Here is a 68,696-nt window from a genome sequence, read left to right on the forward strand (position 1 = left end):
ATGTGTGTCTTAATATGCTCTAGGAACTAGAAAAATGGTTGAATATATTATTTATGACCAAAATGTTTATCAAATTATGTCCAGATGACTAGACTCTTATAATTCAAGAATGCCAAGAGATTAATAAACCCCTACAAGTACACGTACATGTTCTATGTCAATATTGTTAAAGTTACTAATAGACATATCCCAAGCTGTCATGAATTACATTTACAATAACTCATTGGGTATAGATGAATAATCTGTCTAACAAACTAATAAGATGTACCTTGTAGAGCAAGTAGGTATATAAAACCACCATCACTATTTGGAAACCTCTTTTGAGCTCTTTGAAAAAGCCTCGGCAAAGCTTTGCCTAATAAAAAAATAAAGAAGCATTTTTTTAGAGGAGAAAATGTAAAAAGAAATGCTTACATGATACTTAATTTTATGTCACCTTTCGTTTTCTATTTTGGACTTCAGTTCATCAATCCTTGCTTTAATATCCGAAGATACACTGTCATCAAGACATTTAATAACAGTCAGTTAACAGTTCATCAGATAAATTGCAGAAAATATGTCCAAACATCAGCCGCCTCTTTCAAATGCAATAACAAATAAATCACACATTTTTGCAATAATGATTTCATTACAAAATAATAATATCTTATAGAAAGCAAAGAAGCACGCTATGGGAATGTAGAATCAAAACGCTTCAGAACTGGCAAGATGATTACGAGTTCTGTAAATAAGATTGTTGTAATCTAATTCATGTGTCATAAATATGAATTCAATGAGATGAAGATGAACACATAATCACAGATAAACATAGCATGTAGTGATGCACCCACCAACAACATTAGATCAAAGAAATCTAGTAATTGAAATTGTGGCTAGAGTTGAATAATATCACTATTAGTTGTATTTATAAATTACAATATGTAAACACATGCAGTAGATCTTTAACAATTTTACACACAATAGCAACACAGAGACATGTGCGTCGTACACCCACACCTATACACTTAAAAAAATACAGAGGACTAGTAAATATAACAACATCCGAGTTTATCACAAAGAAAAACTTATATAAACACGGATAAAATCACAAAGAAAAGCGTTAAAACTAATCAATCATATAAGTCATCTCAAACACATCCCTATATATACTCATAAGTACATAACCACTCAAGTAATAATGACGTGTGCTTATACCTTACTAAAGTTATAATAATTGGAATCAACCATTTACCAAATATATTCATTCTAATTTAATATCAAGTGCAAACAAAAGTTTTGTAAATAATTAAACATATAAAAATGTCAGATGAAAACAAGGTGTTTAGAGCCGCTAACAAGTCGTCAATATAGCCAACAAACCCTGTCCCGAAACTCTACGCACACTATACCAAAATGACCATATCTCTTGACTCAAATATGATTTTAAGCTAATTCTTTCGCGAGTAGAATCTTGACTCGAGAATCAATCTAAACACAAAAGAGTTACAAAACAGAACTTAGCTATATTAAACAGCTATACTTACAACATATAGGACAATAGATAAATTTGACAAAACAGTTTTTACAAATAATTTTAACATTTAACAATTAATTAAACCCATAATCTCTATTAATCAAATCATCAATCACTTAGCATGCAAACCATATAATTGAATCTTAATATCTCAATATTATCATAACAATAATAAGCACGATTACAGAATCAAATATCTTCAAATACCATGTTCTCTAAGAGGTCCAATCTGTAATGCAACTCAACCGAATTAAATTATCAATACAATTACACCTATCATTTAGAAAGGAAATAAAAATGGCACAACAAAGACACAGTGAAACCAAGATATGACCTAAACTGACTTCCTTATTAAATAATTTACACGCTTAAGTTTCTAAATCCATTATCATCCAAGTCAAACAAATTTTTCCACCACACAAAACTGAAAATTTCCCTAACAATAAAACTACCCAAATCATCACCTTGGCCATATCAATCGAAGCACAAAGTTGACCATAAGCCAACACAAACAAGAAACAAATACATAAAATTATATTTCCCAACGCAAACAACTAACAAATATACACACCCGTACATATACGCAAGCAAGTATCAAAGAGTGAAAGATAAAAAAGACCGGACTCGAGCCTCAAATCGAACAAATTTGAACAGACAGATGGTGGTGCCATATTATCTAGAGAGACACGGTCGGGTGAGGGAATAGAGGACGGAGAAAGATGAGTCAGAAAGATTAAGAAATTGAGAGAATGAGAGAGATATTCAGAGATAAGTAATTGAGAGAATGAGATAGATATTGAGAGATTATAAGAGAGATAGAGTAAAACAAAAAGAAAGGAGGAAAAATAAAAGAATCTGGCACGTATCACCCACTCTCACTGCCACGTATCCCCTTCCCGCCTGCCCAACCTGAATTTTGACGCCCGCTTCTAATTTTAACGATACAATTCGCGGATAAAAACAAATCGAAATAATTCCCAAGTAATTTTAAAATCCCATAAATAAAAAACTAGTAAAATGAAATTTTCTGAACTTTTTAAAGAAATTTTGAATTTAACATCGAATTAACAAATAATTATGATCAGAATTAAATTTGAGACTGAATATTTGACGAAATATTATTTTTCTAATAATATTCAGATTTATGAAAATTAAACTTTATTATTCCCACTAAATACAAACACAAATTAATACAATGATACCTCCAACCAAAGCAACAATTAATAACACGAATAATTCAACACATAATTAATATTTAACACTGAACACATAAATTGCCTAATCATCTTTTATTTAATAATACGAAAAAAAAGTCTTTATACATATATTCAAATTAGTCACATGCGCAAGGTCTTCGAATAAGGTCAATATCTCATGAATCTTTTATAAAGTAGTTGATAAAGCGCAAGAGAAAGGAAATTATGTCAGAGGTCGTAAAAGATTATTCAATTCAGAGAAAAAAGTCTAGATTAAAATGTTGGAAGATTGAAACAATTACGTCAAAGACGACAATGAAGGAGAGGAAGGTAAAGTTGTTAGTGGAAAAATCTTTGGATTATCTTTGGAATGAATCCAAAGATTTTTTTTATATGCACCCGATATAAAACTCCCAATTATATTAATTGAGACTGTTGGTTTTAGAATTTTGATTTTTTGGGTTACGCGCTACTTAAATTGTTTGGGCTCTATTATAAATTACAAAAGTCCGGTTGGGACCATCTTATAGCCCACACAAAGCTTATGAATTTTATTTTTCGGAGATGGTCAAATAAGGAAAATTCAATAAAAGCATCATAGAACCTGGAGAGACCTGACAATAATGAATTTTATTAGAGAATCATGGTCGGTTCAGAAGTCTGACTTGTAAATTTATGAATAATAATATATTTGTAAAATTAAAATAGGGATCAGATTTTTTTATTAGTTTAAGAAATATTAGAGACACATACCATGTAGAGAGTATATAGTTATGATTTTTTACAAAGATAATAAAGAAAGATTTTAGTCTTGTGATAAAACTGAAGATTACATGTTCTTATTCGATTAATTATAATTTTTTATTTTCTTAGTTTTATAACTTGTATAATTATTATTCAGTAGTCATTTATAGTCATTTATAGGGCAGAGAACGGTAGCCATATTTACAATATAATTTTAGCACAATTTTTATGTGATTTGATTAATTATGCCTATTATAGTTATTTATATTTTCATTATTAATTTAAGTAATCGGGCGATGTAATGTATTAATTAGATGAAAATAGGAGTAATAAATAGGATATTTTACTCATTAGAGACACAAATATGGTTAGCATAATTTGAAGTGAGAGTGGGATAAATAATAGAATTTTTAGATGATTAATACTCGAGAGATATTAACAATTGCTTTAATTGGGCGATTAATTGAATTAACAAAAGTTATTGACATGAAAGCGTGTTTCCACATTGTTAGTACTTGAGACAAATTTACATAATCTTAGTTATATGCCCACTTTAGTTGCTTTAGCTTAGGATCTAAGTATTTCATAACCATAATAGACATAATTGCCCTAGGTTTTTATATTCATTGTTTAACGTAATTAGTTTAGTGCGATTTAGTTGTAATACTTACCTAGAAAAATATGTATCACACAATAATTTTGATGTTGAACCAATGTAAAAGTAATTGAGTCGACTAAACCTATTTTCTCGTGTATATGACCCACTTGCCACTTTGTACTTTTCATAAAATCAAAATGGACTAAGTTCTATAATTTGTTTTTGGAATATTTAGTTCATTTGGTTTATGGGCCTCTTCACAATGAATCAAAAAGAAATTGTGCTTATTTGATTATTGGGCTTTTGTTTAACTTTCACTCCATTCTATCTATAAGATAGGTTCGTAAAATTACAATTACGGCCCAATCTACAACGATGACAGTTTATTGATATTTTATTTCTGGGTCGGCCCAATTCGAGTAGGTTCTCGACTATTCTGTACCCTTCAAAATGCTGAATATATGTATATATTTCTCACATTCTTTAATCACTTATTCTTTGAAGTAATCTCACCAGTTCGTCAGTTCCCCGCTTTCTTTTTAAGTTTCTTCACATATCATTATTTTTAATATCGAGTTCTAACCCATATGCTAAATTTTCCTCAATCTATATCAACCACATCTACGGTGTACATAATACTTACAATCATGACTTTTTCGATTCAAATTGGTAAGTGATGGCTCAACCTAATTCTTTGAACATTTATATCTTGTAGATGCAGACACTCATAATTACTTTATTCTTGATCATCAGACCGTATTTAGCTAAATAGAGATGTCAAATTCTTGAATATTTTTTAACGCTAAGATTTTACCTTTAATTTATATACATTTCTTTCATTTGTTGAAATTATAGTGTGTAATATTAATATATATTATGTTGCTTGAGTTCCTGGACTCATTTGAATTTTGAATGTGATTGCAAATTTATTTATTATTTAGTATTGGTTCTCAATGGAGGTAATTTCTAATCAAATCCGGTCCTTATATTTTTGTTTTAATTTTGTTTATAGAGAAGTGAATACACCATGATAATAATACTTTACATTTGTAAATTAGCACTAATTTTTAACTCCATTTGGTTTGGATTTTGTCGGTAAAATGCACATGTCAAATCTTTGTAATCTTTTCTTTCATCTATAATTTATTGTTCGTTGTAAAAGGGCACTTAATATATTTCTTGATTTCCATTCGTAGATACATGACGTTTGCCAAAAAACAATGAAGAAAATGCTCCTCAAAGAATTAAGGTCGAACACTCCTTGGTAAGTAATAATCTTCTTTTAGCATCCTATAGTTTGTGTTTTTTTAGTGTTTTAATGGCCTAAGTAAAAGTTTAATGGAATTGAAAAAGATTTTTTGGATCCATTGATTTATTTTTCATTGGGTATTTACCTTTTTTTTGTCCCATTTAAAAACAATAGTAAATGAAATGTAAGATTAATCTTTTTTGACCAGCCTGACCACAGTTCTTCCCATCCCAGACCATGTTTTTCTTTCTGCATTCTCGGATCACATTTTCCGTGATGTTTACAAGAGGGTCTGGTCCAGAATTAGGAAGCTCTTCATTTATTCTCTCTACATCTGATGCACTTGCATGACGAGTTACAATGGAGTTAATTTGGTCCTGTCATCCCATTGCGGCCACCATTCTTTTGAGGAAGGAAGGGCTTCTTGTATGGTTCACGGAGGGATGGGAGGAATCTGCAACCTCTCATCCATTGGGAGGTTATGGATGTAACCTCTTTTCGTTATTGTTGCACAAATGTGAAGCGAGTCCCTGAATTACGGTTCAATGTCGTAAAGTTCTTTTCTGATGGTTTCCCGCACCCCTGACTCAGCAAGTACAACTAAACATCTATCTTAATTGTTTAAAAATCAAAATCTTGATATATTTTTAATTGTATAATTGAATTTATATTAGTTTTTGTAATAAATAATAAAACTACTTATATAAATATGTACATAATAGAACATTAGAAAAGAATATGCATTGTACAAAATATTTATATCTCAAAAACCTATTAACTTATGAGTGGTGTTTAATGCCTAAATTTTTAAAAGGTTATGACTGTGATAAGATAAAATTTTCACAAGACACTTAATATTAAAATATAAATATTATAATAGGCAAGTTAATTTGACTTTTCTGACTAAACTAAAACCGGTTGGTTATAATCGTTAATTGGTTTGTTATTCAAATTTTAACAAAAATTTAAATCCCCCAAACATTTCATGAAAATTTTAAATTTCAGCTGAAACTAAAACCAACTTAATTATGTTGGTTATAGTCATCAATTTGATGATTTTGTAGGCGGGTTATTCAATTTTTCAAGAAAATTCAAATATCAACAACAAATGATTTTATGAAAATTTAATTTTTTCTGCCTAAACTAAAACAAAATAAAATTGGTTCCATTAAATGGTTGGTCTTGTACGACCGCTTATTCAAATTTTCAAGATAATTTAAATTCCCCCTCATAAAAATTAGATGAACAATACAAGAAATTCTCAATCATACAATGTTCCATACACAACGGTTAAAAAAACTGGTAGTCCTAAAAAATATTCAACAGTGAATTTATTTGGCATAACAGTTTCCTCACAGGAATAGAAAATTCTAGAAAAAGTTCACGTCCCAAAAATGTGATTAGTTCATGATTAACCATAAATTTATTCAAAAGATCTTTAACATCACCTAACCATGCCGATGCCAAGATATATCGATTTTAGTCATAAAAAAATTTAAAAAATTAGAAGTTCATATTACAAAACAGAAACACGAGGTAAATTCCTGATTTACAGATAATTTTTGTAAATATTTTTTTTGACAATCCAATTGTATGGAAATAAGATGTATTGATTTTTATAATAAGAACAAATTACAAAAAAAAAATTTAATTCATCTTACATGACGGGAATAGAAAACTCTAGGACAAGTCTGATGCCGAAACACGAGATTTGTTCCCAATTAACTAGATAATTTTTTTAATAATTTTTTCAACGATTCAACCATACGGATGTTAGGTTATATCGATTTTAGTCAAAAGAAAATATAACAAAAAAAATTCAAATTCATCTTGCATGGCATTAATAGAAAAATCTAGAAAAAGTCCAACTCCCTATATGAGATTTGTTCCCGATAAACAAAAGAATTTTTTAATGATTTTTTCGACGATCCAGGATGTTAAAATATATCCATTCTAGTCATATGAAAAAATTATAAAAAAAATCAAATTCATCTTGCATGACAGTAATAGAAAATTATAGAAAAAGTCCAACTCCGTAATATAAGAATTCCCAGTTAACGAGACTATTTTTTAAACATTTTTTCGATGATCCGACTGTACATGTTAACATGTATCGACTTTAGTCATCATAAAAATTTATAAAAATGTTTCAAATTCATCTTGACGGGGAATAGAAAAAGTTAGGAAAAGTCTTACTCTCGGGATTTGTTCCCGATTAACTATGAATTTTGTTAAACAATTTTTTCGACAATCTAATCCAATGTATATTAAGATATATGGATTTTAGCCATAAGAAAAAATTACCAAAAAAATCAAATTCATCTTGCATGAAAAGAATAGAAAAATCAAGAAAACGCCTAACTCCCAAAACAACAGATTTTTTTCCGATTAACTAGATAATTTTTTTAACAAATTTTTGAACGATCCAACCTGATGTTAAGATATAATTATTTTAATCATAAGAAAAAATTATAAAAAAATTTCAAATTCATCTTGAATAATAGGATTAGAAAAATTTAGGAAAGAAACATGAGATTTGTTGCAGCTGATTTACTGGAGAGGATCTGGACTAAAACAGTGGAAGATATGCTTTAGAGTTGGACAGCTAGAAGACTTGTAGAAGATATTATCTAATTGATATATTTTAGGAGACAGAATTATATTTCATATCAATTAGAAGATATCTTGTAACTGTGTAGTATATAAACACAGCTTAGGGTTTACACTAGATGTGTTATCATTCACAACAGAAGATTATTCATTGTAACCCTAGCAGCTCTTAGTGATATTGTAATATCCGGGATATTTTGGGGAAAAAACAGTTTAGTCCCCCAGGTTTCCAGAGTTAGCATATTTTGGATTCCTGTTTATAAATTATTTAAAAATAATATTTCCCATTTATTTTAATTATAAAAATTCGATTTTAACTTCTAAAAATTCCAAAAATTATTATTTTAATTCCAAAAATTATATTTAATTCAAAAATAAATCTGAATTAATTAGTTAATGAATTTCAGTTAATTTTTAATTGATTAATTAGTCAATTAAGTCAAAAATTAATTGACTGATTGATTTAATTAATTATTAATTGATTTTAATTAATTATTTAATTTGATTTAATTATTTAAAAATGATTTAAAAATTCTGAAAAATAGTTTCGAGCTTTAAAATATCATTTTAAATCGTTTTCAAGGCTCGATAATTATTATGAAATTGTTTTGAAGCCAGAATTGGCCAATCGAACCTTGTTTACTACTTCGAAATTGATTCAACGATCTGTTTTAATTTCGAAAAATGTTTTAAAAATCATTTTTAAATATCTGAAAGCCTATTTATGACCCGAGACTTCTTTATAAATGATATACCATTGATTATGTGACGTGTTATGTGTTATATATGACTTGTTTATTGCGTAACTTTCAATTCGTCAATCAGATTTAGATGAAACGAAGGGTAGATAGAAGTATGTGTTGAATCGAATCGTATGAGTTGAATATTGATAGATGTTTATGATATATGAGCAGAAGAGGTAAGGCGTAGGAAAGGGAAACAGATAGTCAAAGAGTAAGACTTTGGTGATTGAGAGCAAGTGTAGTGTAGTAAGCTAGTACCAGGCAAGTGTTCTGACCTTCTCGAGATATTATAGTGATTGATAGTCCTGTTTATATTGCAAGTGCTTTGAAGCACTGAACCCTAAACCCTGATTCCATTTATTGATCTTGAGTTGTAAACCTGATTCTTTATAAACCATTGATTGTTGTATCCCCAAATACGAACCTCAAATATACGATACTACACCACAAATACATACAAACTAATTATCAAACATTGAACCAGATTGCTTACACACTCAAACCATTGTATCTTATGCTTTGAAAGACAAAATCCTTGAAACCCTGAAATATTGATCTTTTTGTTATCCAATTCTTTCACTACCTAGCAGCCAAGCTTTGGAAATGCCATATTGATCTTTATGTAGATTGAAACCATTTTCATTATTGAACGTCCAATGTTCTTAATGATTTTGTTTATTGTTTATTACTGCTTATTCTGTTATTATGGTAGAATTGGATTGTTTTTATAAAATTGTGGACCAGATTCGTGGTCAAACCATATAATGGTCAAGTTAGGCCAATATGTGTCTTGGATCCAGTAGTTAGAGCAGTGTTGTGTGCTTTGCTCGGGGTTAGTGCATGACTGATTAGCAACCTAACCTTGGTTTTTAAAATGAAAATATAATATCCAATTCCAAATCATAATCCATTGTTCACTTGATATCATAACCATATTTACCTGATGATCATTATTCTCAGTTTTATCATTGTGACTTGCTGATCTAGTTAGCTCATTTGTGCAATGTTGTTTATGTTCTTTTCCAGTTAAGAAGGAACCGGTTGGTACCGAGGATCCCCAGTCCAGCGCGAGAGCTAGGGGTTCAGGTTGATCGAGTTGAGCTAGTAGGATTCTTTTGGAATAATTTAAGTTTGTAAAAGTTTGTAATAATGTTTAATACTCAATTCTGAGTTTGGATAGTTGGGATGTGAACGGTTTGTAATATAAGTAAGTGTCGTTGGCTTCTGTGCATACTTTAACCTGTTGCGGTCCGTGGTAATCGGTAAGTAGGGTCACTGCATATCATTATTATTATCTTTATCATTATTATAAGCAGGTTATTAATAAGGTGTGTGTGTGTATGGACCCCAAACTTCTGACCCGGGTTGGAGGGCGCCACGGGTTTGGTATCAGAGCTACAGGTTATAAGTCACTAACACAAGCCTAGGATTGACGAGAATGGGTAGAGGGTTAGGATTTGAAGTAAGGAATAGAAAGATATAACGTTGAGAGGTTGAGTGCTTCGGTATAACAGGTATTAGTGTGATTCGCGTCATGGTTCGAGATTCTTATATTGCGATATGATTTCAGATAGCAGCGATGGCCGACTCTTTTATCCCCGTATCAGCTGATCACTCGGAGCCTTCAGTTGGATTACCGTCTTCGGATCCATATCCTGTTATTCCACCAGTGTTGGCTATACTACCTCCACCTGTGTTGCAGCCCGTACCATTACAGGCTATTCCACCTCCAGGCATGAGGCCACCTATCAGAGGACCCCCACCTGCTGATTCAGGGTTTACTAGTCACTCAGTTCCAGGAGTACCTTTCCAGTTCTCTTCCTATCCTGTCCCATATCATCAGTTTGAGGCTTGCCTTATGGAGCAGCGATTCTTATATGGACCAGAGAGGTTGGGACTGGTGAGAGGCGACTCAGAGAGAGGCTCCAGGCATTTCGTAGAGCAGCTGCAGTGAGGATTGTTGAGGTTACATATGAGCACATCACCCCTGATTTCCTAGTGGAGTGGGCTAAGTGGGTTCGAGAGGAGCTTGAGGAGATTGGAGGTCCAGACTTGCCATGAGTTAGAGATCTAGAGATGCTGAGCAGTATTGTGATGGTTATGTATTATGTATAGGAGTGTGTAGTGTGTATCGGTAGACTTTTGAGTTGTATTTATATACTAGCTATGCTGACTAGTTAGTAGGTTCTTGTACCCTTTTGCTTTTACTTCCGAAGCGTCTTTACGCTTGTACTACTCAAAACTTTTGATTTATATATATCAGTACCTTTTCCTTTCCAGTATTGTCATTCATTTTACTACACCTATTTTATTTTACCTTATTTATTGCACCAGTTATACCCCTGTGATACCATATACCCTATTTTTCATAACTGTTTATATTCTATAAAGAAGCATGCAATTTACTTAGTTATAACTATTTTCAAAAAGAGATATTTCTGTTTTACAAAACTTTTCTTTTATGCAAAGAATTTGATTTAAAAACCTAAATAAGTTGTTTGATTCTTTACAAAAAATGCCTCCCAGAAGAAATACCCGCACCAACACCCAGAATGAAGAAACTAACAACAACAATAATAACAACCAAGATGATACAAACCACAATGCAAAACCAGGACCTATAGACCCAGCAATAGCCCAGATTCTTCAAATCTTGGCCCAAAAAACAGTTCACCTGACACAACAACAACAAAGACATACCAATCCCCAGTTAACTTTCAAAACTTTTCAGGCAGTAAACCCACCAGAATTCAAGGGTTCCTTAGAACCGATTGAAGAAAATGTTTGGTTAAAGGAGATAGAGAAGGCATTTGCCTTAGTAAAAGTAAAAGACGAACAGAAGGTTGAGTTTGCAAGTTACTATTTGAAGAATGAGGCCACCTATTGGTGGGAGATGGTGAAGACTTTGGAAGGAACAGATGTTATTACTTGGGAGAAGTTTAAGGAGTTGTTTTTAAAAAAAGTATTTTCCTCAGTTTGTCCAAGACCAGATGGAGCTGAAGTTTTTAGAACCAAAGCAAGGAAACATGTCGGTGACAGATTATGAGAGCAAGTTTGAGGAATTGTCAAGGTATGTGCTGTCGTATGTGGATACTGACAGGAAGAAGGCTAAACGATTCCAGCAAGGTTTGAAACCATAGATCAGAGGAAAGGTAGCCATTTTTGAATTTGATACCTATGCAGGAGTTGTATAGAAGGCTATGATTGCAGGGACGGAGAGTGAGATGTCACAGAAAGAGAAAGAAAGTAAGAAAAGGAAATTTGAAGGGAATAAAGGCCAGTCACAACCAGGGAAGTTGAAGGGCAAGTTTCATCCAGGGAGGAATTTTAATTTTAAGAGACAAAGTGCAGGCGACGGAAGCCAGGGCAACCGTCCAGTTAATGCGAATCAACCAAATCAATTGAGATTAATTTTTCCAGATTATCAAGTATGTGGGAAGAAGTATGGGGGAGTTTATAATAAGTTGAATGTAGTTTGTTTCAAGTGCAATCAGAAAGGGAACTATTCAAGGGAGTGCCGAAATCAGCCGGCAAGAGAGCCAGCAAATAGGGATCAGCCTATCCGGAATCCAGCAGTGAAGGTTCCAGCCATTGGATTTACGTGCTTTAAATATGGAAAACCAGGACATATAGCCAGGGATTGCAAGACACCAGCCCAAGTCAGTAATGCATTAAGGATTATGGGGTCTACTCCAGCAGTGAATGAGACTCCAAGGGCTAGAGTTTTTGACATGTCTGTGAAGGATCCTATCCAGGATACAGATGTCGTGGCAGGTATGCTTAATGTGAATTCTTTATGTGCCAAAGTATTAATAGATTCGGGAGCAACTCGATCGTTTGTTTCACAAGATTTTGTTAGTAAGTGAAATTATCAAGTTGAGTATTTAAATGAAATAATGACTGTGGAATTGGTAAATCAAGAACGAGTATCTGTTAATCAAGTTTGTGGGAATTGTGAGATTGAGATTTCTGGTAATAAGTTTTGTGTAGATTTGATACCATTTAAGTTAGGAGAATTTGACGTTATCTTAGGAATGGATTGGTTATCTAAGCACGATGCCCAGATAGATTGTCGAAATAAGAAGGTAATGGTGAAAACGCCTGACGAAAGAATAGTAACGTTCAAGGGCCAGAAATAAGTAAAGAAGTTCTTAACAATGATTCAAGCCAAGAACTTACTATGACAAGGATGTGAGCATTTCGTGGCATATGTGATTGATAGGAGTCAGGAGACAGCGAAACTTAAAGATATTCCAGTAGTGAATGAATTTCCAGACGTGTTTCCCGACGAGTTACCAGGACTTCCTCCAGATAGAGAAATTGAGTTTGCAATCGACTTAGCACCTGGAACAGAACCGGTATCCAAGGCCCCGTATAGAATGGAGCCCATTGAGATGAAAGAGCTAGCGAAGCAATTGCAAGAGCTGTTAGAGAAATGAGTAATCAGACCCAGTATATCCCCGTGGGGTGCACCGGTATTATTTGTCAAGAAGAAAGATGGAATCGTGAGATTGTGCATCGACTATAGGGAGCTCAACAAGCTTACAAACAAGAACAAGTATCCGTTACCCAGAATTGCCAATCTATTTGACCAATTGAAGAGAGCCAAGTACTTCTCCAAGATTGATTTCAGATCGGGATATCATCAACTGAATGTTAAGCCAGAAGATATACCGAAGACATATTTTAGAACAAGGTATGGACATTACGAATTTTTAGTGATGTCTTTTGGATTGACCAATGCCCCATCAGCGTTTATGGACCTGATGAATAAAATTTTCAAGGAATACTTGGACAAGTTTGTTATTGTATTTATAGATGATATTTTGATTTATTCAAAGGCGAAAGGGGATCATGCGGAACATTTGAGAACAACTTTGGAGATTTTATGGAAAAAGATGTTATATGCTAAATTCTCGAAGTGTGGGTTTTGGCTACAGGAAGTTCAGTTCTTAGGACACATAGTCAATAACGAAGGGATCAAAGTGGACCCAGCAAAAATTGAGGCAATTACAAGTTGGGAAAGATCGAGAACACCCACCGTGGTAAGAAGTTTCTTGGGATTAGCGGGATATTATCGTCGATTCGTTCAAAAACTTTCAAGGATTGCAATACCATTGACAAAGCTTACACGGAAGAATGAAAAGTTTATATGGAATGACAAGTGCGAAAAAAGTTTTCAGAAATTGAAGCAATGATTAATCACAGCAACTGTTTTGTCACTTACAAACGATCAAGGGAATTTTGTAATTTATAGAGATGATTCTCATAAAGGACTAAGATGCGTTCGAATGCAGCACGAGAAGGTGATTGTATATGCGTCAAGGTAATTGAAACCACATGAATAGAAATACCCTACTCATGATTTGGAGCTAGCAGCCATAGTTTTTGCTTTGAAAATTTGGAGACATTATCTGTATAGAGAAAACTGCGAGATTTTCATGGATCATAAAAGCTTAAAGTACATATTCACACAGAAGAAGCTTAATATGAGGCAAAGGAGATGGTTAGAATTGATCAAGGATTACGACTACTCAATTAATTATCATCCCGGTAAAGCGAACGTTGTAGCGGACGCGTTGAGTCGGAAGGAAAAGTTAAATGTGTTATCAGTACCTGAAGAAATATATAAGGAATTTCAGAAACTTGAATTGGAAATTAAAGTTCGCAGGCCTAATGAAGCAAAAGTGTACAGTATGACTTTTCCGCCGGAGTTGCTAGAGAAAATAAAGAAGTGTAAGGAAGATGTAATGGATCAAGATGTAAATCGTTTGGTAGGTGAGGAATTGTGCACGCAAAAGGATGATCAAGGTATTTTTAGGTTTTCTTCAAGAATTTGGATTCCACCGGTGACGGAGCTGAAGAATGATATTTTACAGGAAGCACATAATTCAAGGTATTCAATCCATCCAGGAAGTACCAAAATGTACAGAGATTTAAAGAAAAACTATTGGTGGCCAGATATGAAGAGAGAAATTACGGAATGTGTTAGCAGATGTTATACATGTCAGAGAGTTAAAGCCGAACATCAAAGACCAAGTGGATTGCTACAGACATTGGAGATTCCAGAGTGGAAGTGGGAACATATTTCCATGGATTTCATAGTTGGATTACCAAAGACAAGGGCTAATCATGATGCCATTTGGGTTATAGTTGATAGACATACCAAGTCAGCTCATTTCTGCATATAAATAAAGATTTTCACTCGACAAGTTGGTCCATATGTACCTGAAGGAAATTGTAGTTCATCACGGAGTCCCGGTGTCTATCGTATCGGATCGAGATCTGAGATTTAATTCAAGATGTTGGAAAAGTTTTCAAGAATTTTTGGGAACAAGATTGAATATGAGTACAGCTTACCACCCACAGACGGACGGCCAAAATGAAAGAACGATTTAGACGATTGAGGACAAGTTACGTGTTTGTGCTATTGATTTCAAAGGAAGTTGGGAAGAGCATTTACATCTGGTAGAATTTGCTTATAACAACAGTTATCATGCCAGTATTGGGATGCCACCCTATGAAGCCCTTTATGGACGCAAATGCAGATCTTCAGTATATTGGGACGAAGTAGGAGAACGCAAAATACTTGGACCTGAACTAGTACAGCAGACAAAAGAAGTCGTTGAAATTATCCAAAATAGATTGATAGCCGCATAGGACCGTCAAAGGAAATATGCAGACCAGTCAAGGAAAGACATGGAAGTCGAAGAAGGAAGCTTGGTATTACTGAAAGTATCACCGTGGAAGGGACTAACGAGGTTTGGAAAGAAAGGAAAGTTGAGCCCAAGATATGTCGGACCTTTTGAGATTTCAAAGTGCGTTGGAAAAGTAGCTTACAAATTGGCGTTACCTCCGTACATGGAGCACATTCACAATGTTTTTCACGTATCGATGCTTAAGAAATATAATCCAGACTCCAGACATGTAATAGAATATGAGCCAATAGAGCTTTAGGCAGATTTATCCTATGTAGGGAGTCCGATAGAGATTCTAGAGAAAAGAGTGAATGTATTGAAGAATAAAGTGGTAAAGCTAGTAAGAGTGTTATGGAGAAACCCAAAGGTTGAAGAGTCAACCTGGGAGTTAGAAAGTGATATGAGAGAAAAGTACCCTCGTTGTTTTCTTAGGAGATTTTGAGGACAGAATCCTTTTAAGGGAGGAAGGATGTAATATCCGGGATATATCGTGTAATTATTTTTTCTAATAAATAATTAATATATGTGTTCAATATCTATTCTGTGAATTATTTGTTAAGTGTTAAATGTGTTTGGATGTTTAAAAATATTATTATTTGAGTATTTTAATTTTTATATGTCCAAAATAAAATATAGATAATTGTCATATCTTCCTAATTATTTTTATGTTGATTTATGAATTTGTAAGGATCATATGAAATTTATAAAATCTTTTTTCGGGTATTTAAAATCTATTTTATAAAAACGGGAACCAACAGACGTCATCCGTTATTACGTTTTTGGGACCCGAAACTCTTCCCAGAACTCCTTAATAACCTAATTGTAATATTCCGAGCATATTCCATATTTCGACTTTTTCAATCTGGCGTACAATTTGTCCTGCGTGGGTCCCGGCGCAATATTTTCGATACAATATTCATTTCGGTAAACCAATAAAACTCGTATTTTCGATAAACGGGAGCTTTTTATTAAACTATCCCAATTATCACCTCGTAGTACGTGTAACCAGGCGTTGAGACCAAGACCGCATTATAAATTGTACTGATTTGGATAATTGTCCCGAAAACCGATACCGTTTGGATCAGTTTTTATAAATAAACGTACCGTTTAATATCCGGAATGATCCAACAGGATATTAATTTTCCGTAATTATAAATAGCCTTTTTCCGTATTTTATTTCGTATCAAAATCATTTGCAGTCAGCTAATATATAATTTTTCAGGGAAAAACCATAAATTCATAAACCTTTCTGAGAATCAAACCAACAATCAGAGGTGTTACCGGAGTCCGTTTGAAAAGCTCGAGTACTCAAAACGAAGGTCCAAATCACTGCAGAAATCAAGGTTTACTTTCTGAAAAATTATTTATTTTCGAATTAATTTTATTAAAAATATGAATTTTTGTTCGGATGATTTTTTGTTTGATTTGATGCTTGCATGTTGTAGAGCTTGTTTTCCTGATGATTTTCATATGTCATACGTCTGATTTGGAGTTCAATAACATGCTCAAAAGTGGGTTTAATTCTCGAACTTTAAAATTAGGGTTTATAACCCGTATGAATGTTTTCAATTGAAATTTGGGGCTTTTTGATTTTGGGGTTATTAGCTGTTGATTTATAGTGGATTATGTTCCTTATGAAATTTGCAATCGATTGGTATATAGCTCGTTAACAAAGGATTAGTGAATCGAAGGGAGTTGTGTTTTGAAGATTTTCGATGTTCGCCGGAAACCGGCAATGTTCTTGGCCAATTTCCGACCAGGACAGGGATGATTGATGTGTTTTGATTGCATAAATAAGTTCCTGGTAATGTGTAGATTAATTCTGGACAGTTTGGTGGCCTGAGGTCGCCGGAATCGTGTTCTCCGGCCACACTCCGGCGAGTCGACGGCGGGGGTTTACGAAATTGAAAACAGGCCCCTGGACTTTTGGGGAAAAAACAGTTTAGTCCCCCAGGTTTCCAGAATTTGCATATTTTGGATTCCTATTTATAAATTATTTAAAAATCCTATTTCCTATTTATTTTAATTATAAAAATTCGATTTTAATTTATGAAAATTTCCAAAAATTATTATTTTAATTCCAAAAATTATATTTAATTCAAAAATAAATCTGAATTAATTAGTTAATTAATTTCAGTTAATTTTTAATCAATTAATTAGTCCATTAATTTGAAAATTAATTGATTAATTGATTTAATTAATTATTAATTGAATTTAATTAATTATTTAATTAGATTTAATTATTTAAAAATGATTTAAAATTTCGAAAAATAGTTTCGAGTTTTAAAATATTATTTTAAATCGTTTTCAAGGCTCGATAATTATTATGAAATTGGTTTGAAGCCAGAATTGGCCAACCGAACCCTGTTTACTACTTCGAAATTGATTCAACGATCTATTTTAATTCCGAAAAATGTTTTAAATTACAAAAAAATTTCAAATTCATCTTGAATAATACGATTAGAAAAATTTAGGAAAGAAACATGAGATTTGTTCCTACTAGTTGTTAAAATAATGAGATGGGAGAATGATAAGAATTGGAAGAAGAGAGGAAGTAATACACCTCTGCAAGAAAAGTAGCAACACTGAGATAAAAATTGATTGTCTCTTCCATAAGTTTATTCAATTTATATAAAATTTTCATGTGTATCTTAATATGCTCTAGGAACTAAAAAATGGTTGAATATATTATTTATGAAACCAGAAGCATATTTAACCAAAGCAGCAAGTAGGTATACAAAACTACCATCAACATTTGGAAACCTCTTTTGAGCTCTTTGAAAAAGCCTCGATAAAGCTTTATGTCACCTTTCCTTTTCTATTTTTGACTTCAGTTCATCAATCCATGGTTTAATATCCGAAGATACACTGTCACGAAGACATTTAATAACAGTCAGTTAACACTTCATCAGATAAATTGCAGAAAATATGTCCAAACATCAGCCACCTGTTTCAAATGCAACAACAGATAAATCACACTTGCAATATTGATTTCTTACAAAATAATAATAACATCTTATAGAAAGCAAAGATGATTACGAGTTCTGTAAATAACATTGTTGTAATCTAATTCATGTGTCATGATTATGACTTCAATGAGATGAAGATGAACACATAATCACAGATAAACATAACATGTAGTGATGCACCCAACAACACCATTGAGAATGAAGCTATAATAAACAAGATAAAAAAAATCTGGTAATTGAAATTGTGGCTACAGCTAAATAGTATCACTATTAGTTGTATTTATCAATATAAAACAGTATGTATTATAGTAGGGATGCAATCGCTACAAAATATTGCATATCTAACAATGTTGATAGGTGGCTGTAATAAACAAATAACAAGCTATAAACACATGTGGTACATCTTTAACAGTTTTACACACAATAGCAACACAGAGACACGCGCGTCATACACTCACACCTATACACTTAAAAAAATACATAGTACTAGTAAATATAACAACATCCAAGTTTATCATATAGACAAAACTAGGTTCAGTACCACAGAGTTAACTAGTTAAGCTAATCCTTAAAGACACGCATGTGTGGACAATTTCAATAAATCCTAAAATAAGCAGAAATTGATCCCTGAAAACAGGTGACCGAGTTTCATAAACATTAATTAGAGTCATACCTATGCAATCACATAAACAAATTTCTATAGATTAAATTATAAATCACTACAAGAAAAATGTCATCAGACAACACCCATCAGACAACGCTTGACCAAAAAAGTGTTGCCCAGAAATTTACATAACAATTTTTTAAAAACCATAAAATAGGTGTTGTGTGAATCCCTTTACTACAATAGGTTTAAAACTGTTGTCTAGCATATCGTATCAGACAACCATTTTATAAGATAAGGTGTTGTTTAAATAAAAAGATTTCATCATTCCTACAATGCTTTAAAAACTATTGTCTAGGTAATCGACACAGACAAGCCTTTCTAAAGATATGTTGTGCAAATGAGGTAGTTTGTACAACAGTTTAATTTTGCATTGTCTGAAAGTAATGGAGACAACGTTATGAAACACCGTTGTTGGAATGAGACAAGTGTTTTCTCAATGGATTAGTTAAGCTGGAATCAAACAACGTACTTCCATTGTGTTGTCTAAATATCACTTGACATACAAGTGTTATTATTCTGTTGTATGTCACGACATCACACAAGCGTTTTGCTCATAAAACCATTGTCACTTGTATTGGTGAGCTGGTATAATGAGAGACGTTCATTAAGAGGAGATGAGGTGGCACCATGTGATTGGTAAAAAAACATTCACTTGGATTGCTGAGTTGGTGTAATAAGAGCAGTTGATTGAAAGTATATTTAATATCAGCCATTAGATTAAAAAACGCTGTTACGCTTACACAACAGCTTTTGTTCAAATAAATATTGTCAATGTTCATCTAAGACAAACTTTTTTTATAGAAAACCGTTGTCTGTAAGTCTGATTCTTGAAATTTCTGAAGCATTGCTTGTGATGAGGTGGCACCATGTGATTGGTGAAAAAACATTCACTTGGATTGTTGAGTTGGTGTAATTAGAGCCGTTGATTAAAAGTAGATTTAATATCAGCCGTACGATTTAAAAAAGTTGATCATCTAAAACAACGGTTTTTTTTCAAAAAAACTGTTGTCACTATTTATTTCAGACAAGACTTTTTCATAGAAAACCGTTGGATGTTGCCTCGTACTAGATTTTTTTCCATACCCGATTAAAGAGATAAATTTTTAAAATGATTTTTTAGATGATCCAACCGTACGGATGTTTAGAAATACTTATTTTAGTCACATGAAAAAAGTATTAAAAAATTTCAAATTCATCTCGAATGTCAAGATTAGAAAAATCTGGTAAAAGCACTACTTCCCAACACGGGATTCGTTCCCGATGAACAAGATAAATTTTTTAAATGATTTTTTTGACGATCCAACCGTACGGATGTGAAGATATACTTATTTTAGTCACATGAAAAAAGTATTAAAAAATTTCAAATTTATCTCGAATGTCAGGTTTAGAAAAATCTGGTAAAAGCATTACTTCCCAACATGAAATTCGTTCCCGATGAACAAGATAATTTTTTTAAATGATTTTTTCAACGATCCAACCGTATGGATGTTAAGATATACTTATTATAGTCACATGAAAAAAGTATTAAAAAATTTCAAATTCATCTCGAATGTCAAGATTAGAAAAATCTGGTAAAAGCACTTCTTCCCAACATGGGATTCGTTCCCGATGAACAAGATAAATTTTTTAAAAGATTTTTTCACACTTGTTTGTGATGAGGTGGCACCATGTGATTGGTGAAAAAACATTCACTTGGATTGCTGAGTTGGTGTAATAAGAGCAGTTGATTGAATGTATATTTATTATCAGCCATTAGATTAAAAAATGCTGCTACGCTTACACAACAGCTTTTGTTCAAATAAATGTTGTCAATGTTCATCTAAGACAACCTTTTTTCATAAAAAACCGTTGTCTGTAAGTCTGATTCTTGAAATTTCTGAAGTGTTGCTTGTGATGAGGTGGCACCATGTTATTGGGGAAAAAACATTCACTTGGATTGTTGAGTTGGTGTAATTAGAGCCGTTAATTAAAAGTAGATTTAATATCAGCCATAACATTTAAAAAAGTTGATCATCTAAGACAACGGTTTTTTTCAAAAAAACTGTTATCACAATTTATTTCAGACAAGAATTTTTCATAAAAAACCGTTGGGTGTTGCCTCGTACTAGATTTTTTTCATACCTAATGAAAAAGATAAATTTTTTTAATGATTTTTTAGAGGATCCAACCGTACGGATGTTAAGAAATACTCATTTTAGTTTCATGAAAAAAGTATTAAAAAATTTGAAATTCATCTCGAATGTCAGGATTAGAAAAATCTGATAAAAGTACCCCTCCCGACAACGAGACTCGTTCCCGATTTACAGGATTAATATTTTAAAATGATTTTTTGACGATCCAACCGTACGGATGTTAAGATATATCGATTTTAGTCATAAGAACAAATTATTAAAAAATTTGAAATTCATTTTGCATGCCAGGATTAGAAAAATTTGGTAAAAGTACCCCTCCCGACAACGAGACTCGTTCCCGATTTACAGGATTAATTTTTTAAAATGATTTTTCGACGATCCAACCGTACGGATGTTAAGATATATCGATTTTAGTCATAAGAACAAATTATTAAAAAATTTGAAATTCATTTTGCATGCCAGGATTAGAAAAATTTGGTAAAAGTACCCCTCCCGACAACGAGACTCGTTCCCGATTTACAGGATTAATTTTTTAAAATGATTTTTCGACGATCCAACCGTACGGATGTTAAGATATACTCATTTTATTCACATGAAAAAAGTATTAAAAAATTTGATATTAATTTTGCATGCCAGGATTATAAAAATCTGGTAAAAGTACCCCTCCCGACAACGAGACTCGTTCCCGATTTACAGGATTAATTTTTTAAAATAATTTTTTGACGATCCAACCATACGGATGTTAGGATATATCGATTTTAGTCATAAGAAAAAATTATTAAAAAATTTGAAATTCATTTTGCATGCCAGGATTAGAAAAATCTGGTAAAAGTACCCCTCCCGACAACGAGACTCGTTCTCGATTTACAGGATTAATTTTTTAAAATGATTTCTCGACGATCCAACCGTACGAATGTTAAGAAATACTCATTTTAGTCACATGAAAAAAGTATTAAAAAATTTGAAATTCATCTCGAATGTCAGGATTAGAAAAATCTGGTAAAAGTACCCCTCCCGACAACGAGGTTCGTTCCCGATTTACAGGATTAATTTTTTAAAATGATTTTTCGATGATCCAACCGTACGGATGTTAAGATATATAGATTTTAATCATAAGAACAAATTATTAAAAAAATTGAAATTCATTTTGCATGCCATGATTAGAAACATCTGGTAAAAGTACCCCTCCCGACAACGAGACTCGTTCCCGATTTACAGGATTAATTTTTTAAAATGATTTTTCTCAGACGTTGTCGTATAAACTATGTACAACAGGCTTTTTAAAAATACCGTTGTGTGATTCAACAACGGTTTTTTTCTTGGAAACCGTTATTGACATTGTTTTTAAATAACCTTTTTTGGTTATAAACCGTTGTATGAATTTGGCACTATTTATTTGGTTGATATTACATCCCACAATTGTTTTATATTAAAAACTGTTGTATGACTTTTGTTAACACAACATATTTTAAATTTCAGACAATTATTTTTAATGCCATATATTTTATTGACTTTGTTAATATATATTCCTTAAATTGTTGATGTTAATATATATTGATTTTATTCACTTAAAAAATATTTTAAAATTTTCAAATATATCTTGCTTGAAATTATAGCAAAAATGTAGTGAAAGTGGTAGTTCCTAAAATGGATTTCGTTCCTGCTTAACAAAATAATTTTTTGAAATGATTTTTTTCTAATATCCAATCATATGGATATTAATATATATTTGTTTAAGTGAATTATAAATTAATGAAAATGTTAGATTGAATTTTATTACATTAATATGTAATCTAAAATTTTATGTAATAATTTATAAATTCAAAAAAATATCTTGCATAACTTTACAAGAAGATTCTAGTTGAAGTACTACTTTCTCAAACTAGACACGTTCCTCATTAACAAAATGATTATTTAAATAAATTTTTCGACGATCCAACCATACGGATGTTAAGATATATTAATTTTGATTATCTTCTTATAAAATAAAGTAAAATTAAAAAAATTATAAAATAATACATATAAATAAAAAAATATCTATTTACCCCTATTTCACCTTAAACCCCACTTTTTCATTTTCCCCTTGTTTAAATTTTCATTTCCCCCTTCACCCAAATTTCACTTTTTAGGCCATTTTTTCATTCCATCTCCTCTATTTTTAGTTTGCCCCCAAGTGAAAATTTTATTTCCCCCTTATATCTCCCCCCATTTTGTTAACCCCGTTTATATCTCCTTCTCATCGGTCTCTGCTCTCACCCCTCTATATTCCCTGTTCTCTCTCTCCCAACTCTCCCTTCTCATCACTGACTCTCTCTCTCCATCTCCCCATTCTTTGTGTCCCAACTCCCCCTTCTCATGGATCTCTCTCTCTCTCTCTATCTCCCCATCTTTTGTTCACTCATTTCCCCTTTACATGGTAGTCCATCTCCCTCTCTAAGCTGTAACTCCCTTTCTCTCATGTTCTCTCTCTTTGAACTTCCTATGCGGCCTCTCTTTCTATCACACCATCTGTGTAATTAAAACCTAATTTTTAACACCTTAATTTACTCTAACCTCTCACCTCTCTAAATCCAAACCCAAACCCCAATTCAAATCTTAGAAACTAACCCCTAACTCGAGTTATTCAAAAGCTCGATTTCAAACGCAAACCCTAGTTCGATTTTTGGGTTAAAGGTATACACTTGTCTTATTTCTTTTTTAAATGATTTTATTTTCATTGCCTTGGGTTTTATATTCTTTTCATATATTATTAAAGGAGCTCATATGTTCAATTAATGTATTAGTATTAAAAACCTACTAATTTGTTATGTCATGTAACTTTATACTGCAATTTTTATTTCATCCATTTTGCAGGTGGTCCTATGATATTAATTAATTTTTGATTGCTCACTCTTATCAGTGTTTGTATGCTTTCTTAGCTTCTGGATAAATTTTAGTTATATGATTGCTCAATTCACATATTTTGTTTCAATAGATTCTTGAATTTTGGATGCTTTTAATATATGATTTGTTCTTATCTTGATTTTATTGCTTTTAATTAATATTTTTTGCTTCAGATTAAATAAATTTTCATGCTGTCTATTCTAAACAAAGTTATATGATTGATTTAAGAAATTATTGGTTTTGCAAGTACTATGATTCAAGAATGCATGTATCTTAACTTTGTTCTATTTTTATCAAACTATTGGTTGTTTGTAGTACCTGGTAAACAAGTTTGAATGGGATGCGGAGAGATTATATAAACTTTGTTGATATGTTTAACCAAGCCCATGTATAGATTGTTGCTAGAGGAGGAAAGAAGTTATCTAGAGTTGCAACTATTGTAGGGGTATTGTCTCAATAGAAAGGATGATACTTGTTGGAAGCCAACATCCACACCAGGAACATAGAAGACAAGATGTGAGTGATGGGTTAGAAGGTGTTGTCGAATCTTGTGATTTGGTGGAGGTCTTTATTAATTGTCTTGTGTGAATACAAAATAAAATAGAAGCTTACACAACTCTCGTGTATCAACAACATATACTTTTTTTGCAGGTTGAACTTGACTAACCAAAGATTGCCAAGTTGGTATCGTTGAAGAGTGTATTAAAGATTCTTGTGTGAACTGTACAAAGATAACTGCTAGAAGAAAATGGAGTTTGTAAAAGTGATCATTAGGTTTGAACTTTTTGTTTTAAATTAAACCTGAAGTATTTTATTATTTGCATAAATTATTACATGGAATTGAATTTATGAAGAGAGGAAGTTTTAGTCACGAGGAGCTTAATGTTTTTGTTTCTCTATTGGAATTTGCAGGACAAAACAAGACCCGAGAGCAAAGACCACGAGAATGTCTTGGACAACTGCCAACCACAGGAAAATCAATTATTAATCTTCAAGCCATGGGAATCAAAATTTATGGATGATATGAACCTATTACAGGGGATTCAAAAGCTAAAAATTCATTGGAAAATATAGTTGGATATAGTTGAGCAAAAAAGGTATTTATAGTTGGCATATTAGTGCGTATACTATAGAAAGCGTCATGTGTGTTTGCACATGTAAATGTCACCTGAATTTCTAAAGAAAGTTAACTCAGATTTTTCATTTTTATATGTTTTAACAAGCAATATAGAGTCCTGAAGTACATGTACTCGAATGGTCTTATTTTTCTTAAGATAGAACTTGGTTATACTTAGTTGGGTTTTAGTTGAAATGGTGTAATGGATGGTTGGTTGATTGCTGGAGTAATGGAGGGTTGGTTGTTTGCTAGTGTAATGGTGATGACTTGGTTGTAATCTCAATGGTTTTTCTTTGGATTTTAAATTTGATGGCATATTAATTTTACAATGTTGCTTTATTTGCTTTACATTTGGAAACCATTGTCTGAGGGGATTTTAACCCGTAAGTTATCCAGTTAAAACATTGTTATAGTTTGTTTCACACAATAATTTCAAAAACTAAAAGCTTGTTATATTGACTTTCGCACAATACCAAACTGAATAAAAAACCCTTCTCTATAAAACTAATTATGTTCAGACAACACCATTTGTTAGAAAAAGAATCATGTCTTAAACACTAACTCAACACATTGTAAATTAAAAGACAAGTGTGAAACTAAATCACACAACACAAGAAACAGGACAAATCTTGTATGAGAAGAGTTCCTACAACACAAAACAAAATGCAAGTGTTGTATGTAGAATTTTACTACAAGAGCTATTTAATTCATTTGTGTTGTGTGTTGATCTGTAGAACAACCATTTGAGGACAATAAGAGTTGTATTACTTGTTTTGTTCTTATATTATTATGGACACACTACACAACCGTTTCCAGAACACTTGACTAATACAGATGTTTACAATATAAGTTACAAGAATGCGTTGTCTATTCTGGATGTAACACAACAGGTTTACTACTCTGGTCGTTGTCTGTGCTCATTCACACAACAGTTTTTTCCCGTTGTCTGATCCATGTAAGAGACGGCGGCTCAATAGTCAACGGTTTTTCAGGGTATCAGATAACGGGCAAAAACCGTTGTGTGAGCCGGTTTTCCTTGTAGTGAATATGTCAGATTGCAAATAGAATTATTTCATTAATCAACACAATCTGTGCACCAACACCAAAGTGCACAAATGTACACATCAGAGCATAGAGAGTACTAGAAAATCTGTAACCAATAGATAATTAGAATATCTATTAAACTACCGAATTTGTAACAGAAAATTTATATACAATCGGCGTATAAGGATCATTCAAGAGTGAAACTATATCCATTAAACACAAGATGTCTGTGGTTCTTTTTTGTGAACACATTTTCTCACTTTCAATAATCAGATGCATACTCTTAGTAATTCCACAAGAGAAATATCGATTTCTTTTGTTACAACTTTTGTTTTGATACATAACTATGTAGATCAGGAGAGGCACTCTTATAACAATTTAATATATTGATATAAAACATGTACCTGTACTTGTTGTAGTTGAAGGTGCTTAAGATACTCGAGTGCTTCATCGAGCACAGAAGGCTTATTAGTCTATCAAGAAAAAAAGACCAAATCATTCGTCAAAAAAACATTCAAGATGAATTAGACTTTAAAACATAACTCAATTTCTCCTAAAAACAACAAAAAAACACGAAAACTAAAAACAACATTATTAGAATTCAAAATCATGTTCGGTAGTGCCTTCAGTTTCTCGTTAATCCTACTCCTCCTCCTCTCTCAAAAATTAATAATTAATCACACATCACCACACTTATCAAACAAATTCGATAAGAAAATAAATACTTCAGTCCCTCTTGAAGTAATTTTGTGTACTACAATATACTGGTTTAGTTTCCATTCTTTCACTATGACACATCCACTTCTAATACAACAACGAAGCGCATTAATAAGAAAATATGACAAGAAAATATGACAATATACGAGCAGAACTAGAACTTCAAATAGTATTTAACAAAGATGTGGATAAATACTAAATGAACAAGGCATTAATTTGGTACGACATTGTTCAATGACTCTTCAATTATTTTAACAGCCTCAGCTTTCCTATTTGGCTCTATAAAATGTAACATTTCTGCAAAATGTAACATTTCTGCAGTTGCTGCTCTATGCACCAAGGAATCTGCCAATATATAAAGGTGTTATTTTTAAAGTAGGATCTTAGAAAATGTGTACATATATTCATATTAGAAAAACCTATTAACCTCTATGCTTTTCAAGGAAAAGAGTGTTTGCCTCTATGGGATATTTTATGTGCAACTTACTACAAAATCACACAAAAAGATATTTATTATGCATTTTCATATTTATCCACTTGTTTCAAAGCTGTCAATTATGAACTTACACTACAATGATAAGAAACCAGAAGGTAGGTTGTTCTCCTTCTAGGACACTCCAAACAAGTTTCTGAGCCTCACTAACTCGAGTAGTGATGGAAGCCACCTTGTTCTAGAAACTAACGTGCAAAACCATTTCTAGATTTAGATTGACGGAACCGTTGCCAAAACCCCTAATAGATTTATTGGTGGAAGGAGAAAAAACTAAAACGAGAAGGAATAGTAAGATTACCAGTGCAATATTACTATTATATATTACTTAGGAATAAATTTAACCACATTTAAACTGAGGGTTGAGCTATAGATTTTAAACCAAAACCAAGCTGGAACCGGAATATCTTGTAACTTCAATGAAAGCCTAAACCTAATTGAAACCCTAAACACTAAATTATTCCTCTTTAAACCATTAAATTGAACCGACATATCTTGAAGAACCATCTCCTATTGAAATCCCCAATGGAAACCCTAATTTAAGAAGCTCAAACACAGAAAGAGAGAAAGAGAGTGAGGGCGGTTATGTTTAGAGAGTTAAAGAGTAGGCCTTTGTAAATTTTGAAACCCAGATGAACAACCTGAAAATTCGAGATCTTGAAGCCTGAAAACAAAGAAGGTGTTCCATTACATAAAGCGTGAGTTTGAACTTTGTGTTTGAGAGTATGATTTTGAGATAAACCACCCTTTTTTTGTTAAAACTTCAACGCCCGCTCCCAAATTTCATTCACCGCCCATCAATTTCAACTCTAGGCTCAAGTTCTATTCTAAATAAATAACAAGACCCAACTTCATTTGTTGAAATTTAAATTATTAATTTTATTTTTCTTTTAATAAATATTATTTTTAACGTTTAATTATGAAAAATAAATAAAATTCAACAATAAAGATATATTGTAAATCAATCCGTTAATTAACGATCACTTGTAAGTTTTGTAAAATATCAATTTATTAATATAATTTTGTAAATAAGTCCACTAATATTATTAAATTTTAAAAATAAATAAAATTTGTATTTCGATTATTAATTCATTTCGATGTAAAATATTTTTAATTAGTTAAATAAAAAAATCATCTTCGTATATTGGTAAAACATTGTAACTATATAGTAACATCTAAAAAGAGGGGTTGCACATTTGTTTATATGGCTACTATAAGGCTTTTCTTGCAACCCCAGCATGAAAGATTGCAGTATTCAATCTATGGCGTAGTGATAGTTGGCTTTGTTAGGAAATAATTTTCTTGTCCACTTCGACATAAGGCACCCATCACACACTTCTTTTGGCTGCTGTATGTTTGACATTCCGGTCACCATCGTATTTCACGATATCAGTAATATGTTTTGTTAGGTAACATGCATAAAACATGTCAAAATATGTTTCATCCAACAATCAGTCTGAATAACATATTTGATATGTTTCGACGATAAATCACTAATTCTGGTAAGTTTAAATACTGATTTGTCGTCAAAATATAGCAAATATGCTATGCAAATCGATGAGTGGGAGATGAATAAAAATATGGTGAAATTATTTTTTTAAAAAAGTTAACCAACTAACGGGAAAAGTAAAATTAAAAATGAAGGGGAAAGTGATTAATCGTGCTGGTCTCATTGGTTTGTAGTTTGTATTCTAATATTAGTTTGTATTTGAGTAATTGCCTATATATATTAGTTAAATAGTAACCGTGGACATGGTTTAATATATCGTTTCCATCTACAGAAGCGTTGTTGCATATGTCAATTGACATCGTTTCTTATTTTTTATATCGGATACCAACGGATGTCTGAGTATGTGTTTAACACATCGCTTACTTACTGATGTCTTAGTATGCGTAATATATGAGTTATTTAGTTAGAAACAATGTGTTATGCAGTCTTTCACATCAAAAATAGGGACTTTTCCACACCCACCTAGTCATCAGATTTTAAAAAATTATTTATTGACATTTTTCGAGTAGTGTACTAATTGCAATGCATGCCAATTTAGTGTCTTCTGTATTTTCTAGTGTAAATTTAACGGGCAATTTCCTTGTGGGTCAATTTCTTGTTCCCGTTCTAATCTAATTGAAAGTATATATAAGTATCTAAATGTAAAGTAGATATTTTACAAATTTACTTGGAACATACATATACATTTGTGAAAACCTTGGCTTGCCAATTTTCCTAAAAACAAGTTTCCAATATGTAAGTAGAAAATTTCATGGCGGTTATATAATTTCCACAAAATTTAACATGTGCATTCTTTGTTTTCCTACACTATGACAATTTTAAAATTTTGAATGTCATGGGAAAAGAAAATCTTAGGGTGTCCTTTTTCATATGGTCTCTTCTTCTTTGCTTAACTCCTTTTATTTATTATATAAAAGTTTAAAGTTAATAAAAATCTTAATCTATTAGGTAAAAATAAAGAAATACTAGTATAAATTCACCGGATTAAGAAAGATTAAGATATATTACATAATTATTATGTATTATAGTTTAAATTTAGTAGTTATCTCCACAATGAAATTCATCCAACTGACATCCTATTTTCCACTTCAAATTTATTTTTGCACTAATAAATGTTGTCATATTGACCTAGGGTAATTTATTATTAACAATTTTTTACATATAGGGCTTGTCACATTTTTTTACCATCCACCTAACCTCCTAATATTTGTGACTTTGGAATTATAATTTGAAATCGTAAATCAACTATTAATTAGTTAATTATGTTTTAATATGGGGATTCATTAATTGATCAGAGGTAAGTTTGTACAGCACTAGCAAAATAACAAAATAATAGGCTACATCTAATATAGAATTTCTTTCTAACTCAAAAGAAAAATTGAACATGGTGTCTAATTTAATGGTCAAATTATTTTCTCCCTTTTTCCATGGTAAAAATCATGTGGTATGTGTTGTCAAAATGAAACCCCTTTAATGATGACACATAAAGCATGCCAGCAATGAGAAAATTTTATTTTGAAATTCTAGACAAGAGTTTCAGCAGCTAGAAAAGTGCTCGAAGATAATATTATGTGAAATTAAATTTGGTGGGAAGTACTACTTGGTGTTGGTGATGATAAAAAATACATTGTGATTTATAATTTCTAAATATGTTTTAATTTTTAATCAAGAAGCAGTAGTGGAATTATGAATTAATATTGTAACTAAAATAATAATTAGTTGATTGTGTTTTAATGTTGCTTGATTAGAGATATATTTGTCATTGATTATGCTATTAATATGACATCAATCCTGCAATTTTTTCTAGTTCTTATAACTATATATAAAGAGTTTTATGATATATTAAAATAAGAACTTTACATCAAATATTATATTTCTCTCCGTCTTGTATAAAAAATAACCAATGAAAAGTGAGCAATAATCTTATAAATGATAATACATGTGAACCGGTTGTAGCATCCAAATGTTGTTGAATGTTTTTTCAAATGGCTAATTTATATATGAGGATTTTTACAAACTTGAACACATTAAGACATAATATTTTACGAGTCACAACAATTATAATAACCAATAACCTCCAATATTAATTAAGATATATCATATATGTGTTTATGTACATGTTATGTATGATAAAAACGCATTTAAATTTACTTTATGTACTATCAAAATACATCATTGTGAACCTTATTCACCAATGTAATAAAATCAAAATTACATCAACCTAGTCTTAGTTATGGTGTGATGACATATATTGTTATAATTATGAATTTGCAATCCTACATAAAACAAATCAAACAAAACATACCTAGTAAATTTCCATTAATGCAAGGTGTGGGGAGGGCAACATGTTTGTAGTCTTACCCACAATCAAAAGACCATGGACTTATGTGTGTGAATATTGTATGATGCATAAAAAGCGAAAGGTAAGGATAAATGAGACAATAAACAAGAACGAAGTAGTAATTTCAAGGAAATAATAATTTATTCAAATAAAATTGAAAGTATTCAAGATTGTACTTTAGCCCATGATTATATTTACACCGCACTTACCTTGATTTGATTGAGTTTACTATGCGTCAAAATGGGACACATAAGAGAGAAGAGGGAGGAATTAAACATGGCAGTTGTCGAGGATGATGAACCAGCTTTATTATAGTCATATGTATAACCATACGGGCTCAGTTCAATAGCCATACGGGCTCAGTTTAAAAGCCATACGGGTTGGAAGGATTGTATGAGAACCGTTTAGATTAAGGGAGATATTGTTGGAAAATTAATCTAAACTTGTTAAATTATTTTATTGTTCTAGTTAGTTATTTTAAATTAAATAAATTGTCATCCTAGTGTACAGGAGATGACTTAGTCATGAGTTTGTTTTCATCATTATTAGGAGAGTCTAATGTAGTGGAGAGTTTATTAGGAGAGTCTAATTGTAGTTTTTTTTTTCTTACCTGCAGACACTCAAACAACTTTGCACACTCAGGTATATACACACACAGTAGAAAAGCTTGTATTGGAAACTCTTTCTCTCTACCTTTCTTAATGAAGAAACCAGTACAAATAAATGAAATACATTCCACACGTAGTGGCTGCAAACTAGGAAACTGAATAACCCACTAACTCCTAAACTTTCTCTACTGCTATCCTTTTTGACTAATGCTCCTGAAACTTCTCTGACTAAATCAAATACTGAAGAATGCATTACTACAAATATATAAAACATTTATTGAAATGAGTTTAAGATTAATTCTCATAACACTCTCCCCCTTAATCTTGAACTCGATCTGTAGTGTCTGTAACTCCCAATAGCTGCCTCATCTGTTCGAACTTGACCGTTGACAGTGCCTTCGTGAGTATATCTGCCCGCTGAATTTCACTTGACACATGCTTCACCGTAACTTCTCCACGCTCAACACAATCACGGATAAAATGATATCGTATATCAATGTGTTTGCTGCGGCCATGAAACACTGGATTCTTTGCAAGATCTATAGCAGACTTATTATCAATATATAAAACCACGGGATCAATCCATTCACATGTAACCTGATGCAATACATTTCGCAACCAAACACTTTGACATGATGCTGCTGTTGCAGCCATAAACTCTGCCTCACAAGATGAAAGAGCAACACACCTCTGTTTTTGCGATGCCCAGGTTATCAAATTCTCGTTCAAGTAAAACGCCATTCCTCCTGTACTTCGTCTATCCTCGACATCTCCAGCCAAATCACTATCTGAATAACCTGTTATCACATTGTTTCCTCTTGTCCTTTTGTAGATCAAACCCAGTCCCAATGTTCCTTTCACGTACCTCAATATTCGCTTTACTGCATTCATGTGCATTACAGTTGGAGACTCCATATACCTGCTCACCATACCTACAGAAAATGAAAGATCAGGTCTGGTATGTAACAAATAACGTAAGCCTCCCACCAGACTCCTGTACTTTGTGCTGTCTACTTGCTTTCCACCCTTGTCCTTTGTCAACTGCTCGCTGGGGTCCATGGGAAATTTTGTCGAGTTGCAGTCACTTAACCCTGCATGTGCAAGGATCTTCTTTGCATATCCCATCTGTTTTAGTTCGATGCAACCTTCTTCCTGCTTCACTTCTATCCCCAAATAATAAGTTAATTCTCCCAAGTCACTCATCTCAAAGAATTTGTTCATCTGTTCCTTAAACACTTCAATATTCGCTGTGTTTGTGCCTGTCACTAAGATATCATCAACATACACACCAATTACAAGCACTCCTTCACTGTCATGGCGGATGTAAGCAGCGTGTTTTGATGGACATCGTTCAAAGCCAAGCTTCTCCAAGCAATTATTCAGCTTAGCGTACCATGCTCTCGGTGCCTGTCGGAGACCATATAGGGCCTTTTTGAGTTTATACACCAGATTTTCTTGTCCCTTCTTAACATACCCCTTTGGCTGTGATACGTATACCTCCTCATTAATATCTCCATTGAGCAAGGCTGTCTTGACATCAAGGTGATGTACTCGCCACCCATTCTTTGCTGCCAATGCGAGCAACAAGCGTACTGTCTCCAATCGTGTGACTGGAGCAAAAACCTCATCATAATCGATCCCCTGTTCCTGCACATATCCCTTCGCAACCAACCGTGCCTTGTGCTTGACAACTTTTCCCTCGGCATCCTTCTTCAATTTAAATATCCATTTCAAGTCAATTACTTTACGCCCCTCTGGTAATTCTGTTAATTCCCACGTACCATTTTTCTCGATAGACTCGATCTCTCTCACCATGGCAAGCTTCCAGTCATCTTCCTTTTCTGCTTGTTCAAAATTCTGAGGCTCCCCAACTCCTACAAACATCAGCTCTTCATCCAATTCCATTTCTTCAGTTTCATCATACACTTCTCTGAGCATCCTAAACCTGCGAGGTTCCCCACTGTCATCGTACCTATCAGCACTTACTCCCTCTACTAATGTCTGAGCAGAGACTGGTGTATCAGTTTGGTTCGACCCTCTTGCTGAAAATTGAGATGACTGTGAAGATCGTGGTGGCGTCTGGAGCTCAGTATCCTCAGTTCCTTCCCCATACAAATCTCCTTCGTTTCCAAGTCTATCACCGTCTGTCTCCCACACATCTGGAACTGAGAATACACTCGACTCATTTTCATCACTTACTTCTAGTTTGTGCCAGGGCCACCCTTTCTTTTCTTCAAACACAACATCTCTGCTCACATATACACGCTTGCTTTCCAGATCATATAGTCTGTATGCCTTTGTACCGGTTTCTCTTCCGAGATTGACCACCTGCAAACTCCTGTCATCCAGTTTTTTAAATTCTCCTTTGGTATTTTCATGTGTGTCAAACACCCAAACACACGAATGTGGTTCAGATTTGGCTTGCTACCAGTCCACGCCTCGTATGGGGTTTGATTTGAGAGTGCACGTGTTGGCAATCGATTCAGTACATATACTGAATGACGCACAGCCTCACCCCAGAAATTTGCTGGCATTTTCATTTCCTTTAGGTAGCTTCGAGCCATTTCCACGATTGTCCTATTTCTGCGTTCCACCACCCCATTTTGCTGGGGTGTGTAAGGTGCTGTAAGATGCCGCTCAATTCCATTATCCTCACAGTAGGCTTTGAATTCGTTTGAAGTGAACTCCCCGCCATGATCGGTTCTAAATATCTTTATTTTCTTATCACCACCATCTTCAACTTGTGCTCGAAATTTCTTAAAAACACCAAATGCCTCGCTCTTGTGTTTGAGCATGTACACCCACATTACACGACTATAGTCGTCTACCAACAGAAAGAAAAACTTATTACCCCCAGACGTTTCTGGTTCAATAGGCCCGCACAGATCCCCATGAACTAGCTGCAGTGTTTTGGTGGCTCTGTAGCTTGTTTTCTGAGGAAATGCTTTTCTTGGCTGCTTCGATACAAGGCATCCCTTGCACACTTCTTTTGGTTGAGAAATGTTTGGCAAACCATAAATCATCCTGTTTTTACACATCAATTCCATTGACAAATAGTTTACATGCCCTAACCGCGTGTGCCACAGACAGGAAATTTCCTCCGACTTGGATAGCAAACACCTTGGTTTCACAGTTTCAGCAATCAACTTATACAACCTATTTGGTGATCGTTTTACTTTCATAAGCAACTTTCCCGTTTTTTCAAATACCCACAGAAAGTTTCCCTTTAACACTACCTCATGTCCTTCCTCGGAGAGTTGCCCCAAGCTAATAATGTTACTACATAAAGAGGGGATATACAGTACCTCACGAATTGTACGCTCTTCTCCGTTCTTGCACGTGAATATTATTGAGCCCTTTCCTTCAATTCTGACGGTTGACCCATCTCCAAATTTCACCAGTCCCGTAATGCCTTCATTCAACTCAGTGAATTTTTGTTTACCGCCCGTCATATGGTTGCTTGCTCCATTATCTAGGTACCACACATTGGAACTCACCATTCTTTCCTTTTTATCCGTCATTATAGTGGGTGTCACACATCCTTCATTCAGCAGCAATTCACCACCTTCTTTGTCGTGTTTGGCCAGCAGTAGTGCAGGCTCGTCCTCCTCTGCCTTCGCCATGAAAGCCTCCTGTCTGTTTTCACCATCTCGCTTCGGCTTTCTGCACTCAGCGGCATAATGGCCATAAACATGGCAGTTATAGCATCTGATTCGACTTTTGTCTCTTCCCCCACAACCCCTTAAGTTTGAGGTCCCTCCAGTGTTTCCCTTGTTCGCTCGTTTGAGCTACTCCTCCCTGGTGAGGAGCAATTTCCCCTCACTGCCTTTCTTCTTAATCCACTCGTCTTCTGTGAGGAGTAATTGGCCAACTACACTTTCCGTATTTCCCTTAATCCTTTCTTCATGTGCCTTCAGTGAACCGATCGCCTCCTCCACAGTCATTGTTTCCAGGTCTGCAAATTGCTCCATAGTGGAAGCTATTTGCAAAAATTTCTGAGGAACTGCACGCAGCAGCTTCTTCACCACATAGGCCTCCTTCATTTCTTCTCCAAGGGCCCGGATGTTTGTCACCAGCCCAATTAGTTTCATGCTGAAATCATCCAACAATTCTGAGTCCTTCATGCTCAATGCTTCAAACTCTGATTTCAAGGTTTGAACTTTTGCCGCCTTAACTTTATCCGCTCCTTGACACATAGTCTTTATAGCGTCCCAGGCGTCTTTAGCCTTTGTCTTCTCTGAGAGAGATAGAAGCATTTCTTCTGGGATACTCTGGTAGATCATTGCAAGTGCTACTTTTTCAATTCTGTCTTCCACATCCCCCTTTGGATCAGATGGATCGATTGTTTCCCAAACTGCATGTGCTTGCATGAAAACTTTCATTTTCATCGACCAAACAGTGTAGTTGGCTCTGGTCAACATGGGATAACTTAAACCCATGGTTCCTCATTTGCCTTTCCCCACCTCTATCGTCTGTGGCTTCGACATACGCACTGTAAAGGCTGTAAACTCACGTGAAGCTCTGATACCAAATGTAGTTTTTTTTTTCTTACCTACAGACACTCAAACAACTTTGCACACTCAGGTATATACACACAGAGTAGAAAAGCTTGTATTGGAAACTCTTTCTCTCTACCTTTCTTAATGAAGAAACCAGTACAAATAAATGAAATACATTCCACACGTAGTGGCTGCAAACTAGGAAACTGAATAACCCACTAACTCCTAAACTTTCTCTACTGCTATCCTTTTTGACTAATGCTCCTGAAACTTCTCTGACTAAATCAAATACTGAAGAATGCAGTACTACAAATATATAAAACATTTATTGAAACGAGTTTAAGATTAATTCTCATAACACTAATGTAGTGGAGTGTTTGTAGGAGGAGTGGTTAGCAGCACTAAGTTTCTATATATGCATGTATCTCTTTTAGTTTTAATGATGGAAATAATAGATAGTTTGTTTTGTTTTATTCTCTCTAGATAATACATATATCAGTTTTTTCCCACATACATTGGTACCCACAAAATAACGATGATGATGAAGGGGAGGGGGTCTTGCGGGACAAATAAACACCGGGATATTCACCTATTTTTAATGAAAAACATCCTTCTTTGTTGGTTATTGGTTACCATCACGTATATAACCAAAAAAATTTAACATGACATAAACCTAAAAAATGATGTATACAACCAAGAATGATGACATGACTTTGTAATTTTAAACCAATATAGAAATCATCGTTGACAAAATTTTATAAAAAAAATTAACGTACTTGTATCCATTATAACATTGCAATGCTTGTAAAAAACTGATGTCAAAAATAGTTTGATGCAATGCTTGTTTAATAAAATCGATGTCTTTAACATTTAACAACAGAGTACAAAAAACTGGTGTGCAGTAAAGCTACAAACATCAGATAAAAACCATTTTCAAAGGGTTATGATATTTAACATCTCAAGCAAAGACATTGGTCCAATTGTTTGTAACATCCAGTTTAAGCGTATGTCAATAGCAATATTTCTTATAGTGGAGGATGATGATTGCACCTAGCATGGAAGGGAGGATGACAACGAGGAAGATGATGTCCCCTTATTTCATTGAAAGAGGGTGACCATGGTGGAAATGACTTTTGGTTAATAGAGTTGTCGGTTTAAAATTAAGCATTATAAACCTTTACGGTTTTGGTTTGGAAATATTATTAATATGAAGAAATATTATCTCAATAGAAATATAATATATCTTTGTTTGTTAATCAATTTAATATTTTTTTGTCATTTAAATTAGATTTATATTTAGTTCCCTCTGTCCCACTAGATTCTTTACATTACTCTTTAGCACGCTTTTCAATACTCGTTTAAAGTATAATTTCATAATATTTTTTTAAGTTTTTTTTTGAATAAAAGTTTTATGTTTAAACTTTTATTCAAATTTTTTTTAAAAATATTATGAAACTTTACTTATAGATGTGTCGAAATACGTGCAAATAGTGAACGTAAATATTCCGATGGGATGGAGGGAGTAGTGGTCAACAAAAATCAACTCCATTTTTTACTGTTTTGACCCAACACATGACTAGGTAATACTGACCACTGGTTTTGGTCGATTTCTCTAAACCTACCATTTTTTGTAGTGTTACCTCATAAATTTGAACACATAACACCAGTTACTGATGAGATAAATTTTTTCTCTTGAAGTTCAAGAAAATAGAGTTAACATATTGTAACGGCGAAAAAAATATAAACAAAAGTAAAATAAAGACCGCGGATAATGCAAACTAATATAAATATTTCAGTTTGCAAACCAACATAAATATTTACCAATGAACCCATGTACAAGATCTTTTCAGGTTTAAGTATGAGATTAGGTCTAACTTTCTATTACAACCAAAATAAAACAAAGTGTATGAACCTCTCTATATGAGATTACATTGACATTATAGGTACTATTCAGAATACAACCTAAAAACTAAGATCCTTAACCTCTAGCTCATCAGAATTCCAACATCTCTAGTAGCTTGACTGAAAGGAACCAACTCAAAAGCAAAAGTGAAATCCTCTTACAGCACTAGGGTCTAATATCAGCATGTGAAAGAGTTGATGTGACAAGCAAGAATGAGCCAAATGATGTGCTCAAAAAGTATAATGGATTATCAACAGAGTCAATTAAAATTATAAAGTCAACTAACGGTCGAACCTATACTTTTAAAACTATTTACATATATTGGGTCGATAAGAGGCAATAGCTAAAGTTGATTCACCATCAAACATTAGCCAATAAACAAAGCTTAATGCAATTCTACATATATTATGGAATTCCACGCTAAAGTAGCCAACTTTAACGCTTGGTCGGCGCCTCGGCCGCTTACGCAACCACTCATATTATAAATTTTATACAGCTTTATCAAAGTTCAAGTTCATGATTCAGGGAAGGTTGTTTTCTTTCAAAATAATACCATTGTTAAAAATATAAGTAATAACCTTAGTTATTACTTCACTAAATTTTCTAAATCATGTTTAAAGTAAATATTTAAATCTCGGGTCAAAGGTACAAACAATATCACAGTGTATACATAAGGGAGTACTATGATTCTCCAGAACAATTCAAATAATTAAATTGAATCATAGTGCAACTATAAAAGTCGAGAATAATAGATATAAGCCAGGGTAAAAATAAAGATAAGTGCATAATTGAAAGAACAATTTCAATATCAATCAGGATTGAAATGAATAGGAAAGAAATACTTGCATAAGGAAATTAAAGGCATTGATAAGTATAAACATTTCCTTTTGAAAATAAATTGAAAGACTTGTCTCAGTTCTGCTAACTTCTACACCGACTAAACTCTACCGAACTATCTCACTGCATAACTTTTTCTTAAGGAACTATTCCTTATTCAATTTGCCACATTATTCAAGTACTTCTGAATGTACTTGGTATACACACATAGGTTGATTATCCAAGAGTAACACGGTACTTTAGTTGTCGAAGCAGATGAAATTAAATAATATCGCACAATAATTAGAAACAACAATAACCTACCCTTTGTAGATAATATACAAGAAACACATCTTGAATCCATTAACAGATAATCACAACATCAAGGAACAATTTATATATTTTGATTAACCTCCTAATTAATACTAATGACTATTATCCTGTACCTATGAGCTATGCGATTCACATAAACACATAACACGCCAATGAACATATAATTCATATAACTATTCAAAGTTGGTATTTAAGCATGTACACAGTCCCATGTATTTACATACTCGCATCATCCTTATACACCACTCACATTTATCAAATAAGCACATAAGGATTCTACCAAAATTCCGCAACACTTCCTCTATCTATCGGACTATCCACATGTTTTCAATCTCAATCAACAATAAATTATATAGTAAAAAGCAACCTTGACTTGAACAAGTAGGAAATTCTTCCTTGATATGCAGTAAACACATAAGAAAGTTTGGCTTGACTTGCAGTAAACATATAAGGAAATCTTTCAGAAGAATTACTACATGTTTAATCATCTATACAAGATTAACCAATTTAAGCAATCTAATAATCAAATACCATATATGACTTACTACCTAAACCAATCCAAACTGAAACCAATAAGCTAATGTATAATTATCCGGCATATCCAAGATATAATCACACCATACATAACAATCATCTATGTTCAAACATGAAATAAGTTAACGTAAATAGCTAGCTACAACCACGACAAGAATTCATTTATCAATTATGTACAATTAGGTAAATATAAACTCATACTATGCATTAATATAGAAAGAAACTAGACAATGGTTCACATAGTCCTCACTCTGTGATTTTTAATATATTTAAAATTTATTGCTTTTATATGAATTTTTTATGAGACACTCATGAACATTACTCCAATCTACTATAAAGATTTCAAGAATAAATTCCAAGTTTAAAGTAGTAAAATTGGGCCTAGAACAAGACACATAAACCTGACCAGAATATTTACAATTCTAATATTAATACTGGACACAACAAAACATAAACGCGGACAAAATCACAAAAGAACAGCGTTAAAAATACTCAATTATATAAGTCATCTCAAACACATCGCTATATATACTCATAAGTACATAATCATTCAAGTAATAATGATGTGTTTTTATACCTTACTAAAGTTATAATAATTGAAATCAACCAATAACCAAATATATTCATTCTCATTTAATATCAAGTGCAAACAAAAGCTTTGTAAACAATTAAACATATAAAAACACATAACAAGCATCTTGGCTACTCGACTTAACAAAAACTCAGTCCGCGTCCAGATTTTTAATAAATTCAAAAATAGGTTTGTTGTAGTGAATTTGGTGGAGACTTAGCTAAATCAGATACCTAGCTATAATAAAAATGTCAGATGAAAACAAGGTGTTTAGATCCCCTGAACAGATTCGTCAATATAGCCAACAAACCATGTCCAGAAACACTACGCACTATACCAAAATGACCATATCTATTGACTCAAATATGATTTTAAGCTAGTTCTTTCGCGAGTAAAATCTTGACTCGGGAGTTAATCTAAACACAAAAGGGTTAATAAACAAACCTTAGCCATATTAAATGGATATACTTACAAAACATAGGACAACAAATAAATTTGATAAAATAGTTTTTAAAATTATTTTTTTATATTTAACAATTAATTAAACCCATAATCTCTATTAATCAAGTCATCAAACACTTAACATGCAAACCATAAAATCAAATCTTAATATTTCAATATTATCTTGACAACAATAAGGACAATTACAGAATAAAATATCTTCAAACACCATGTTCTCTAAGAGGTCCAATCTCTAATGCAACTCAACCCAATTAAATTATCAACACAATTGCACCTATCATATAGACCGGAAATAAAAATGACACAACAAAGACGCAGTCAAACCAAGATATTACCTAAACTGACATCCTTATTAGAGAATTTACATGCTTAAGTTTGTACATCCATTATCATCCAAGTCTAACAAATTTTTCCACCACACAAATCTGACAATTTCACTAACAATAAAACTACCCAAATCATCATATTCGTCATATCACTCGAAGAACAAAGTTAACCATAAGCCAACACAAACAACAAACAAATACACAAAAGTATATTTACCAACACAAACAACTAACAAATACACACACCCGTACATATACGCAAGCAAGTATCAAAGATTGAAAGACGAAATAGACTCGACTCGAGACTTGAATCGAACAAAATGAACAGGGAGATGGTGGTGCCATATTATCTAGAGAGACATGGTCAGAGAATAGAGGATAGAGAGAGATTAAGAAATTGAGACAATGAGAGAGATATTGAGAGATTACAGGAGAGAGAGGAGAAGAAAAAGAAATGAGGAAAAATAAAAAAACATAGCACGTATCCTTTTCCCGCCTGCCCACGTATCCTTTTCCCGCCTGCCCAGCCTCAATTTCGATGCCCGATTTTAATTTTAACGATACAATTCGCAGATAAAAACAAATCGAATAATTCCCAATCCCCGAAATAAAAAACTAGTAAAATAAAATTTTCAGAATTTTTAAAAAAAAAATAAATTTAACATCGAGTTAACAAATAATTACGATCAGAAAATAATTTGAGACTGAATATTTGATGAAATATTATTTTCTAAATTTAATAAAATCCTATAAATATATAATGAAATTATAAAGCAATTAAAATAATTTTTATAATAATATTGATATTTATGAAAATTAAACTTTATTATTCTTACTAAATATAAACACAAATTAATACAATCACACATCCAACCGAAGCAAAATTTAATAACATGAATAATTCAACACATAATTAATATTTAACACTGAACGCATAAATTTCCTAATCATCTTTTATTTAATAATACAAAAAAAGATTCGTTATACATATATTCAAGTTAGTCACATATGCAAGGACTTTGGAATAAGGTCAATATCTCAAGGAACTTTTATAAAGCTGTTGATAAAGCACAAGAGAAAGGAAAATATGTCAGAGGTTGTAAAAGATAATTCAGTTCAGAGGAAGAGGACTAGATTAAAATGTTGGAAGAACGAGAGGAAGGTAAATTTGTTATATGATCTTATTATATGATCTGGGAATGAATCCAAAGATTTTTTTATATGCACCAGATATAGAACCCTTAATTATATTAATTGAGATTGTTGGTTTAAGAATTTTGAATTTTTGGGTTAGGCGGCCTACTTAGACTGTTTGGGCTCTATTTTAACTTATAGAATTCCGGTTGGGACGATCTTATAGCCCACACAAAGCTTATGAGTTATATTTTTCGGAGATGGTCCAATAATGAGAATCCAATTAGAGCATCCTATAAACTGGAGAGACCATACAATAACGAATTTTATTAGAGAATCATAGTCGGTTAAGAAGTTTGACTTGTAAATTTAATAGAATAATAATATATTTGTAAAATTAAAATAGGGATCATATTTTTTTATAAGTCTTAGACATATCAGAGATACATACCATGTAGACACTATATAGTTATGGTTAGTCTAGTGATAAAACTGAAGATTACATGTTCTTATTAGATTAATTCTATTTTTTTTATTTTCATAGCTTTATAACTTGTGTAATTATTAGTGAGTAGTCATTTATAGGGCAAAGAGGGGAAGCCATATTTACAATATAATTTTAGCACAATTTTCTATGTGATTTGCTTGATTATGGCTATTAGACTTATTTATATTTTCATTACTAATTTATGTAATCGGGAGATATAATGAATTAATTAGATGAAAATAGGAGTAATAAATCGGGATATTTTACTCATTAGAGACACAAATATGATTAGCATAATTTGAAGTGAGAGTGGGATAAATAATGGAATTCTTACAGGGTTAATACTCGAGAGATATTAACAATTGCTTTAATTGGCGGATTAGTTGAATTAACAAAAGTTATTGATATGTAAGCGTGTTTCTAGAGTGTTAATACTTGAGACAAATTAACAAAATCTTAGTTATATGCCGACTTTAGTTGCTTTACATTAGAAGGTAGGTATTTTGTAAGCATAATAGACCTAATTGCCCTAGGTTTTTATATTCATTGTTTAACGTAATTAGTTTAGTGTTGATTTAGTTGTAATACTTACCTAGAAAAATATGCATCACAAAATCGTTTTGGTGTTTCGGTGTTGAACAAATGTAAAAGTAATTAAGTCAAAATCGACTAAACCTATCTCGTTGTGGATATGACCCACTTGCCACTTTGTACTTTTCATATAATCAAAATTGAGTAAGTTCTATACATTTTTTTGGAATATTTAGTTTATTTGTTTTATGGGCCTCTTCGCAATTAATCAAAAAGAAATTGTGCTTATTTGATTGTTGGGCTTTTGTTAAACTTTAACTCCATTCTATAGGATAGGTTCGTAAAATTACAATTACGGCCCAATCTAGAGCGAGGACAGTTCATTGATATTTTATTTCTGAGTCGGCCCAATTCGTGTACGTTCTCGACTATTCTGTACCCTTCAAAATGCTCAATATATGTATATGTTTCTCAGATTCTTTAATCACTTATTCTTTGTAGTCATCTCTCCATTTCGCCAGTTCCCGCTTTCTTTTTAAGTTTCTTCACATATCACTAATTTTAATATCTGGTTTTAACCCATTCGCTAATTTTTCCTCAATTTATATCAACCACATCAACGGTGTACGTAATACTCACCATCATGACTTTTTCGATTCAAATTGGTAAGTGATGGCTCAACTTAGTTCTTTGAACATTGATATCTTCTAGATGCAGGCACCGATAATTACTTTATTCTTGATCATCGGACCCTATTTAGCAAAATAGAGATGTCAAATTTTGAATAATTGTGAACACAAAGATTTTACCTTTAATTTATATACATTTTTGTCATTTGTTGAAATTATAGTGTGTAATATAAATATATATTATTTAGCTTGAGTTCTTGGACTCATTTGAATTTTGAATGTGATTGCAAATTATTTATTGTTTAGTATTTGTTCTCAGTGTGGATAATTTCTAATCAAATTCAGTCATCATATTTGTGTTTCAATTTTGTGTTTCGATTTTGTCATTTATTGAAATTATACTGTGTAATATAAATATATATAATAATACTTTACATTTGTGAATAAGCACTAATTTTTAACTTGATTTGGTTTGCATTTTACATTGTAATCTTTCTTTCATCTATAATTTGTTGTTCGTTGTAAAAGGGCACTTGATATATTTCTTCATTTCCATTCGTAGATACATGACGTTTTCCAAAAAACAATGAAGAAAATGCTCCCCAAAGAATTAAGGTCGACCACTCCACTGTAAGTAATAATCTTCTTTTAGCATCCCATAGTTTGTGTTTTTTAGTGTTTTAATGGCCTAAGTGTAAGTTTTAGGGAATTGAAAAAAATGTTTTGAATCCATTAATTTATTTTTCATTTGGTATTAACTATTCAGTATTCCTTTTTTGAAGATCCAAGAAATTATAGCACGTTTTATTTTGTCCCATTTAAAAACAACAGTAAATGAAATGGAAGATTAATTTTTTTTGACCATCCTGACCACAGTTCATGAGCACAGTTTCAAATTTTAAGGTTGTGATTGCTAAAACAGGGACGGCCAAAATCTAGGATTTGTATTATGTAGTATATTAAAATTTACTCGGTACCATTTTTGCATTTTACATATTACAAATTGTAGATGTACCCTTATGTTCAAAAACTGATCTATGTAAGACCTGGTGCCTCAACAAAAACAAGATTAAAATATTGTTGTTTTTTTAATTTATAGTCTAAATTGACATATTTTATTCAATTTTTCCACCAAAAAAGATTAGTGCTCAGATGATATTATTTGTAACTATAGTATGCAGAGTAAAGATTGAATAGTTGGTAACCAAAATTTTAAATGTACTTTATCTTAGAAGTTAGGACCACTAATTATGGTCCACAATCTTTTTGTTAGAAGTCCACAATCTTTTTGATCAGAACTCACCAACTAACTTGAACTCATTCTTGTTCTAGGCTGAGTTTTTGGCTAGACAAAAGGAGTGAAAGAGTTGGAAGAAATGCTTGATGAGAGTGGCTGGGTAGCTTTCAATTGTTCCATGGTGGTGTCACGCAGAGGCTGATGCAGGATCTTGTAGCGACCCGCGCTAAAATTACTGTATTTATTTATTTGACAGAAGAATATAGCAATAGCATAAAGCATTGATATGTTTCCGTTAAATCATTTATTTAATTTATTGGATACTATCTTTCTTCTTGCAATATTGTAAAATAATAGCTAGCCAAAAGAACAAATCAAACTCAAAAAAAGTAATAATACTCCCACACATGATATTTTGTTCTCGATGAACCACATAATTTTTTTAAATGATTTTTTCAATGATCCAACTATATGGATGATAAGATATATCGGTTTTAGTCATACGAAAAATTTACAAAAAAAATTAAGTTGATCTTACATGTCATGAATAGAAAAATTTAGGAAAACACTACACCAAAAGTGGCCTTCTGTATCATTCCACAAACGTTGCAACATGCCAAATAAATGTTACAACAGACCAAAAATTTTCTACGGCAACACTTTTGTGATGTTAGTATTTTTGGCGTTGCCTTAAGCTTCAAAGGCAACATTTTCATATCAAGGGCAACACCAAAAATTATGTTACAAAAAGCAATGACATGGCAAAAAAAAAGGGGTCAAACTGACAAGTGGACTGCCACGTGGACTGCCACATGGCACTTTGCAACGTGAAAAATGTGGGGCCCACTGACATGTGGGATACTGACAGGTGGGGCCCACTGGCATGTGGGGCCCACTGACATGTGGGTCCAGCTTAACACATGACCCTTTTGCAACAATTTTTAGTACCTATTTGCAACATTTTTAATACCTATTGCAACAGAGTAACAATGGACAAAATTTGAAATATACTTTCTGCATAAATTAAATCCCAGTTCTATATAGAACTTTTTTCCAATCAAAGTCAATGTTATCACAATACAATATCACCAGTACTGATGAACTAATCTACTAATCTACAAACATTACAAGTCTATTATACAGGAATCACAATTAACTTAACTAATTAATCTGGAAGCTACTTTAGCAACACGGAAAAGAGAGAGCACATATTTCAGATTCTTCAGCTGTGCTGACAAATTTGACGTCCATTTTACCCATTTCTGTAGAATCTTGTTACTGCTCTGCCACGAACCAGCTGGTTAGTAAGATCTATATGCCCTTGGCTTTTATTAGTCACAACTCTCATCCTTTCCTTTTCTAATGCAATACTCTCTTTCAGGTCCGCTGTCAAAGTAAGCGACTCAATGATAATTGATAGATTATCAGAATCAGGATCCAATCCACGCTGAATTCCTGCTTACAATGCTGAAATTGATTACCGACATTAGTTAGTGACTTGATTAGCTATGTTGTATGACATAAATAAATAATACGCAAACTATAGGAACTATCGGAAAAAAATAGTTAGGTGAATGATTGTAAGAAAACTAATCAGGATTCTAATATTCAAATATTGCAAAAAGTCACAATCTAAAGTAATCAGGATTCCCAGACAAATTGATCTATTTATGCTAATAAAGTAACTTGCTTAGCAAATTCTCTATTCGCAAGATAAATGAAATATAATGAATATTATTATGCAGTCACTCTGCCTAATTTGAACTTGTAATTCTGTTGCTTGTAATATAATTATGGAATTGATGTACTTAGTTATATATTATTAATATTACAATTTGTCTTGCAATTATATCTATATATTAATTATGTAAATATACTTGAATTTATTTTCTGACTTTTTGAACCGAGTAATTGGTTTTACTGGCTATGCCCCTGTTGGCACGGACAAACCAACCTACTGTACTGGTTATACTTACCCCATCCAGTAAAATATTTGAGGCTTTGAAGTCTCTATATATTATCTTTTTTTCTGCTGCGTGTAAGAATGTTAGACCTCTAGCAGCTCCAATCAAAATCTTTAAGCGTATTTCCCATGGAAGTGGCATCACAGAGCATCCTCCTGCTCAGTATAGAAGACAATGAGATTGTCAGACTCTGGTTAAAGACACAAAGGCCGACTTACTACTGCCTTTCTTGTAGTATAGAAGACAATGAGATTGTCCCACCAGTTTAACAAGATTTGGATGAGAAAGGTGTGAAAACAATACTCATGCTTTATTCATAGAAGTATTACATCACATAAATTTCACGTATGTATTCAGCTAAGATAAGAAATGATTAAGCAACTCAGAATAAAGACATGTAAATAATGCAGAAATAAAAACCCAAAAGATTTGACCATTTTAAAAAAAACAGCTCAAGATTTACCAAGTAAATCAGACCACATGAAAAAAAAACACTATCATCCGAAGCAAGAGAATCCATCTGGATTTGGTCTATTTTACCTTTTTATCAACTACAATATTTTGGCTTGCATAAGCCTTGTGTTCTGCACTACACGGTTCAATTACTTCAGGGATACAATACTTCTTCAGAAATTTGACATCTCCCTTTAAGTAAAGTTCACTATGAGTATGATATACACATGTCCAGACATGTGCTTTTACAGATATAATAATATATGAATAAAATTAAGGGCAAAAGTTGCTAATTAATGTTAGAAATGCAGTCCTTATCCACTTTATATATAAAAACAAATATTACATTTATTTATTTTTTAAGGGAACAAATATTATATAAGTGCACCCAAGATTACAAATCGACAGAATGTGAATATCTACCCAACTTCTAATAAGAACGTAAGACTTACTTTATAGTAAGCATTGAGGATTGGCCTGACAACTTCTTGAACCTCGTCCCTAAATTCTGGCAACGAGAAAGATCTAACAGGAAATTGCATATTATGACTATTAGTGGGCTGGACAAGATCAGTACTAGATACTCCCTCCGGCTCATTTTAATTAATTTTCACCTTTTGTCACCTTAATATGTGTATCGGAGAGTCAAACATCAGTTAAGATGGGACAGAGGGAGTATAATGTAGTAACAAAAACAAGAATGTAATCATACGGATCTCGACGACGTATTTCTTTAACTGATATTCCAGCAGCTGTTTCCCCAAAGACGCTCTCGTTGATACTGTTGCAGAAGTGGAAGAAGTGATTTAACTTGCAATCTTTAGTTCTGCCTAAGTGAACACCTTCAAATTAGGAATTGGCAATATCTGACAACTAGGACACACCTCTGACCCTCCACTTGATGCCGAGAACTGGCTATTCCCAGAAACATTGCTGCCTCCTGAAGATGTTGTGTTGCTGATTGTCTGTGATATAACTCCTAAAATATAAAATTTACAGCAAATCAAGAAAAATCCACGGAATATAATCATCATCAACTAGAATCTAATGAACAAAGTTGATTACATATTAACATGTTGTAATTCAGAATCTTAAATTGTTATAACACTTCCAAATATGATCAAGATCAACACCAAAGTAAAAAAGACAGAGACTTTACAACTAAACAAGAGTTACATAATTATGAGATTGTTATAAGAATCATCAGACATGTACGGATTAGCCAAAAGAAAGTCAGAGAGAATAACTGTGTGGTACCTGAGCTGATGTGGCTTGTGGAATATGGAGTCTGATTAACAGAAGAAGAAGCAGAAGAAACACAACAATTACCCATATTTAATCTTGATTCTTGATGTTGGCTAATTAAAATTATATGTAGAACCAGATGTGATCAAGTTCTAATTTTTCACTTGATTTTGATGAAGGCCTGCAGAAGCTATAGGATGGTACATAAGGTGAATGTATACTATACATGTATAACTAAAGTCAGATCAAAGTGTCTTGTTTGCGAAACCAAGTATATTAACGGTGATCAAACCAAGAATTGAATTCCAGAGTAAGGTGAAAGGTATCATCAATCGACGTTCCTCTAGTAGTTGGATGGGGGCAGATTGTAGAAAAGTAAAGTAAGAAACATGTAGAACACCAAAGGTGAAATTACAATTACCTAAACCTCTTTATAATCCTGGAATTAAACCACAATTCAAATTACCACAAAAACACAATCATCAATACGAAAAAAATAACAAATTGACACCTCAAAAAGAACCTTGCTTCTCGTTAATCTTGCTTCGTCTCCGCTGCTCCGTCTCGGAATGCTTAGACCTGTAGTCTTAGAGTCCGCATCGCTCATCGGAGCAACATCTCTCATTTCCTTTAAAAGTACTCTCTATCAACACCGTAGCGTTTCGGTCTCCAGATTTTCCATTTGAGCTACTAGAATTCGCTGATGCCACCACCAAAGGTCCTGGAACTCGAACTCGCCTTTGCGTATAGCTCCTCGAAACTCCAGGTTTTGTCCTTGGTCTTCTCCGCCTGAGTTTTCTTGGCTACTATCTTCTTCTCGGCGGACTTCTTTGCTGTTTTGGGAATTTACGGTTTGAGAATTGGGGGAAAAGAGAGAGAGATAGATTGATTTGTGAATGTGTATATACCACAAGATCTGTTTGTTTCACACGGATCGATGAGCTGGCACATCTTAGAACAGTTGGATTAGGTTTTTTTGTTAGATTTTGATTTTGCTCTTAAAGTCCGAGTATGTATCGTTTTTGCTTGAGTAAGAAAAAAAAATCAAAGCTCATAAAAATGTTATTTATTAATTTATTTTTAATATTTTTAGAAATACCTACTTACATGTAAATAAAATGAATATCTTCCATTTTTCATCTAAATATATGAATTTACTTTTATTCTTACAATTTTAAAAAGTATAAGTTTTTTTAAACATATTATATTTTGTTTAAAAAGAAAACATGAAAGAAAAAAAGTTGTCATATTTATGGATATTTTCATAAATCAAAATTAATATCATAATTAAAATCAAAATCAATAACAGATTTAAAAAATAGTGCACTTTGGAGGTTAGTCTATTTTGACTGTTATATTATGATAATGATGGTACACCCTAAAATAGATAGTAGCGCAAACAGGGCTTGGTCTATTCAGACTGCTTTGACTGATATAAAATCTCGCAAAATAAATATAAAAAAACTTAATAATGATGGTACGCGCCTAAAATCGATTGTTTTTAACATCCCTACAGACGAATCGTCGAAATTTTATTTTAAAAGCATCGATACTTCATTCGGGACAGTAGAGCAAACATGACTTGATCTTGGTCTATTATGACTGCTTTGACTGATATAAAATCTCGCAAAATAAATATAAAAAAACCTAATAATGATGGTACACCTCTAAAATAAATTATTTTTAACATCCGTACGGACGGATCGTCAAAATTTTATTTTAAAAACATATATACTTCATTCGGGACAGTAGCGCAAACAGGCATTGGCCTATTATGACTGTTTTGACTGATATAAAATCTCGCAAAATAAATATGAAAACCTAATAATGATGGTACGCGACTAAAATCGATTGTTTTTAACATCCGTACGGCTGGATCATCGAAATTTTATTTTAAAAGCATCGATACTTCATTCGGGACAGCAGCGCAAACAGGCCTTGGTCTATTATGACTGATTTGACTGATATAAAATCTCGCAAAATAAATATAAAAAACATAATAATGATGGTAGATGCCTAAAATCGACTGTTTTTAACATCCGTACAGACGCATCGTCGAAATTTTATTTTAAAAGCATCGATACTTCATTCGGGACAGTACCGCAAACAAAGCTTGGTCTATTTTGACTACTTTGACTGATATAAAATCTTACAAAATAAATATAAAAAAATTATAAAAATGATGGTACACACCTAAAATCGATTGTTTTTAACATCCGTACGAACGGAACGTCGAAAATTTTATTTTAAAAAAATTAAAGGAGTTAAAAGAGCCTTTACTTTAACTAGAAATGAATTATTTCTATAAGGGTATATTTAAATAATGTGGAATAAAACACATTGTCCTCCTTGGTGTAGTGGTTTGCACTCAACTTTTACTTATTTTTTTTTAATAAAAAATTGAATTTTTTTATTAATATATGTATTGGCAACACTTTACGAGACCTATGCTAACATAATTAAAACATGTTGCAGTATGGTACATTATCATATACTACTGCAACATTATCTACGGAAAAATCACGTAATTATGTGGTAGAAGGCCGTTTATGGCGTAGTGAAAGTTCAAGTCCCAAACATGTAATTTGTTCTCGAATAACCAGATTATTTTTTTTAACGATTTTCTCAATGATCCGGCCAAAAAGATGTTAAGATATATCGATTTTAGTTATCAAAAAAATTGTAAAAAGTTTTAAATTCATCTTGCATGACAGAGAATAGAAAAATCTAGGAAAAGTTTAACTCCGGGGATTTGTTCCCGATTCAATGGATAAATCTTTTAAACTATTTTCTCGCCGATCGAATTATACGGATGTTAAGATATTTCGATTTGAGCAATCATAAAAAATTAAAAAAATAAATAAATCCATCTTGCATGACAAAAATAGAATTTTTTTTGATAAGTGTTACTCCAAAATGCCGGATTTGTTCCTGATTACTAAATCTTTTTTAAAATGATTTATTCGATGAACCAACCATACATGTGTAAAGATATCGATTTGAGCCATAAGGAAAAATTAAAAAAAAATCAAATTCATCCTGCATGAAAGCAATAGAAAAATCTAGGAAAAGTCTAACTCCAAAACACATGATTTATTCCTGATTAGCTAGATAAATTTTTAAACGGTTTATTCGACGATCCAACCACACAGGTTTTAAAATATCAAATTTAGTTAGAAGAAAATATTAAAAATAAATTCAAATTCACCTTGCATAAACGGTATTAGAAAATTCTAGGAAAGGTCGAACTCCCACATATGAGATTTTTTCTCGATTAACCAGATAATTCTTTTAAACGATTTTTTCGAAGATACAATAATAGGAATGTTAAGATATATTAACTTTAGTAATCATGAAAAATTACAAAAACTAAATTAAATTAATCTTGCATGATAGGAATAGAAAAATCTAGGAAAAGTCCAACTCCCAAACGTGAGATGTATTCCCGATTAACTAGATGATTTTTTTAAATCATTATTTTCGATGATCTGACGTAAATATAGTAAGATGAATCAATTTTAGTCATCAAAAAAATTATAAAAAAGTTTCAAATTCATCTTTCAAGATGGGGAACAGAAAAATCTAGAAAAATCTAACTCCCTAGATTTGTTCATGATTAAACTAGAAATTTTTTTTAAACTATTTTTTCGATGATATACGGTCGTTAATATATATGGATATTAGCCATCGGAAAAAAGTTACAAAAAAAAAATTAAATTCATCATGTATTTGAGGAATTCAAAGTTCTAGGATAAGTGTAACTCCCAAAACACATAATTTGCTCCCGATTAACTAGATAATTTTTTTAAAAGATTTTTTCAACGATACAACCGTACATATGTTAAAATATATCAATTTAGTCATATGAAAAAATTACAAGATTAGAAAAATCTAGGAAAGGTCCAACTCCTACAAATCAGATTTGTTCGCGACGAACCATATAATTTTTTTAAATAATATTTTTGATGATTCAACGGTACAGATGTAAAACTCATGATTGATGGCAGTATTGAAAACAGTAACAGCAATTGTAAACAAGTTGATGTTAGGACAGAAAAGGAAAAATGCTCAGCTAAGCCTTAAAATTGGAACCATATTAAAGAAACTTGCTCTTAACAGTTGAGATTAATAAAAAACATGGACCAATTTTCATTTCATTTTATTCCCTCTCACATCCACATTCAATTTTGTTAACACATTTTCATTTCATTACTATCTTATTACACTTCTTACAACCAAACGAACCATGAATTTAAAGTGGCTAACTTTGTAGTCTACATCAACCAAACAATTCAAAGCAAGCTTAAACCAACACGAAACACATATCAAATAATCCACAAATGCAAACAAAAACAAATAATAATGACCAGGTACTCAATACATAACATATATCATTCCTCCTTCCTACTCATTTCCTTCACAAAAATCATTTCCTGCATTTTCCCGGTTTCAATCAATTTCTTCCCACCAAACCAACCATCAATTCGAAGTGGCTAACTTTATCCTACACAGAAAACTACATGAACAGAAAATTATTCAGGTTTTCCTCTCCAATTCTATCTAACCTAATCAACTCCTAAATTCTACATAACTCAATCAACTCACAAAACACAACCTAAACCAATACCAGCAATACAAATCAAAAGAAATGTGATAAATCATACTTCAACAAATCCACAATCACAATCACATCATATTAATCGGGTTTCCTCCCCCCGAATCCTACCCTTATCAACTCCTACATTCGACACATTAGAATCCAATCTCAAAACACAACCAAAAACAAATACAAACACAAATGACCAAGTACCCAATACATAACATTTATCATTCCTCCTTCCTACTCATTTCCTTCATAAACTCATTATAAAAAAATATCATTTCTGCATTTTCCCTAATTTCACTGCAGTTCATCCCACCAAACCAACCAACATTGTAACATTATCCTACACATCAAACAAGGAATTACAACAACAGAAAATTAATTCGGTTTTCCCTTTCTTCCCAAATTATACCCTTATCAACTCGGACAGTGTACACATCTCAATCCAATCACAAAACACAACCAAAAATAGCACCAGAAACACAAATTATAAATAAATGAAACAAATCAAACTTTAAGAAACCCGCAATCACAGACACATCAAAAAAATCAGGTTTCCTCCCCCAAATTATACCCTTATCAACTCCTACACTCTACACATCACAATACACTCGTAAAACACAATAAAAAACAGAATCATATCAAATCAATAAGTTTACATCATAATCCAATCTCGAAACAAAAACAAAAACAAAAACCCCAAATAAAAACCACTCAACCCATACCTGAATCGAGCAATCAATGGCCGCCTTCCTTGGCGTGCTGCTGATGCTCAAGATGCCTACGCTCCTCGGGAAGAGCAAAAAGATAAGAGAAGATCATACCACCAAACAAAACGTGATAAATGGGCTCAACAGAGCTGGTCATAATATACTTGGCATGATAAGTGTCCAATCCACGCTTAAGAGGGCCTTTTAGAGCATCAAGTGTAAACATGGGCTTCATGTGAGATAGCTACCATCACGACAAGAATTCATTTATCAGTTATATACAATTAGGCAAATATAAAATTATACTATGCACTAATAAAGAAAGAAAGTAGACAATGGTTCAAATAGTCCTCACTCTGTGATTTTTTAAATTGGAAATTTATTGCTTTTACATGAAATTTTAATGAAACACACATGAACATTACTCCAATCTACTATAAAGATTTCACGAACAAATGTCATGTTTAAGGTAGTAACATAGGGCCTAGAAAAAGACACATAAACCTTACCAGAATATTTACAATTCTGAAATTAATACTGGACCCAGCTAAACATAAACACGGACAAAATCACAAAGAACAACGTTAAAACTAATCAATCACATAAGTCATCTCAAACACATCCCTATATATACTCATAAGTACATAACCACTCAAGTAATAATGATGTGTGCTTATACCTTACTAAAGTTATAATAATTGAAATCAACCATTTACCAAATATATTCATTCTCATTTAATATCAAGTGCAAACAAAAGTTTTTTAAACAATTAAACATATAAAAACACATAACAACATCTTGGCAGCTCTACTCCACAGAAACTCTGTACGCCTCCAAATTTTTAATAAATTCATAAATAGGTTTGTTACGGTGAAATTAGGTGGAGACTTAGTTGAATCAGAGACCTAGCTACCATAAAAATGTCAGATGAAAACAAGGTGTTTAGAGCCGCTAATAGAGTCTGTAAAAACCAGTTGTTTTTAATAAAATATATGTTTATGTAAGTCTAGTGATTTAATATATACAAGTAGTAAAAATGTTAATGTGCTTTGTTTTAAAAAAAGAAAAGAAAAAATGTACATAATTTGAAAAGTTTAGTTGTTTTCTTTACTTGGTCAAAACCTGTTACTAATAGATAAGATATGAGTTAAACATTAAAAATACAGATATGAGTTAGTTTTGAAAATAGTGGAGGGTGACATTAACTTAGGAACTTAGGAGTACAGTAAGTTAGCTTTGTAAATAAATAGATGTAATTTAGTTCATTTGTTTCTTGCACAACTCTCTTCTTTCTCATGTACTTTTCTTTTGTCTAGATTTTCTTTTGAACTGTGTGTTTTAGGTTACTCATTGTTGTCATGTATTCATTTATGTAATGGTCAAGTTATTTTTAATACTTAATATATGTGTGATTTATATATTTTATTATACATTGATATTTTGTTAAATACTTAATCCTCTGTTTAAAAGTAGTCTTTAATTTAAAAGAGAATGATTTGTGAAAAGAAATATTATGTACATCTGATATTTCTGGTTAACTCCTTTTATATGATTTTGTTAAATTATGTTGTTAAGTGATAAATGTGAAAAATAGTTAATTATGTGTATTATTTTTATAAAAGATTGTTAATATGTAACTGTTTATTTATTTTATGAGATATTATTATTAGTGTTTTTATTATTATGTTAATGACATATGTGATGATTTTATTCTCTTTTATAAGTCTCTGTTTTTGTTAGTTATATTTTATAAATTGATCAATCATTTATTCATTCCAGAAATTATTAATTATATTTCATTAGTATATGTACATACATGTTTATTTATTTAATTTTTTTTTTTACTTATGTGTGTTTTTAGAAAATGGTAGTAATAGTATTAATTGACTTGTATAATTTTTAAAAACTCATTTAGTAAATTCATGTTAGTATAATATTTCATTATATTTAGTTTTTTTTATATTATCTTGTTGCCTGGTTTTATATTCCAACACATGTTATTTTATAATGTTGGCTGATTTTGTATTGCAGCTCTCTGTATATGTTATTTTTATTGCATGGTTTTTGTTTTAGAGTCCTTATTTTGTGTATATATAATTTTATATATATTATCTTTTGCCTGGTTTTTGTTTTAGAGTCCTTTTTTGTGTATATATAATTTTATATATATATATATATATATTATCTTTTGCCTGGTTGTGTATTAGAGTGTATTAGGATAATTAATTAGGTTTGTTTTTAATAATAACTACATAGGTTGGATTTCTCTGCGTGAAGTGAAAAATTGTTAAAGTGGTTGTCAGTGTCAAGTTAAGTTAACTCTTCATACTTTTATTTTTATTTTGAAATCTGTTAAATATTTTTGTACTGCTTTTATTTTAACAACTATGGATCAAGTAATTGTTTTAGACATAAGAATTCCGAGTGAGCTCTGACCTATGAAACATTTAGTAATTGTGTATAGTTTCGGAACTAGATTTTGATACCTTACTAGGGCGTGCATTGCACAATTTATGATACCTTAGTAAGGGGCACATTATTGACAGTTGTGAACCTATGATCCTGTGTCACCAGGTATTTGTGACCTTGTTGAACTGTGGAATTTATATATGTTATATGTAAACTTTTGATTTTGAGCAATGATTTTGGCTATATAAAAATCATGAACTCCTTGGTCCACTAGTGTCGAATTGTTTTCTTGCTGGGCTGTTTCGCTCATGACTTACAAATTTTCACGTGCTAAACTTCTGGAATGGACAAGGAAATGCATTTGGCTTCAGCTTATTGTAATAATATTTTAGTGATAGTGTCTTATCTTAGAGCTGCGTCTCTCTGTATTTGTCTTTATTTCAGCTATATGATACTATTTCTGAGTTGGATTTCAGAATCTTATTTGCTTATGTGAGACTTGTTTTAAGTATGAATAAAGTTTGATATCTAAGTATAGTTGTTGTATAAAAAGTTGGGGTATTACAGCTGGTATTCAGAGCTTAGGTTAGCTTCCTGTAGACTGCTTGAGTTATGAATTTTGCTACGTATATTTTAAAGATACTAATTAATTTATTGACTTAGAATTTTGTAGATGGCAGATGAATATGTTGAGGTCGAAATGTCTGACATCGAGGATCCCATTGATAGTTCACCACTACCATCGTCAAACTATGACCCTAGCTCAGATAGTGATGATTCTGTCAACAACTTTGAACATGCTTCTGATAGTGAGGAATCAATTCACGAAAATCCCGGAGAGACCATTAATGAGCATTCTAAAAAGACTGACCTTGAAATGGAGATAGAAAGTCTCCGAGCTGATTTGGAGGAGGCACACTTGAAAGTAGAGAGAGCAGAACACCCACTATTAGTATTGCGATAAAATGTGTTAGGAGGATGTGAAAGATTTCGGAATTCTTCATTGAGGGGTAGATATGTTAGTAAGAGGGATAAAAGTACGTTAATAGTTTCACAAAACAGGTCCAGGTAGAAGTGAGAAGGAATGTTGCAGTGATAGGGAATGTTTTGAGGGAAGGAGGTTATTATGAGTATCCACCATCAGCAAGTTCCTCCCCTTCAGATAACTACTCATCTGATTAGTGTCCTTGTTAGTGAATCTTAAGTAATATCTATTGGAAATCATCTATAATAAAGATGACTGTCGTTTTGAATTTCTATGGTTAAAAAAAAAACTTGTACCATTTTGAGGTTTCTATTAATAAGATATGTTTTAATTTATATATATGTGTACATAAATCTTGTATATTATATAGTTATTCCAAGATTGAGCAGTGAATAAATTATGTAGGAATCATGCCTCGTCATAGAAGTAACACTGATGAAGGTGCGCACATGATGACTCAATTGGCAGACACATTGGCGACATTGGTAGGGAACCAGCAAAATGGACCTAGGAGTTTGATATCTGAATTTAAGAGGCTAACTCCTCCAGTTTTTGAAGGATCTACAAATCCTTCAGAAGTGGATAAGTGGCTACAAGAGATGGAGAAGATTTTTGAGTTACTAGGAAGTACGGACGAGCAGAAGGTTAATTTGGCAAGCTACCAACTCCAAGGAAGTGCTTACGACTGGTGGCTAATAGAGAAGATGCGGTGAAAATAATGAAGAAGAGGATTCCAGAGCATACACTTGGGAAACTTTTAAGGAGTCATTTAAGGAGAAGTATTTTCCCAGGACGGTACGAGCTAAGTTGGAGTGCGATTTTATAAGGTTGGAACAAGGAGAAAAGCAAACTGTCTCGGAATATGAGGCTGAATTCGCCCGTTTGGCTAAGTATATGCCAACTTTGGTGGCGGGCGAGATTAGTAGGGCACGTAGATTTGAGGAAGGATTACGTAATGAGATTAAGAGGCATGTGGCTGCTTTTGAGCTAAACAGCTACAAGATGGTGTTGAACAAGGCTTTAATAGTCGAGAGGGGCTAGTGGGAGACGAATGAAAGAAAGACTCTGAGGCTAAGAAGAGATGTGAGCCTACAGGTAGATTTAACGAGAATGATCCCCCGAGAAAGTTCAATAATCGAGGAAATGGTGGAAATTTTTCTCGAAACGCTTCAGGGAACAAGGTGACATGTTCAAGGTGTGGCAAAAATCACTTGGATAAAGACTGTCGTTGGAACATTGGAGCTTGTTTGTTTTAGTTGTGGAGAGAAGGGACATAAGATTTCTGAATGTCCAAAGCGTGATCCAAATCGTAACAAAGACAATACAAATAAGGCCACGTTGGCATCTCTTATTCGACCAGCATACACCTAAGCAAGATTGAGTAAGGCGATCAATTTCTTTCAATGATTATGTGTTACACTTTGATTTTTTTTATTAAAATTTGGGGACAAATTTTTTTTTAAGGAGGGTAGAATGTAAAAACCAGTGTTTTTTTATTAAATACATATGTTTATGTAAGTCTAGTGATTTAATATATACAAGTAGTAAAAATTTTAATGTGCTTTATTTTAAAAAAAAAAGAAGAAAAAATGTACATAATTTGAAACATTTAGTTGTTTTCTTTACTTGGTCAAAACCTGTTACTAATAGATAAGATATGAGTTAAACTTTAAAAATACAGATATGAGTTAGTTTTGAAAATAGTGGAGGGTGATTAACTTAGGAGTACAGTACGTTAGATTTGTAAATAAATAGATTTAATTTAGTTCATTTGTTTGTTGCACAGTCTCTTCTTTCTCACGTACTTTTCTTTTCTCTCGATTTTCTTTTCAACGTGTGTGTTTTAGGTTACTCATTGTTGTACTGTATTCTTTTACGTAATGGTCAAGTTATTTTTAATACTTAATATATGTGCTTGTTGATTTATATATTTTATTATACATTGATATTTTGTTAAATACTTAATGCTCTTTTTAAAAGTAGTCTTTAATTTTAAAGACAATGATTTGTGAAAAGAAATATTATGTACATCTCATATTTCTGGTTAACTCCTTTTATATCATTTTGTTAAATTATGTTGTTAACGTGATAAATGTGAAAAATAGTTAATTATGTGTATTATTTTATAAAAGATTATTAATATGTAACTGTTTATTTATTTTATGAGATATTATTATTAGTGTTTTTATTATTATGTTAATGACCTATGTGTGATTTTATTCTCTTTATAAGTCTCTGTTTTTGTTAGTTTTATTTTATAAATTGATCAATCATTTATTCATTCTAGAAAATTTTAATTATATTTTATTAGTATATGTACATACATGTTATTTATTTAATTTTTTTTTTACTTATAGTGTGTTTTAGAAAATGGTAGTAAAGTATTAATTGACTCGTATAATTTTTTAAAAACTTATTTAGTAAATTCTTGTTAGTATAATATTTCATTATATTTAGTTTTTTTTTTATTATTTTGTTGCCTGGTTTTGTATTGCAACACATGTTATTTTATAATGTTCGCTGATTTTGTATGCAGCTCTCTGTATATGTGTTTTTATTGCCTGGTTTTTGTTTTAGAGTCCTTATTTTGTGTTTATATAATTTTATATATATTATCTTTTGCCTGGTTTTTGTTTTAGAGTTCTTTTTTTGTGTATATATAATTTTATATATATATTATCTTTTGCCTGGTTTGTGTATTAGTGTGTATGAGGATAATTAATTATGTTAGTTTTAATAATACTACAAAGGTTGGATTTCTCTGTGTGAAGTGATAAATTGTTAAAGTGGTTGTGAGTGTCAAGGTAAGTTAACTCTTCACACTTTTATTTTTATTTTGAAATCTGTTAAATTTTTTTGCACTGCTTTTATTTTAAAAACTATGGATCAAGTAATTATTTTAGACATAAGAATTCCTAGTGAGCTCTGACCTATGAAACATTTAGTAATGGTGTATAGTTCGGGAACTAGATTTTGATACCTTACTAGGGCGTGTTTTGCATAGTTTATGATACCTTAGGAAGGGGCGCATTATTGACAGTTGTGAACCTATGATACTGTGTCACTAGCAAGCTGTGGAATTTATTTATGTTATATGTAAACTTTGGATTTTGAGCAATGACTTTGGCTTTATAAAAATCATGAACTCCTTGGTCCACTAGTATCAAATTGTTTTCTTGCTCGGCTGTTTGGCTCATGACTTACAAATTTTCAGGTGCTAAATTTCTGGGAAGGACAAGGAAATGCATTTGGCTTGAGCTTATTGTAATAATATTTAGTGATAGTGTCTTATCTTAGAGCTGCGTCTCTCTGTATCTGTCTTTATATCAGCTATATGATACTATTTATGAGTTGGATTTCAGAATCTTGTTTGCTTATGTGAGACTTGTTTTAAGTATGAATAAAGTTTGATATCTAAGTATAGTTGTTGTATAAAAAGTTGGGGTATTACAGAGTCGTCAATATAGCCAACAAACTGTGTCCAGAAACTCTACGCACACTATACCAAAATGACCATATCTCTTGACTCAAATATGATTTTAAGCTAATTTTTTCGCAAGTAGAACCTTGACTCGAGATTAATCTTAACATAAAAGAGTTACAAAACAGAACTTAACTATATTTAAAGGCTATACTTACAACATATAGGACAATATATAATTTGACAAAACAGTTTTTACAAATAATTTTAACATTTAACAATTAATTAACTCATTATCTCTATTAATCAAATCATCAAGCACTTAGCATGCAAACCATATAATTGAATCTTAATATCTCAATATTATCTTAACGATAATAAGCACAATTATAGAACAAAATATCTTCAAACACCATGTTCTCTAGGAGGTCCAATCTGTAATGCAACTCAACCCAATTAAATTATCAACACAATTACACCTATCATTTAGATAGGAAATAAAATGACACAACAAAGACACAGTCAAACCAAGATATGACATAAACTGACTTCCTTATTAAATAATTTACACACTTAAGTTTCTAAATCCATTATCATCCAAGTCTAATAAATTTTCCACCACACAAAACTGAAAATTTCCCTAACAATAAAACCACACAAATCATCACCTTGGCCATATCAATTGAAGCACAATGTTAACCATAAGCCACATAAACAATAAATAAATACACAAAATTATATTTCCCAAAGCAAACAACTAACAAATACACACACCCGTACATATATGCAAGCAAGTATCAAAGAGTGAAAGATAAAAGAGACTGGACTCCAGCCTTAAATCGAAAAAATTTGAATAGAAAGATGGTGGTGCCATATTATCTAGAGAGACACGGTCGGGTGAGGGAATAGAGGATGGAGAAATATGAGACAGAGAGAAAGGATTCAGAGAATGAGAGAGATATTGAGAGATAAGAAATTGATGAGAATGAGAGAGATATCGAGAGATTATAAGAGAGTTAGAGTAAAAGAAAAAGAAAGAAGGAAAAATAAAGAATTCGGCAAGTATCACCCACTCTCACTACCACGTATCCTTTTCCCGCATGCCCAACCTGAATTTTGACGCCCGCTTTTGAATTTAACAAATAATTCGCGGATAAAAACAAATCGAAATAATTCCCAAGTAATTTTAAATCCCATAAATAAAAAACTTGTAAAATAAAATTATCTGATTTTTTTAAGAAATTTAGAATTTAACATCGAATTAACAAATACAAACCCAAATATATACAATGACACCTCCAACCGAAGCAACAATTAATAACACGATAATTCAACACATAATTAATATTTAATACTGAACACATAAATTGTCTAATCATCATTTATTTAATAATACGAAAAAACAAAGTCTTTATACATATATTCAAGTTAGTCACATGTGCAAGGTCTTTTGAATAAGGTCAATATCTCATGAATCTTTATAAAGCGGTTGAGAAAGCGCAAGAGAAAGGAAATTATGCCAGAGGTCGCAAAAGATAATTCAATTCAGAGGAAGAGGTCTAGATTAAAATGTTGGAAGAAGGAGAGGAAGGTAAAGTTGTTAGTGGAAAAGTCCGGTCACTACTAAAAATATGGGATCAGACATCGGTTCTGAACCGATGTTAAAAAAAAAAACTGAACCGATGTCTTCGCGTGTGATGTTAAATTTCATCAGGCTTTGACATCGGTTCACACCGATGTCTATTACAGTGCTATACATCGGTTTTAAGAATAATTCTGATGTCTTTGCAACAAATTTCAGCTTATATTATAGTATTTCTAGGTGAATATGAGTATATTATGGGGTAATTATCCATTAAAACATGAAACCTACAAGCTCTAAAAGATATCTTTTTAAAAATCTTTCAAACAAACCAATGCGAAAATCTAGATCAGACATCGGTTATGTTGTCTGACCGATGTGAAATGGTCCATCAGACATCAGGTACTTTTATCAACCGATGTAAAATAATGGGTTAGACATCGGTTTCGTTCATTTGGTGATGTTAAATCCTTTTGTTTAACATCAGTGTTTTTTCTAACCGATGTTTAATCTTTAATATTGTAAAATTTAAGACATCAGCTATTGAAAATTCGATGTTATTTGGCTTAAAATACATTGATTTTTTTTACAGAACCGATGTCAAATGACTATTTGACATTGGTTTTTGTAGTTCTTTTTCTTTAATATTGTTTCACCTGATGTCTTTTGTTCATTTTTACATCGGTTTTAAATTACCATTATGATGTTAATATATGTACTGTAAATTGCATATTGCCATCCTGGTACTATTAATAGCCCAGGGAACCAATTGCATTTTCAACCAGAAAAATACCAACAATATGCAATACATCCAACCAAATTTGTAAAAATATAGAGGTATACATTGATACCAAATTTACTAACATTCAATCCAATAAGAGTTCAATTCAGGACATTACATTCCAAGTCTAAAATAAACATCCCAACTAAAAAACAATAACACCCAAATTCTCTAGTTATTACATCCAACATCTAAACATGTTTTGACTAGTTTAATATGTAACCACTTGTCAAATTTGACAATTCCAAAACATAAATCAGAATGATGGATGTAATTGTCACCAAACATCCTTAATTAACCACCAACCACCAGCCAAACATAATATCAATTTCACATAGTTCAGAGGAAAGCTATATATATAGATACTTATCATTTTCCATCTTGTCTTGGATAAATTCAAGCACCTCCCATCGCACCTCATCCAGCTCTGCCTTGTGTAGGACTTTCGAGTTTGGCTGCCCACTATAAAACAACCTTGTTCTCTATGCAATCCAGTGCAAGCTCACATGACTGTGGACCGACATTATAGTGAGGGATCATTCAATTTATTTTGCATAATCCCAAGGTCTGTAGGCAGATATCTAGTAGATCTTAATAATATTTTACCTTCTTCTGCTTCGGAAGGAGAGGGGGGATCCAAAACCAACAAAGTCGTCATCATTTACCAACAACTGTTTTGCACTCAGCGGTGATTCCAGCAACTCCCATTCCGCTTATCAGCAGCACTCCCTCTTTATTAACAGGTACTTGATAACTTGATTTGTCAGAGAACATAGGAGAGGCCCATTTCGGATAAGCATTAACCAAGGCCTTAAAGTTACAGCCTTCTCCCCGCTGATTTCTTTCCAACTGATCCAACAACGCTACCTTGGTAATTTTAGCATTTTCGCTTTCCGGCAAATTGAAGAATGCTGTTGGAGTGACAAAACCGCCACCTCCCTCGAACCCTTCCTGCGTGCTCAGGAGTCGAAGTGCCGTAGTCAACACATCTTCTGTTCCATGTGGAACAAATTCACCCTTCTCCTTCATTTCAAGTAACTCAGCCTGTAAATAAATGCAAACAATTAGTGCATTATTTATAACGCAATTATCTTTGAAGGGAATGCAGTATTAAAAAATTCAACTTACAATTCTCGTATTTATTTCCGCTTACTCTTCAGTAAGCTCATCAGGATTCTTTGGCATCCTAGCCTTCCACCAAAAAATTGCACGATCAGGTTCTCTCTTTCCGCTTTAAGTTCCCTTTCTTTATCTGTTTAAAAAAGAGAAAATGTTTAAACTCCCTTAAACTTAGAATTGTAAAGCCAAAGTAGATATGGTTCTTACTTCTTATTCTCGCAAACCAATATACCCCTTCCTTGACAAGCGGTGATGAAATATTTTCCGTTTACCCACTCTACCTGCTCTGTAACTTACGTTGTTCCCTGCACCAAAATAAATTAGTAAAAATTAATAAATATTATTTAACCAAATCTATTATCATTTCGCAAGTAAAATGGGCAATCATGTATAGTTTATTAGTAGAATATATTCATACCAGCCATTTGGGGCTCGTCCTCTCTGCAACAAATTTCTTCCAAGGTTCTTTACCAACAACGCATACATTCCGTCGGAGGCTTCATCAATTTCTTCTTTTTTCCAATAAATGGCATCACATATTTGCAGTTAAATCAGCCTTTAAATGCCCTTCCATTTTTCACATGCCGATTGTATCACAAGCTTCTCACTTTTCTGGGGCAATTTTGAATGTGTCCTAAGAGCCACATAATATAAATAGCCACATAATTTACAGTCACAATTTAAATAAAATGAAGAAGTCACAAGGGATATAATTTACCTGGACATCATCCCATAATTTTGCTTTTAGATCACAATCCCACTTTGGCCAGTTTTCAGTGTCGATTGGAATCATTGTCCTTGCGAGCATTCCTATGTAAGACTGTAAAGTAGGCCTGGTATTTCCGATGGGAACTCCAAAATCATTGTATCTAACTTTAAATTTCTTTCCCCGAGCTTTCTTCAACACTACTTTGTGAAGAGCTGAAACACCACGCGCACCTCCTAGCCTTTTTTTGCAGATTCAGAAGTGGTCATCGTTTCTTCACCACTACTTTGAGTTTGATATGGAGGGACTTGAACCAACTTTTCATTACAAGTCTCTGAAGTTTTGACATCAGGAACAATCTCATCATCAACCTTTTCAGAGTTATTCTTCCTGTCATTTTCTTCGAAAATTACTTTCTTGGCTTTTTGCTTCTTTGCCATTTTCCTCCCTTAGTCTGCATTAAATTGAATAATAAAGCCATCAGTTGAACAATATATTTTCAGTCCGTCATTAATTACAGTCAAGCATAAATAATAAATTGTAAAATCAGCAAGTACGAATACAACTATACAAGAACAATAATTTACCTAAACTGCAATCAGTAATTAATCACATCCGAAATAATTAAAGAAAAAATAATGCCATCAATCAGTAATTATGGATGAACTACTTATATGATTATAACAATGCAAAACAAAAGAAAAAAAAATTAACAATATATTTGACACATTACAAGATAATTAAAGGCAAATATATATGGTTCATTCAGTCATTCAAATTCCCATTTAGATATTATTTTACATAAAGCTACATCATCAGTCAGTAACGACATTAGGTGCAGGAGTTTTAGTAGCAGTATTTTTAATCCAAATTCCCTCAACATTAGGTCTAGCAGTATGAGCGACATCATCAGTAGTGACATCAGTTGCGGGGATTTCAGTGCAGAATGGGGGATGTTCCATGATCGTGTCTCCTAAGTCATCTTCATTATACAATTCTTGGTAATCTCGAGTTGTGGAGGACAGAACAATAGACCAGGTAGCATCAACGGGATCTTCAAGGTAAAACACTTGCTTGACTTGGTCAACAGAAACATATTTATCTTTTTTGTGACCTTGTCGACTAAAATCCACAAGTGTGAACCCAAGATCGTCAACCCTTATTCCTTTATCATTACTTGCCCATTTACACAGGAACAAGGGAGCTTTGAATGCATGGTAGTCTAATTCCCATATCTCTTGTATGATACCGTAAAATGTCAAATCACTTTCTACGGGGTTCAAGTCCTTGGCACTAGAAACCTGGACCGCTTTAGCAATGACAGACACCCCGCTGTTTTGAACAACGCGTATGTCATCTCGTTCCTTTGTAAAATATCGCACTCCATTCACTAGATAACCTTGATAAGTTAGTACTGAAAATGATGGCTTGGCAGCGAGCCATCTTATCGTATCTGAAACACCTTTGTTGTTCTGCCTTAGTTCATCATTCACCTACAGATATGATAACAAATTTTAAATCCTAAATAGCTAATAGTCATCATTACACTACAGATCAAAGAACCTAATACAACACTGACTTTGTTTTGAAACCAATCAGCAAAGAGCCGATTGTGCTCTCTCATGAGCCAATGTAAGCTTTTCCTTTTCCCTCGGTGAATTTCTTCAAGATATTCCTTATGTATTCTGAAAAATGCATATGGAATGATATATTAAAGACACATTACAAGACTAATTACTGGATAATGAGGAATTGAAAACAACAAACCATAAACTCACAGAATATATGGAAACACTTCAGCGTTGTTTAGAAGGACATGTAGATGTGCTTCATCTCGCTCCTTCTCTTCCACTGATTTTATTATCACAGCGGATAATGGACCTGATATCTTATTATCTTGGTCCTTTGGAAGACCGGGAGTGGAGTAATTCTGACTAAGAAACTCGGTGCAGAATTCTACGTACTCTTCTCCAAGGTAACTCTCTGCCATACAACCTTCGGGATAATAACGGTTTCGAACATAACTCTTTAGTACTTTATTAAACCGTTCAAACGCATACATCCACCTATAAAATACTGGTCCACATAAGCGTAGTTCCTGGACCAAGTGGACTACTATATGTACCATTACATCAAAAAATGACGCATGGAAAACCTTTTCTAGATCGCACAAGGTTAGTATAATATCTGACTGTAGCTTATCCAGTTTTGACACGTCTACTACTTTGTTGCACAAAGCAAAAAAAAACATAATCTAATAATTGTGACCCTAACATGCTTCGGAAGAATGGAGCGTATTGCAACCGAGAGTAATTATTGGAGAAGAATGTGGCAATCATGTGATTTCAGCCCGTAAATATTCAAATCAGGCATGGAAACACAATTTTTTATGTTCGATGCATGTCCGTATGGAAGTTTCATCGACATTAATGATGACAAGAAAGTCCTTTTTTCTGCCTTTGACAAAGTAAAGGGAGAAAGAGGCAAATAGGTTTTCTTTACTCCTACTTGGGGAGCCAAATCAGATCTAACGCCCATTTCCATCATATCACGACGGGCTGCCGCACTATCCTTTGTCTTATGGCGCATATTTAGTAATGTGCCAATCAGACTATCACATACATTCTTCTCGACATGCATGACATCAATACAGTGCCTAACATGGTGAAATTTCCAGTATTCTAACTCGAAAAATACTGACTTTTTCTTCCATGGACTTTCAACCTTCTTTGCCTTCTTCATTTTCTTCCCAAATTCAAATTTGATTTGTTCTTGCTCTGCTAACACTTCTTCTCCGGATAGGGTTCGACGCGGCTGCCCAAACTCTTGTTGTCCATTAAAAGCAGCCTTCTGCCTTCTATAAGGATGATGTAGAGGCAAATATCGACGATGCCCTTGGTAGCACATTTTCTACTATGAGTCAAAAATTTAGCTACGGTGTCATCTCCAAAACTGGACAACACTTATAACCCTTATTAACTCAGCCAGATAAATTTCCGTAAGCAGGGAAGTCATTTATCGTCCACAAAAACTGCTTTTAAAGTGAAAAATGATTTGTTATACGCGTCATACATATTTGGTTCCCCTTCCTTCCAAAGCTTTTTTAAATCATCAATCATCGGTTGTAAGTAGATGTCGATGTTATTACCAGGCTCATGCGGGCCAGGGACCAATATCGACAACATCATAAATTTTCTTTTCATACATAACCAGGGAGGAAGATTATAAGTCACCAATATGACTGGCCAGCAACTATATCTATTAGATAGGCCATTATTGTGCGGGTTTACACCATCCGCCGATAAAGCCAAGGGAAGGTTTCTCGGTTCACTGCCAAAGGATGGCCACCTATAATCTATATTTTTCCAAGATGGAGAGTCGGCTGGATGTCGCATTTTACCATCTTGTGTCCGCTGTTGCGCATGC

At 32.6% G+C, this 68,696-nt stretch overlaps 2 protein-coding genes and 2 long non-coding RNA genes across 11 annotated transcripts; 3 read left to right on the plus strand and 1 right to left on the minus strand.

The window, feature by feature from the left end:
* Positions 1–23,666: 23,666 nt before the first annotated feature.
* On the plus strand, positions 23,667–24,430 carry LOC141700823 (uncharacterized). The gene is made up of 3 exons (XR_012566538.1): positions 23,667–23,792; positions 23,973–24,019; positions 24,318–24,430. It is a non-coding gene; the product is annotated as an uncharacterized LOC141700823 (long non-coding RNA).
* A 21-nt stretch (positions 24,431–24,451) lies between these two features.
* Positions 24,452–25,121, plus strand: LOC141700824 (uncharacterized). Its single transcript, XR_012566539.1, has 3 exons — positions 24,452–24,537; positions 24,654–24,776; positions 24,915–25,121. It is a non-coding gene; the product is annotated as an uncharacterized LOC141700824 (long non-coding RNA).
* A 21,248-nt stretch (positions 25,122–46,369) lies between these two features.
* On the minus strand, positions 46,370–49,783 carry LOC141700825 (mitochondrial import inner membrane translocase subunit TIM44-2-like). 8 transcript variants are annotated; one of them, XR_012566540.1, is made up of 6 exons: positions 49,465–49,783; positions 48,593–48,687; positions 48,421–48,489; positions 48,161–48,233; positions 47,268–47,410; positions 46,370–46,758 (listed from the first exon to the last, which is right to left on the minus strand). XR_012566540.1 is itself a non-coding variant. In XM_074504512.1 (5 exons), the coding sequence occupies exons 1-5, from the start codon at positions 49,576–49,578 to the stop codon at positions 47,787–47,789; spliced, it is 453 nt and encodes a 150-aa protein (XP_074360613.1). In that variant the 5' UTR covers positions 49,579–49,783; the 3' UTR covers positions 47,450–47,786. The 8 variants fall into 8 exon arrangements, 2 of the variants coding, with proteins under 2 accessions (XP_074360613.1, XP_074360612.1); XR_012566543.1 differs by having other exon boundaries at positions 48,421–48,687; positions 49,477–49,783; XR_012566541.1 differs by lacking the exon at positions 48,161–48,233.
* Positions 49,784–58,071: 8,288 nt separating this feature from the next.
* Positions 58,072–58,702, plus strand: LOC141700827 (uncharacterized). Its single transcript, XM_074504513.1, has 2 exons — positions 58,072–58,370; positions 58,453–58,702. The coding sequence occupies exons 1-2, from the start codon at positions 58,072–58,074 to the stop codon at positions 58,700–58,702; spliced, it is 549 nt and encodes a 182-aa protein (XP_074360614.1).
* Positions 58,703–68,696: the final 9,994 nt, after the last annotated feature.

The sequence above is a fragment of the Apium graveolens genome, unplaced genomic scaffold (assembly GCF_009905375.1).
Source record: "Apium graveolens cultivar Ventura unplaced genomic scaffold, ASM990537v1 ctg2958, whole genome shotgun sequence".
In the NCBI taxonomy this organism is placed as follows: domain Eukaryota; kingdom Viridiplantae; phylum Streptophyta; class Magnoliopsida; order Apiales; family Apiaceae; genus Apium; species Apium graveolens.

What these genes read in the sequence shown, in the direction of transcription:
- LOC141700827 (XM_074504513.1), top strand. Translation starts at nt 58,072, where the DNA reads ATGCCTCGTCATAGAAGTAACACTGATGAAGGTGCGCACATGATGACT. An exon ending in TGGCTAATAGAGAAGATGCG is followed by an intron (nt 58,371 to 58,452) that starts GTGAAAATAATG and finishes GTATTTTCCCAG; the next exon opens with GACGGTACGAGCTAAGTTGG.
- LOC141700825 (XM_074504511.1), bottom strand. Translation starts at nt 49,578, where the DNA reads ATGAGAGATGTTGCTCCGATGAGCGATGCGGACTCTAAGACTACAGGT. An exon ending in GAAGCAAGGTTCTTTTTGAG is followed by an intron (nt 48,688 to 49,464) that starts GTGTCAATTTGT and finishes TTTATATTTTAG; the next exon opens with GAGTTATATCACAGACAATC. An exon ending in TCCTCAATGCTTACTATAAA is followed by an intron (nt 47,901 to 48,160) that starts GTAAGTCTTACG and finishes CTTTACTTAAAG; the next exon opens with GGAGATGTCAAATTTCTGAA.